Here is a 65,431-nt window from a genome sequence, read left to right on the forward strand (position 1 = left end):
ATGATAGTGGTGGTGGTGGTGATAATGATGGTGGTGCTGATGATAGTGGTGGTGGTGGTGGTGATAATGATGGTGGTGGTGATGATAGTGGTGGTGGTGGTGATGGTGGTGGTGATGGTGATGATAGTGGTGGTGGTGATAATGATGGTGGTGGTGATGATAGTGGTGGTGGTGGTGATAATGATGGTGGTGGTGATGATAGTGGTGGTGGTGGTGATAGTGGTGGTGATGGTGATAATGATAGTGGTGATGATGGTGGTGGGGATGATAGTGGTGGTGATGGTAATAGTGGTGGTGATGGTGGGGATGATAGTGGTGGTGGTGGGGGTGATGGTGATAATGGTGGTGGTGATGATAGTGGTGGTGGTGGTGATAGTGGTGGTGATGATGGTGGAATTGGAGGTGGTGATGAGGGTGTAAAATCCACCTTATCATCTCATCATCATGTCTGGCTGAATAAGAAGTACACCTTTGCCTTTTCCTTTACCACATGTATGTATGTGAGTCAAATGTATGCAATTATATTTCAAATCTTATTCATTGTGAAGTTAATAAAATAATGATGCTGGACACTCCTTCCATAAACACGTCCTCGCAGAAAGCTTCACATCATATTTTTTTCTTTCTTTATTATATTAAAAAAATAATTATTATTAGATTATGTAGAATATCCCACATGTAGGTCCTTGTGAATTAGCTGTTATTGTAGAAACGCTAAACTATTACAACAAGCAAATTGCTATCTTTCTATCAGAGCCGCTTATACAGAAGAAAACGATCAACACCATTTGACCAATCAGATTCAAGATTAAAAAAAAAAAGAATTTGCTTCCATCAGATCACAACAAGCCCAAGACGTGTTTCACACTTTATTCATAGAAAAAGCACTGAAATTCAACACAAATCATATAAAATGGTAGTAGCATTACATAAATAGTAATAAATTTTTGTTTATAGACATTAGCTCAAGAGGTTGCACAAACAAAAACAAAACAAAAACAAACAAAAAAAAAAAACGTCGTCGAACTATACTTTTGTGGCAACAAATACTGGATACCTTTTTTCATAATTCAGTAGCACGGAGAGGTGACAAACACTTTTTTATTTCCCTTAAATTAAAAATGAAAGAAAGAAAAACCAGAACTCAAAACTCAAAAGTAGATGAACTAGTGAACAATCTCTACCAGCGATTATTATTATTTTTTCCTTCTAAACTCTAGGGACAGATCCGAAAAAACACTGGTACAGTCAACACATATAGACACTTAAAGAGTTATGGGAAAGAGAGAGAGAAAGAGAGAGAGAGAGAGAGAGAGAGAGGAAATAAAAACTGTAGAAAGTAAAAACTCAGAGCCACAGGAATCCTGTCATTTGCAATGTTGCTGGATCAGCAAGGGGAGCTACGAAAGATGCATGAAGTTTGTAGAAGCAGGCAGCTATGATCATCCTGCATTGGTCAAGAGGGGGGATAAAAGGTAAATTTTAATTCTTTAAAATTCTTTAAACCTGCAAAACATCTGCTCGCATTGACACCCGAAGCTCCAGATCACACCGGACCAATCGAAGGAGAAAGGCTGTAGAAGGTTTATCACCTTATAAAAAATTTTAAAAAATGTAAAAAATTTAACGTGACCTTTTTTTGTGGCTAATCGAAAGGATCTGGAAAAGAAGTAAAAACAAAAATAGTCATGAAGCCAGAACGGCATCTTTCCAAAGTCTCAAGGCAACATCATATCAAAACAGCGCTTCTTTTTAATTCCCTACATAATAATGATAATAATAATAATAATAATAATGATAATAATAATAATAATAATAATAATAGAAATAATAATAATAATAATAATAATACAGCCAGTGGGTTCCGACCAGGCATGTGCCAAAAATGTATTTTAAAAATTTTTTTTAAAACATTATTAAAATTAAAATGATTAAAAATCAATCAGAAAATATAAAAATAAAATAAAATTAAATGAAATAAAAAAACAGATTTGGCCAGCCATTAATGTCGGTGTGATGTTGCGAGGCAGCGTATGCTTTCTTAATTTTAAAAAAATCAACCCCAAACATTTCTGTGAACGTTTAAACTAAAACAAAAACTGTAGACCAAATTGCTTTTCCGATTAAAGATTAATTCTGACTCATTTTTTTCCCCATTTTAATGCAGTGAGCTTTGAAAACGGACGTCGGGATACGAGCGTGTGAGATCGGCACATGCCTCCGTTTTTTTTTAGCATCCTTCTGCAATCTTTCTTCCTCCTCCTCCTCCTACATCACTCTGAGAAGAAGATGATAAGGCTTCAAAGTAAAAAAAAATAAAATAAAATCGAAAAAGACATATGCAAGTCACTCGAAAGGCAAAAGTCCTAAAAGTGTCCGTTCCCAAAAAGAGGGTTCAAGAAAAAAAAAAAAAAAATAAATAAAATAAAATCAGGAAGTGGTTCTGCATAGTCAGTTCAACGGCTGTTCTTCCTTTTCTTTCTTCCCTTCGGTTTGTTTTTATACACACCATGCTTCTCTTGCAAAAAAATAAAAATAAAATCAGTGTACAAAAAGAACTCAGAAATAAAAGGAGAAAAATAAGGAACTGTTCACAGGAGCACCTGAGAAATGTTTTTTTTTTTTTTTTAAAGTCTTTCTGCCGTCACATTCCCAGCCCGCGACAAATTCAAGTATCCGAAAAGAAAACAACAACAAACAAACAAACAAAAAAACTAAAGAAACCATACAGTTATCATAAATAATTATAACTTTACAATTTTTTGAATTGACACTTTCATATTTACAATATCTTAAATGCTTATGCTACTATTTTTTTTGTTTCGTTTCTTTAAGTGATTCCCTGAGAACTGAGTTGAGCATTTTGTCCTTTCTCTCCAGGTTTCCTTCCATTCGTAGCCGCCGAGTGCATTCTAAGTGTTGGGAGCTGGGCGCGTGAGGAGGGTCGGTCGAAGGGGAGGGGGGGGGTATTGGGTCGGGGCATCTGGACGATGTTTTTTGTCCTCTTGCATTTTAATCTCACCGAATTTTGCTTAATGCTAGGTTAATATACTTATTAATGCAGACCAGAAAGGGGCGGAGTCAATCAAGTGCTTGTATTACAACACAACTACATTTACTAACTGTTTTGTTTCTGATTCTTTTCTGTCAAACGTTACCCCAATAGGCGGCGGAAAATCTTTTGCTGAAGCATTGCATTGCATGCATGATAATGCTAAGCTTTGACCTTACACAAATCTCTGTCTGCATACCCATACCCCCCCCCAACAACAAAAACAGTAAAGCCATCTTTTGAGGTTTTTGTTCAGATTCAGGCGGAGAAGGAAACCCTGTGCTCTTCTCAGGTGTGGAGGCGTGGCTCTCTCACTTACGTTCCCTTAAATCTCTTTTTCTTCCCAAAATTAGAGAAAAAAGGGAAAAGACAAACCAAGAGGAGTGGACAGAGGGGAGAGGGGGAGGGTGGCGTTCATGGCTTCATGGTCTGATTCCTGGGTTTACGTAGACTGATGAGGAACACCCCGATATTTCAGCTAGTTTTCTTTTCCGCTCTACCCCCGGGAACAAGGCCTCAAGCCTCACCCTGTTAAAGCTGTTCCTTAAAATACGACCGAGGTATGACTGTAACACTGTGTGCGAGTGTTTTTTTTTCTTTCTTTCTTTTTCGGAATGACTGTTTCGAGCGTTCAAGCTCTTTGCCGAAAAACCAGAAATAAAAGAATAATAAGAACCACCAATCACCACGATGGAAAAGGCTCAAAATACTCCGCCCATCATTTGGTTTCTCTTTATGTGCCACTTCTGCATCTGTATTAAACTAAAGCGAGCATAAGCCGAAATCAAAAGGTTGTTCTGGCCTCCACAGGTTCTGACAAATCCGTAAACGTCGGTCGTTCACCGAACGCAAACTGTATCAAACTAAAAAATACAAAATAAAAATACAGGATACTCGGAATATACAGGAAGAAAATAATGCCTTAAATAACGAAGGAGTGAGTGGGGAGTCCTTTCGAGTCTCCTCAGCCGAATCGCTCGCGCACGAGCATCATGAGCTTCTTCTTCCCCTTGTAGATCTGCTTGAGGTTGTCGATAAACTGGGAAAACTGCACATGGCCATCGTGCGCCATCAGGAAGGTGTCGCGCGCTTTGCCGAGGAATTCAATGAACTCGCCGTAGTGGCGTGGGCTGATGTGCGTGAGGCGCGAATGTGTGGTGCTGATGTATGCGCCGATGGCGGCGTCCAGCAGTTGGCGCAGTGGCGCCTTGTCCGTGCTCATGAGCTTGCCTGAGCTGCGGCGACCGGGGATACCGGCCAGCCCGGGTGCCGTCACCGTGCAGCGGCGCAGGATGTCCGAGAGCACGGTGGCGCAGCGCACGCCCTTCACCACCAACGGGACCATGGCGCCCAGCTCGTTCTTGCCCAGGGAGTGGCTGAGAGCGCACGCCCACAGGACATCGTTGATGGCCGGATGCGTGTCCTGGTTGTACGCCAGACTCACATGAGCCATGGCTAACGACGCCAGCTTGAAGGCACGCAATGGGTAGCCGCGGTGCTCCATGTATCGCGCGATGGTGAACAGCTGCGCATGCGTCATAGCCGTTGCCGCTGCGTCCACTGCGATCTGGTAGGCCGTCTCGAAAGCCACATGCTCCTTCTCGCAGAGCGTGAGCGCAGACAAGGCACAGTTGGCCGGGTCCTTCATGGCGCACTGCAGTGCGAGCGTTCGGGCGCAACTCGCCAGTTCCTCGCGCTGCCCATAGTCCAGACTGAGACGCAGCGCTGTGCCGTGAGACATGACCGCTGCAGCGACAATACTCGTAGCCTCAGTGGGTGTGAACAGTGTGTACCAGCTCTGTAGTATACTGACCAGAGCCCGCAGACCTACAGACGAACAAAGAGACCGGGGAAAGAGGAAAGTCAGAACAAGCAAGAAACCATGCTTAGGAATCATCAGTTTTACCTACAATAGTACAATAATGTAGAATGTGGGCGGAGTTTGATACTGACCGACTTCAGTAGCGCAGGTGACGAGCCAGCGTACCATCTCTCTGCGTCTCCAGTTCAGCGTGGACAGGGTCATCCTCATAACCTACAAAAAAAAATGAAGGGATATAACTGACTGACATACAAACAGACGTACACAACACACACACACACACACACACACACCTGAAGGCCGAGCTCCAGGGCTACGTTGAGCAGCGTGATGTCAGGTGGGCTGTCTGCAGGCGTAGCGATCTTGAACGCATCTTGAGCCAATTTGAAGATGAGTGAGGAGGAGTGGATGTTTTTCTGGATGGCCTCAAGGACCGTGCGGAGTCTCAGCATGTCTCCTGCTCAAAACACATCACACAACATTAGCTACTTAAGCATCAAAGCTCCAGTGGAAAACTACAGAATCAGAGCAAACATGTATTTAAGTCTGTAATGGATCAGGGCTGGTCTTCGACACCGATACTGAGAAATTGTGCAGCTTTAACTTTAATTTTCTGACTTAAGTTTAATACGATGGAAGAGGTATGAAACTGTGTGTATTCCTCACCCTTAGCTGCGGTCAGCATGGTTGATGCCAGCTCACACTGCTGGGACTCCAGGTGCCCGAGGGTGAACCAGCGTGGGTATCTGCTCGGCACGATGGAGATGCCGTGGTGTGGATGACCTACGTCGCCTGACGGAGCTGTGGACTCCAGCACAGGCAACCTTCAAAACACACACACACATACACACAACAGATTAACATCCGAGTATATCACATTTCTACACATTATACACACACTAACACACTCATATGCAAATTTGAGACCCTCCCACTCATACATATGCATGCACTACATTTGCATGCTGGATTATGGCTTTACTATCCTATGAGGCAGTATCACATTTCTGTTAATGTATACATTAAGTACATTAAAGATGTTCCCAAAACGCAGCAAATAAACCAACTACACTGCATCTCTGTGAACATCCAGCCCAGAGCGACGCTCAGGGTTCGATTAGCTCTGCCTTTGTGCCGAAGCCTCAACTCTACTGCTCATGTCTGGGAGAACAGTGGGAGGCTACACTGCCGATCGATCAGCGAGAACCGGGAGGATCTGTGTCTGGATTAGTGACGGCACCGTAATAAAGGCCCACAGAGGCTCCATGCAAACACACCAATGCACAATTACACAAGAGACCCACAATCCCGGAAGGTCACATGACCACAACAACACCGTGTTTTGTTCTTTTTTCCTCCTGTAACACTGATTCAGCTCATCTAGGGTTTGATAATGAACTGCCGAGTTCATGCGAGCATCTGTTCGACTTCCTGTGAGAATGTTTCTCTTGAATACGGTGATGGTTTCCATGCGATGGAGAAAAACTGACTCTAACATCTATCTGCATAAAGATCTCACCTCATGGCCCTCAAGCCGATCTTGTAAGCCAGGTCTGTGTCATGAGGAAGGAGCGCTGTGAACAGGTACTTAGCAAACGTGTGCATGGGGACGCTTTCTCTGTGGATCACTTCGCCCAGGCCGCTGAAGGGACCGCCTATATACATACACACACAGAAGATATGGTCAGGGTTCAACATATCTTTGAATTAAACCTCAGTACGATGTTGCCTGCGTTGAATTCGTACCTTCCAGCAGAAGCATGGCCTGTTTACGGAGTGTGTGCACCAGCAGCTCGTCCAGCTCCAGCTCCTGCAGTTTGGCGACAATCTGCTCTTCGTTACGACACACCTTGTCCTGGGCGTACAAACCCTCGGGCATCAATCTCTGCTGGCCCATTCCCATCAGTGCTACCTCCAGCGCCAAGGCTAGGTACGACTCGCTAGCATCTGGGCAGCCCCACACGGGCACGTGCTGATACACCGGGGGTTTGGGATCACCGGAATCTGGATAAGAAGAAAAATAACATTACGTCTAGAACGTAAAAAAACGTGTTTATGATATGAAGGCATGTGTGTGTGTGTGTGTGTACGAGTGTGTGTGTGGGTGAGTGTAACCTGGGGAAAAAAAAACACCATCTGTTTGATAAGAGTGTCAGCACCAGCTATTAAATCCTGGCTAGGATTCTTGTGTTTGCATTAGACGGTGTGATGGAACACCAAAAACAACACACACTCACACACACATACTGTATATACACACACACACACACATGCGTGCTAAAAGCCAGACGGACGCCTACCGGGTGACAAACGAACGCGATTCGCTAATTCACACATGTATTAGAAAGGACAGAGGACGCTCATGAAGGTGTGAACGAGTGTCTGGAGATCATGAAGTTTTTCCCACAGAAGAAAAAAGGGAAGAAAAAAACAAAAAACAAGACAGGAGGAATGTGAGAGAGAACGAGGCTGGGCAAGGGATTGAAAAGAGGAGAGAGAGAGAGAGAGAGAGAGAGAGAGAGAGAGAGAACCAAAGAAGGAGAGATGTTTGAGTTTGGAATACACGCTCCAGCTGTTGTTAACGTTCTGGGGCATTGTGATTGGATGAGCTTTTTAGGCCACACCCACTGTGCTACAAAAGTGCCAGATGTTTCCAAATGTGTGAAGGGAGTCTAACAAAGGGCTGTGCTACGTACACCCCTTACACACTCCAGCACACACACACACACACACACACACACAGTACCACTTGGCTGCATTATTCCAAATCACAATAGCTCCCTGTTGGTTTTGCACAATAGCCACACAAAAGGCAACACTTTGCAGCTTGGAGCGATGTATAGGACGCAAACGCTGATTGATTTTATACATTTTACTCCACCGTGTCATCAGAGTGACCCCACGGCCACAATACAACCATACATACACACACACACACACACACTCACGCACAATAATACAATTCTGTGGCATTTTCAAAGATATGAAAGGCTATAGAAGCCTAATCTGATTTAGCCCAACACACAAAGCACACACATGCTCCTTCCCCTTCGTCTGACAGCCCATAATAGTCTACCTCCGGTATCCATGGCGCTGTCGTCTTCCACTCGACACGTCTCCGTTAGAGTGGCGAAAAGGCAGCCGATGGGGTCGAGCGGGTGACCCACCCAGCCCTCCAGATTGGTAGTGCTGGTCATTCCTCTCTGCAGCAGCTCTACACACACACACACACACACACACACATACACACACACACAAATGAATTATGGGTGATAAAAGGTTAGGCGCAATTTAATCTAACAGCTGTTTCTTAAAGACAGTGAATCTGCTACGTTTCTCTGCGCTCCACATATTAGCGTTAGATTCAACTCATCAACATGTTCAAGCTGTAGCAGATGGTTTGGGTTTTATTCTGATGCTCCAAAAGTAAATACCCCCCCCAATAAGCTCTCAAAAGCTTTATTTGTGACTGTTTTCTGTATCTACGACAATTTTCTATTCATATCCATACAACTAATTTGCTGAACTGATCCTCATTTAAACAAACACTCTAATCTAGCAAGCTAACATCGCTAGCTAATATTTGTCAGGAAAATTGGCTAACTGCAGAAGATCTTAGACTAACACATGCGACACACAAGCCAGCTTTAAAAAAAAAAAAATGATGTTGTAAATATGAAAATATGATGCAAAAAATGTTTGTTTCAGGAAACCAATCAGCATTTTAGGTCAACTTTAGTGAAGTTAGTAAGCTATCCAAGTCAACATTTGCTAATTTTAGGCTAGCAGGTTGCCAACATTTGCTAGGCTTGAAGGATAAATGCCTGAATTCCTAAATCTGTGCTGTTATAACACATTTATAACTAGTGCATAAAATGTTTTACCCCATGATACAATTCCTAAAACTTCATTGATTGCTTTTTTTTATTTATATAAACCACCCAGCTTCATAAAATATGAATGCAATACTGTTCTGGAGCCTCAGTGTGGGTTCCCTGTACTCACACCTCATCCCGACTTGGCATGGGTTCGATACGAAACACAAAAACAACCCGTGTGATGCACTGAGGCCTTGTAGCTCTACAAAGAGCTAAAGGAGATAAGCTAAACCTGCTCGCTTTGGAGCACAATGCAGCTTTTGTAGGGTTTTTGGCTTCTACAGGCATGATAGGATGCCAAGCAGATAAAGATTGCTGTAAGGTCATGTTCCAATCTGTATGTGTGTGTGTGTGTGTGTGTGTGTTACCTTTCTTTTGGTGTTTGTAAATGTCCAGCTGCCTCTGTTGCTGCAGCCGGAGAGTGTTGATGATGGCTACGGCCAATCGCAGGGCTTCTCTCGGGTAACCGTGGGAACGCAGGGCATCCACCCTGGCACATGCAGTAGGCACATGATCTAAAAGAAAGGTCATGTGACATTCTGTTAGACATGGCTATATATGGGTGTGTTTGAGTTTGTGCTTGTGTGTGTCTTACCCAGCCATAGTGGCAGGCCTTGTGGGTTAAACAGCAGGTTCTCTCCCTCTCTCTGGTAAGCGGGCGAGACGTAGAAATCACTGCTGATGATTCGCTGCAGGTGGCTGTCCTGCCAGTGCAGGTCACACGCCTCCATGGCACGGGTAAACACCGTTCGCCTTGGCCTGGCCAACGAGTCTAAAACACACAGGCGGAGTCAGGAAACACGTGATGTGATGATAAAACATCCAGTCAGAACCTTGCATGAGTGAGGGATTTAATTGGATTTCATCCGGAGAGAGACAGCGCTAATTATCGCCCATGTTATAATAGCAATAAATGTTTTTTTTTTCTATATGGACGCTGTTAAAAAGCACTGACACTGGAGGCTCCTTACAAATCATCATCTATAATCTATATATCACTATATTTTATTTTGACTTTATCCCTGTGAGCGAGTTGTTGCTATAGAAACGATCACAGATTCATAAAAAACAACAGCGTGATCCGATCAGAACTGGGGCTATAATCATTTTAAGCTTTTTTCCAGGTGCCCACCATGTGCCAGGTTGCTCTGGGGCAGGGCGTTGGTGATGTTGGGAAGCTCGCTGCCGTAGTTGCCGTCCTCCAGCGGGCAGATATCCATGTCGCTCCACTTCTTGAGCTGTTTGAGCCATGCGCTCTTCTCCTCGCTCTTACAGTGAGGGTTCAGCACAATGCACACCCACAATGCACCTGTGGAACAAAGGCGCACGGTTACAGAGGAGCGTCTCGGAAAAGAGATAAAGGGGTGACGGAAAAGATGAGAGAGAGGACAGAGCGAACAGAAAGACTGCCCGAGGCAGAGAGGAGGAGGAGGAGGACGACGAGGAACGGCACTCTGCCTGCAGCGTTTTAATGGGACTTTAAAAGTGAAATGGAAAAATGAGAAGCCAGTGTGTAATGGAGTAGGTGCTGGTGTGTGACTGTCAAACAGTAAAGCTGTTTTTTTTTTCTTTTACAAGCTCCACACACACACACACACACACACACACACACACAGCTGGAGAAGTAGACCACTGTCATGACCACTCACTCATACATGTACATCGATCCGACTGCAACCCAATAAAAACACATAAATCTCTTCTCCTATAGGTGTATATCATACAGCCAATCAGAGTGCTCGGTTTATCCTTGCACCTTAACATGCACGTCATGTTGGTTAACACGTGTGCAAGGAGAAAAGGGGCGGAGCTCTGAGCTCCAGCAGTCATTTGCAGGAAGCCCTTGTGAAATGGCCTGATCAATAGAAAGCAGGCTGAAAGAAAGGACATTGATTTTGTGGCCGTATTTTAATGGTGAGCATTGCGCTTCCTTTTCAGGTCAGCTGTGTCCACTGCGCTCTGATGCATGCTAACGCTTTGATGCTCTTCAGGAGAATGCGATGGCGATTAAAGGCTCTGTGACAGTGATTGTTAACTAAAACACGGTGTTTAACACGCTGAGCTGTTCGGCTAGCTTCTGCTCATGTTCAGTCCAAGCTAATTTATTATCTTCGATACATCATGACATGTTTGAAAGGTGTAGTGTTTGGAATTGCATCACGTAGACCGAGGTGGACGACTCACCCAGTTCGTCCCATAGCTGCCGGCACTTGTCAGTCATCCCCGTGCCCTGCTGTCGCCATAGCGACAGACGAGGGTCAGCCATAAACTGCTCTGTGATAAGGGTGAGCATGCGCGCTCCGTTCGAGTCCCGCATGCGCAGCATCTCCCGCACCTGCACACACACACACCATCGTGAATAACACACTCGTACTAACAGTTTAAAGTACGTTTGTATCATATCATCGATTATAAGAAGGGCTGATGGTAACAATGACCAAATTCATCAGCTGGGTCTCTCTCTTTCTCTCTCTCTTACACACACACACACACACACACACACAGGAAATAAGAGGCTGCTTGACATTTTATTAAAGCACATTGATTTAAATTGTCCTCGCAGGATTTTATAGCGCCATCATTTATCACAATAGCATCTTTAATACCGAGCACGTCTTCCACTTAATGTGCCAACACACACACGCACACACACACACACTGACATCTCTCACCTTGGCGAACATGGAGTTGAGTTGCTTTCCGGAGCCGTAGTAGCCTCCCTGTGAGAGGAACTGCTTGACCTGCTCGCGTACCTGCTCCTCATCCAGGTGCCAGCAGTTATCATCATCTATACTGGCTCCTGCCGTGGGGTCTGGGGCCCCTACAACACACACACACACATAATGTAAGCTTTTTGGGATAATAAATCACTGTTAAATGAATTCCGTTTTCTACTGTATATTCATGCTGTTTTATTCTACAAGTTACAGCAGCTTGTAGTTAGTTTCATGCAGCTTCTAGTTTATTTTTAAATTCCGTATGCTTCACTGCAATCCTGATATTAATCCCTATCTATCAGAGCTTCCATGACAGTCATATCGTCCGGTCACAGAATGGCACCTCTGTTCGTTTTCCGTCTAACTGGAACGTGACCCTTGTGTCATTTCTCTCGCACTTTATCGTATTTTAGACTTTCAGGAGACGAAGAATTTCCCCGTGAACTCGGCACACTCAGCGACACCACAGCTTAGATCAAATATCTCCAACATTTCCACCCAGTAAAAAATGCTCTTAAGCAGACTTTTCCTTTCCTGCGCTTCTCTCAGGATAATGTCACGCTTTCAGCACAGAGCTCACACCGTCCCGGAAATAACAGAGGAGAGATGGGAAAGCACTAAAGACCTCGCATTTCATCGCTTTATCGAGAGATCGCCGTTTCTAAGACGAAGACGTCGGTTCATTTTATATCAACTCCTGATCGGTGCGCTTTAAAGCATCACACACACAAACACACACACACAGACCTACTGTGTGTGTACAAATAAAAATAAAAACTAGCCATGAGAAGAAAAAACAGCTTTACTTATTGAGATGTTATTAATACTATCATTACTGTGTTATTAACTGTTTTTCAGCAGACGTTCTTATCAGCCTCGGCTACGTGACCATATTCCTGAAATTCCACCCTCACAGCCGAGCTCCCGGTGAGCGTCTGACAAGCTCGCTAGTCGACTCCGACAGAACGAGGGCACTTCCCGGGCAGGTTTTTGTGCCACGTGAGCTGAGATCGGCTTTAATGTTCCACTGGAGGAGAAGTGAAGAGGAAAAGAAGGTCTGCTTTCCCTCATCTCTCCACCTCCAAACTAATTCTGGGACCTGTGAGAGCTCGGGATGGCGTAACATAAACCGTACAGGGATATTTCAGCCTGAAGAGCCGCACTTGGCAGAGCTAAAACTAACACGGCTCCCCGATAGGGTCTTAAAACTAAACGCCTACGAGTTACGAGCAAACACTTAAAGACACTTCTGAAGAGAAAGCAGTCACATGACCGGATTCCTGGCAGGCTGCGTCCCATTTCCTAGATTCAATCCCCCCTCACCCTGGAGCTCCTGGCCAGTCACTGGTGAAGAGCCCTGGCTGATCGTTAATGATGATGTAAGGCAGATAAGCTCAGTACGTACGTTAAAGCCAGGCTTGAGATTTGTGTGTTTTACATACTGTTTGAAATGCTTTACTGTTTAGTCATGCCAGTGAAACTGCTTTGAATGTGTTAATGCTTTCTCTGAACAAATTTCACTATTCAAATACTATTCAGATTTTCATAACATTTACCTACACGAAGGCAAAAAGAAAAAAAGAAGTGGTAATGATGGAACTGTGTAACGCCAGAAAAAGCTGATTTGAATCTGCAAAGAGCACGATCCTCACCGTGCACTTGGTTGATCTCCGAGTTGGAGGACAGGATCTCGTCGGCAAGTTTCTGCGCCGTGGGCAGCACTTCGGTGTGGTGCGCCGTGATCAGATACTGCACCAGTTTCTGCAGCTGGTCCCGGTTCATCTGGAAGAGCGTCTCGGAGATGGGGAGCCGCAGCTTCACTTGCTCGGCCCGCCGGATGCGGTACAGCGACAGGGCCACCACATGGGCGCAGTAAAAGATATCGCGGTTCCCGCAGCCGCATGTCACTGACGTGATCTTGCAGCGGTCAAAGCTGATGGCCACGCGGTGCGTCACCTCAGGTTCCGAGTGCGTGGCTGGTTCTGTTACTGTTCCGCTAAGGTGGAAACCTGGAAGGAGACAGAGGGGGATAAGAATGTTAGTCTTGTTAACCACATCCGGATCGGAAGCAAATCACTTATGGACGCTTTAAAATATACTGTCGCAGTTTATGCTGCGAATGGTTGCAGATGGTTGCAAGAGTATGCAATGCATGCTGTGTAAAAATGTAAATTTTTTGAGTCATAACATTACAATTAAGCTAAAAGTAACTGTAGTCAGGATTAAAGAAGCAGTTTGTAAATTTTTACAGCCCTTTCAGGAGCTCATTTCAGGGCCATAAAAATACAACCACAATTCTGAAAGCCACTAGGTTTTAAAATCGCTAAGCATGTTTAAGAGACTTCTGAAATTCAGATTATATCAGCTTTAGGAACTTTAGCTTTAAAGTCTCGAATGCAGTGTATGTGGTTACAGAACGCCTGCCTGATGGCCTGAGAGGGGAGGGTGGAGGGGTGGAGGCTTGAGAGGGGGGTAGGGGGTAATACAGCAGTTACCAAACCACCACCCGGGCTGGACTGATCTTACACGGTAATGGATTAAGGTCATCCAATCCTCTCTGAAAAAAAAAGAAAGAACAAAAATCCCAGGAGAGCCCAGAGACTCATATGTCCTGGTAAGAAGGAGGGGGGATATGAGCGGAAAATAGATCCTCTGCGACCTTTGACCTCCATCTCTCCACGGGCCCGGGTCGTGAATTTGTCCTTGGGGAGAGTGTATTGAAGTTTTAACACACCCTGTAATGCTGGGGCTGATGGGTAGGGGTGCTGCAAAGTCTTGCCCCGAACAAGCCCCCAAGGATATGAGGGTTAAAATGTGGGGCAAATATGCTTAAGGGTGCAGGGTTGAGGAGGAAAGGAAAGGGTGTACGAGTGGGTAGCATGGTTGCCAGGCTTTGACCAGTGAAATATTAATGATTGGGGCATGACAATGGGGTGGTACCATGAGGATTATAGTATCACTCTAACCCTCACACGACACCATGGCAACCCAGACTGGTCTAACACAAGGGGTGGAGGATTACCGGAACATCAAGCCAAAAAAAACCAAACCCTGTAAAACACGCTACAGGCGCTAAGCTGATCCAGGTCTTAGCATAACATACAGCAGGAAATGAGGCCAGTTTACCACCTTGCTAACAATATCAAGGTATCAAAGTATCAAGACCTGTTAGCTTGAACCTGGCATATCAGGGCTAGGACAAACAGCTGTCTTACTAAAAACGATGAGGTTTTAGCATTAAACATGTCCGATTTCATTACAGCGTTGTATAAAGACAGACATTTTGTGAAGTCTATTGAAAAACATATATATATATATATATATATATATATATATAAATATATATATATATATATATATATATATATATATATATATATATATATATAATTCTGGAAAGTACATGCGCTCGCACATGGACCGACACATCACACATCTAGCGAAGACAAAGACCCAAATCATGTCTTCTACATACACACACAAAAAACATGTTCGTACACATTCGCCCACAGGTCGACGTATAGTGTGTGCCAACATCAAGTCTCGCTTTAGACCGCCGTCTAACTGGAGCTAGCAAAGCTGTCTTTAGCTGTGCCAAATCCCACAAAAGGCTTTTCCAGACGAGTTCTCCTAAGAAGGCGTCCTCCCCCGTCCCACCCCTCCTTGAGATTTTTCAGAAAACAAATCCGACGTCCAATTTACTGCCGAGCGCTTTCAGGCAGAGCCAGCGAGCGCGGAGGCACCTGATTAAGGCGAGTTTATGGTGATGTCTGTTTCCAGTTTGATAAAAGGCTGAAAAGGAGAGGGGCTAGCCTCGCTTCAAAGCAGATCCGTGCACAAACAAAGACACACGAGACGAGAGCAGAAGGTGGTTTTACGGACCCGGGAGTTTCTTTCAGGCTAATGCACCAGCATTTTAAAGCCTTGTGTGGCCTTCATGCTGCGCTGAGAAGAACCGAGACGCCGCTGCTAAAAAAGAGAGAGAAAAAGAGCTAGCACGAAATAAAAGGGAGCGCATAATGGCGAGATGCTATCTTTTTTGCTAACTCTGTAGCAGGCATTGTAGAGCAAGGTTGCTAGATGAATACTTTGACAAAAACTTAGGCTGGAGGTTGAAACGGCTCATCTAGTTGGGATCACACAAAAACGTGTTTTGGCCTTGGTGTGGACTCGGGATGCGGAATCAGACCATGGTGATTAGCCGGGAAAACAAAGGCTCTGACAGTACAGCGTGCTTTGAACAAAATGTTTAAATATATAAAGGGAGTACAACGTGTGATTCTTTACAGCAAATTGATGTGATGTTTTTGGATGTGCTGCTTGAGGAAAATCATCGGCTTCGACAGAATAACTGGATCTCCACTTTATCACGCTATACTGTCACTGATGGGATTACTTCCTCTAAGAAATACACCTTTGTGTATCAATTTTACCCACAATGTGGACATATAATTTTATCTTCTGAGCACAAATTCTAGCAAAACAACGGATCAAACAGCATCTTCGGCAGACGAGACGAAAAGAAGTGCCAATCTGAAATTTCTGAAAAGAATTTGGCTGTGAGGTTGATGGAGATTCCTGACTAACCCCCACACATCAATCTCATGAACACAGAGCTCCATCACAATCAGCGTACAGTACGATCCGTTACAACGCCACCACCACCATCACGCATTAGCGGTCAGTCAAATGCCGTAAATCTGAAGGCTGTGAGAGTAGAGAGTGCTCTAAGAAGAATCATTCTCCAGCCTGCCTTCTTCTCCTCCTCCTCCTCCTCCTGCTGTCCTTGCTGACTCCATTCCGCTAAATTGCTCTTTATCAGATACGCCGAGGGTGACTCAGGACTTCTCATCTGGCCAGCAGGAGGGAAAAACACCAGAGCGAGAAAGAGTGAGAGAGACAGGAGGATAGCAAGGAGAATGAAATTGAGACTGTGTGTGTGTGTGTGTCAGAGAAAGAAAGACTGTGACACTGCAAAACAAGCCACAGGGAGTCTTGGGAGACCTGCAACTCTGCATGAGACCTTGTGTCTGTTACTAGCCTCCTTAACATGGAGGACAATATTCTCTAACACACACACACACACACATAGTCATCTAACTGTCAAGTTTCAATATCCTCCATCAAGCAGACTCCACTTCCTTCACTTAAGCCTTGTCACTAAAGTAATCAATAAATTGTGTAAGACCACACCTCCTTCATGAAGACTGAAGCACACAGGCCACACCTCCTCACTATGACTGAAGCACACAGGCCACAAACTCTCACTGAGACTGAAGCACACAGGCCACACCTCCTCACTATGACTGAAGCACACAGGCCACACCCTCTCTCTGAGACTGAAGCACATAGACCACACCCTCTAACTGAGACTAAAGCACACTGCGACTAAAAGATTAAGTAGATAACATTCCTAAAAGCACTCTAATAATAAACTCATATATGTTATCAATATATAATACTTTGAAGGTCATCATTCAATTTTATTATGTGATTGAATTAATTTCTCATTGGCTCATATGATGTGAGAGGGGTGGAGCCTGATTCAAATAGACATTTAAGGTCCTCTTTTTTCTTTCAAAGCAATCCTTTTCTGCTTTGATAAGCAGTACATGCTTCACTACCATCATCTCCATGGCTGCTCTTTTCATGCTGACCTCCGAGGCCCTGTGTGTGTGTGTGTGTGTGTGTGTGTTGGCTGCTTCCTCTACCAGGTCTTTTTGATCATTGGGTACCTGGCTGAAAGGAGGCCTCGGGCACGGATCAGACAAAGAAGAAAGAGAAACGGACAGAGAGAGATGGGAACAGGGAAGATGTCGTAAGCAGATGGAGTGCCAGTGTCGCTCACAATAAGCCATGCAGTGTCAGCCTGGAGGAATAATGACACTGCTCCAGTTAATGTGGGTCATTGTGCTCACATACACACACACACACACACACACTCATGGGCATGCATTCAGTCTACTTGACTGGCTTGTTTAAGATACACAAGGCTGATTCTAAATGAGATGACGCCAATGCTTAGTAAACAGTCCAATCAGGGGACGCTAAACTGAATCAGATGCACTTTGTTGCATACAAAATACAAATCTTTATAGGAATGAAGACAAAACAGTCATCAGGCGAATCCCCCTCCCCTTCCCGCCCACAGCCTGGATCTAATCTCCATGCCACGCTGCAGCACTAAGCTAAGAGACTACAACAGTGTAATCCAGCCACAAGCTAATTCTCTCCAAGCCACAATTATTATCCAACAAATCTATTCAAGACCAAGCTACTCACTGCATTAAACAGCTGATTACATGTTTAGATGAATGAAAAATTTTGTAGACCACAATAAACTATTACTAAGACCGTGATGTGAGATGTACTACATATAATGTTTTGTTTTTTTTTTGCAAAATTGTTAACGTCTTGACGGCTCACAGCATCCTCGTTAAGCATTGGTGTGTTCGATTCTAACAATCGTAATTAATCTATTGGCACTGGACGCTAAGTCTCAGAGCTAACAGAGTCGCTTATAGTAGGCCGCTCTATCGGCCATCTGTTTGTAGGGGGATTGTGGGGGCTGATACCACTGCAGGCAGCGGTGCTCATTGGGAAACAGGAGGAGAGGACAAGAAAGGAGATAGACACTTCACACTCCCTTGGCACCATCTGCCGGCCTTCAAAGACACCCACGCAGAAACAGATCAGCCAATGGCAACATGGTCCCACCCCTTAAGGCTACAAAGACTTACCAGGAAGGACTTCAAGGCCCCTCCTCTTACCCACTAGACCCCTCCCTTTGCCACCCTCCACCTCCCATCTGTCCCTGCAGCAATATGGTTAACACCGCACCCCCCCCCACGCACCACCTATCTATCTCCGCATAACAGACGCGCATACGCACAAAGCCACTCATTGAGGCCAGAGCTGGGCCCCGACGGCCGCTTGGATAAAAGGCTGATTTGTTCGTGACGGCTCCCGTACGCCAGGCCTTGCGCCTCATTTGTCATGATCAGCCGCAATTGATTTCTGATCCGTGGGCCTCAAGCGGACTTTCTTTCGACCACCAGTGTCTAACTCACACCAGGCATGCGCTGTAACGGAGGGTGAAATACATGAAAGATGTAATTACATAGCAAACGATGCCACCCCAAAATAAATCTAGCACTGGATCCACAACCAGCCCTGGCTGAAGAGCTTTTATTATCTAGTCGCTAATTAACCTGCCGTGGGTTCAAGAGTCCTGAAATGAAAGGAGACATTGGGGGAGAGGATGAATATGGAATATGGCAGGGTGGTAGAGGGGAGATGAATCGCGCAGGCCGTAAGAAGGACCGGATGTCCCACTGCAGATAAAAGCGGACGCTCTTGAACCGAAACCATGGAAAAAGGGGGGAGGATATCCTTTCATTGTATTTCTGTCCCAAGGTCTTCTTGCGTCTGCACTCAAAGGACACTGAATACGCATCCAGGCCTTTTGCATGGTGTGCTAACCATGGCTCTTTGAAACAGGAAGTGGAATGCTCAGTGAGGGAGCATGGCTAATCAAGTTCCTGCTCAGTGACACCTTAAAATCTACTTCCTTTTACACGGACACTGTTAAATGATGCTCCAAACACTCCCCTGACTTTATACTTGCCAACTGATGGCATACAACTGGAACGGTCAAGCACATCCAGGAAATGGCCTGTTCATCCAATCTGCTTATGCACTTCCTCCAGAAAGAGACCACCACCGATTTTCTAGCCACAGGGTGTCTCACTTGTGCAAAAGGACCTGACAGGCCCTAAAGGTCACTAGTTGTGTTTGTGTCCTAATCTGGTTCATTTGGTCCATAAATGGCTGCTTGTGCATCATAGGTTCATGATGATGTGTCTGTATAGCATGGCCTCCTTATCTTTATGACATGTTGGCCTTTTGCTGCTCATTTCCCCCCCAAACAGAGCCGGTATTAATATGTGATCGTGAACAAACCATCTGCTCGCCTGCAAATGACAAGCAGCAGTGGGAAGACACAATGGGCCTTTGGAGCGAGTTTCACAGGCTCACTCATTCTGCACAGCCGGTGGCACTAGAGAAAAGATTCAAAGCTATATTCCCTTTATAAAGTCAAAACCCTTTTTTAGAACCGTACGACACAATATAAAGCCTCCATCTCGTACGGTAGCGTGCAAGTACCTTTGCAGAAGTCTGCACCTTCTTAGCAATCCAGGCTCTCTCTCTCTCTCTCTCTTTCACTATGCTAGCTAACATGACCGCCTTTGAGCTGGTCCACTCCCACTGCATTCCATCTTTTTTAACTGTTCCATGCAAGCACTTTGGACTTCACTCTGCCCCGCAGCTGTAAACCAGGCACCAGAGCATAAACACCGCCTCAGAAACACCTAGAAGCCTGTACACCGTTGTGTACTTTAACTTTACATCTACAAGGTTAGAAAAAGTCAATATGTGCCCAGGGCTTGTCCAAACATTTGCTAACGACTTTCTGAAAGTTAACTATTGTCTCCCACTCTCCCTCCCCCTGTCTGAACATACACATGATACCCAACTCATTGAGCAGCATGAGGGAAGTGGACCGTCTTAGCTGCTAGCATTCAAAAACTGCTTCGGCGACAAAGGCATAGTTGATCAGCTCCACTGTGCATAAAATGCTCATAAACCCAAGCTAAACATATGGACGAGGACAACAAAAAGATTTGGTCGGAAAAGGGGGGTGTCTGGAAAGCAGACACACAAAGCGAGCATGCACAGCCCTGTTGAGTCCCTGAAGGTGTGCTCTGCTTCCCAGTCAGCTGATGGCCTCATCTCTAATTACCAACTCTCATCCCCCCTTCCTTTCTGCTCCAACTTCTCAAGCTTCTCTATTGTCTGTGCCCGCCCTCCCTTCTTCTCTCTCCCTCCTACAACAGTGCCATCCAACCCCTGCGTTGTCCTCCATGCTCCCTTAATCTGTCCCTGACCTGCTTTATTTGCCCCAGTCCCGCTGTTCTCCCAGTTCCCACCCTCCTATTTTTTGTCTCTGCGGGGCCGTCTAGGCCTCGGGCTGGGATCTGGCTTGCTATTGTCGATGGCAAAAGGACCAACAGCAGTGAGCAGGCGTCAGCTTGGAAGCAGGGGCTTGGAGGAGAGGACAAGAAGATGGCAAAGGCATTGATGGAAGACAGAGTGAGACAAAAATTTCTTGTAGAATGCATCCAAATATATCTTGTGGCAATTGGGACGCTAAGCAATCACCATTTCTGATAAGATCTCACCAAGTCTCTCTCATTCGGACAACAGCATAAGATCTTCTAGACGTTCTATTTTTAGTCGAGCCAAGCTTATGAGTATGTTCTACAACCATTAGGAAAAACAAACCTGCGGTTAAAAACTATGGTGTTAAGAATGTTTAAAAACGTTACACCAATTCTCTCATGGAGCACCTGAATTAGCTTTGGGATCCACATATTCCTAATGTTCTGCTAACCCGTAATTGTTAGCTGGTGGAGTCACTGATTGCGATTTGAAAATTTGATAACGTCCCACGCTTAATGCGGGTGAGAAGGCCATCATCTAGGAAGATCCGAGTTCCATTTTGATGACTGTAGCATTTTGTTGACAAACGCTTCTACCTCAAAGGAGTTATAGGCAAAGTTAATGGTGCAAGGAGATGAGTAGCGTGCTGGCTACATGCTTACAAAGAGGTCCTTGTTCAACTGGAATCATCACATGCTCTGAAAGCAGTTTCTCGTAATCGGTTTCTCCCCTAGGCCATTTCTTGTCACATTCCAACCAATGCAAGCAAAAGCAGAACAAAGACTCAGACTGATTATGAAACATATGTGTCCTTTTTGGAGCGTCCCTCCCCTTTCGACACATAATCAAAAACGCATCACCACCACACTAGCCCCACCCTCGCACAGTTTTAATAAAACCCTAAATTTGGCCCAAGCCCCCATAATTGGCATGCCTTTCTCATCTAATAAAGTCAGCAGAGCAAGACAAAGCTGCTCCGCAACACCCGAATGCATGTGTGCAGATGGTCCGCTGTGCATCAGCCATAATAGCTGATGTCATCTCTGCGCCGGCGCACTGATGAAGGAAATCTATTCATTAAGGGGTTTCATTGTCACAGCTTACTGACCTTTTTCATTTCTGCCAGCCATGTGTGCAACCATAGTGATGTTCCGCACTAAAATATTGAGACCAAAGGGAATTTCTGAAAGTGCTGACTGATAATCTGGTCAGGCACCTTTCTCAAAAACCAAAGCCACTCAGGAAGGTTGTAGCAAAAGAAACACCACCTTATTGCAGCAAAGACTTTTCAGAGTCATGCATTCACACGCACACATGTGCATGCATACTGAAGAATGGGAAATGCTCTGTAAACAATGCTACACAATGCGCCTTCGCTGGGTTCTGCGCACAAAGAAAGGCCTTTTGCCAAGCGGCCATTCATTCAAACGGCCCTGGAGCTCTCCAAAGAGCGGCTCGCTAATAACAGCTCTTCTCTACGGCAAGCCGAGAGGGACCCACAAGGTCACATCTTTAAGGAGGCTGGCTTTCTTTTGAACAGGATGATTCATCGGCCCTGACCAATCAGAGTTCAAACCAACTAAAAACACTGAGAAATATCTAAAATGGCAAACGTACCAATGAAGCCAGGGAACAGCTCTTTGTGCAAGAATCAAAGATGTGTGTTTATAGTGACAGACAAAAGGTTACAGTGTGGCAACGGTGAAAGCACACAATGCCGTCCAACAACCTTGCATTCCTGTCAAAGCTCCTACAATGCACAATTACACCTCGTTTAAGCTTTACGAGGCTGCAGCTGCTTTAAGTGCCTGGACACTCATCCGCAAGGTTTAAAAGCAGCCTTCGGCCTCGGCGTTTCGAGGAGCTTTAGGACGGCGAGGGCCTGCCTCACAATGGCAGCTTGATTACCAAGTACAGCTCCTTCTTCGTCGAGTGTCAAAAGGAAAAGGCCATCTGAAAGTCACTTAAAGCCAAATTATGCAGATTTAAGCACTGCTTTTAGTAAGCAGGGACGGCGGCATGAATATTCACGCTCTCGACTCAAAGCCAGCTGTGAAGGACGAGGAAAGAAGAGACAGAGTGGAAGGTGGCTGATGAACCTGTAAGAACCTTTGAACAGGACGACCCCATTACCTCCGCGGGGAATAATACAGGACAGTCACTTGTGGGGTTTTCAGCCATCTGTTCTTATGCTAATTAAACTTATGCACATATGAAACCATTTGGCGACGGAGGTGGAAATAGTTGGCGTCCTGTAGGAGTAAAAGCAAAAAAAGGTGATGAAAAGATTTTGTTTCCAGGTAAGTAATAGTTCTAGTGATTTCCAGGTTCTCAGAGACTGACTGGCTCTGTTTGATTACGTCATCCTGCGCCGTCCTCAGAAAAACAAAGATTTTTTTAAACTCTGTATCAAACTGGCACTGCGTTTGGACGGAAAATATAAATAGTGACATTGCAAGAACGCACCAAAACAGCTGGTATGGCTACACACAAGAGTGACAAAGTAGTCAGCTCGACAAATTTCACTCTCCACATCAAGGTCGTCAGTATCCCAAAGCCATAACTTGGTGCGAAGGAGAAAAGCAGGAAAACAAAAGCCTGGGCTATGCCAGCTGGCCCTGGCGTGACGACTGCAGAAAAGGCTAACATGCCAGGTACCTTACATATAGAAAGACAGAGAGAATAACTTTGCTCTTTCATTCAGTCGTGAAGGAGAAGCCTGACGCCCCTCATTGGCCTGCACTGCCAGGGGAAAGTGGAGTGTGTGTGGTATGTGTGTTTGTGTGTGTGAGGTGTGTGTGCATGCTTTTCCCTGCCTGGGATTAGAGGACTCAGCAGGGCCTGGCAGACCTTAAGGCAAACATTGGGCAGTCCAGCAGCAACAAACACACACTCACACACTTTCACACAGACCATGCTGGCCCATTAGCTCGTGTGCCATGAGGGAGGATGGAATTCTACACACCCCGAGCTGAAGTGCTCTGAAGGGCTGGGCCACGGGGTTTCCTGTTACCGTGAAGAAAAGGAGTGCATGGACACACACACACACACACACACACACATGAGAAAATATACTCTCTTTGGAATTCTGCTCTGTGTGACTACAGCCGGAACCTTTTGCGATAATGGAAAACAGGAGCCGTGAAAGGCACCTTTAATTGCTGAGGTAAACGGAGGAGGCAAAAAACAGTCTCTTAGACAGGAGAACATTCCAGAAGCTCCACAACACTGGGCATACCCAACACAAGAGCAGATTAAATGTCTTAAAATATCTTCCTCTGGGGAAACTTGGGAATTTTTCTACGTGGGAGCTTTAATCACCAAAATATTTCCCCATTAATCATGGCAGTGACGGTTCAGGCAGGCAACTAATTAAAACAAAGTGAGCTGTGCTAACAGACTAGCCTGCGCTAACATTAACTGAAATATCTATTATAAATAAAAAGATTAGCAATTAGTAGACTGGTAGACAAGTGAATGTATTGAAAACCAATGTTTGCTAGATTCGTTAGCTAATTCAAAGCTAAATCAATATTAACAAACTAACTTTGCACACATGTAAACAACAAATGATTAAGATATTACCTAGTAAGGATGTTACCTAATACAACTGGTTAAGATATTAGTTAAGTGTTAGCTAGATATCTAATCAATAGCAAACCAAAGGCAGACGGATTTCTAATCTAACCATGAATCAGAAAGTGTCTAACAGGCATTTACTACAAGCAACTTATATCAAAAATGGAAAAAAAATTAAACTAGCTACTTTTCTTACTAATCGCTACTTGCCGAGTCTCCACATGCCGAGTCTCCACCAAGTTAATTACCTGGCTAAAGAGCAAATAAGGAGTTATCACTTTGTTATAACATGCTCCTTTGAATTTTACTCAAAGTCATGAAGTCAATAGGAAAACAGATGCCCTCTTAGTAACATCACAGCGGCTTTTGTTGTCATATTTGCGTCAGAGCCCGCCTCTGATTCAAGCATCCAATCGCCATCGTTTCCTGCTCCGAAGAGCTTTTTTCACGATGCCAGGGGTTAAAAAAATAAGTGAAAGAAGAACGGAATGCAGAGATGAGTCTATTTGTGATGCCGATATTTCACAAGTCTTAAGAAGTCATGGTTTGGCAACTGAGAAATGATTGCTATCCGTGGAAATGCGTGTCGAGACAGGGTCCCGGGGTGCCCCCTACAAAGGGCCACGTGCCAAACATAATGGCCCTCTTGCCACTGCCATGGCACTGTGGAGACAGCAGGAAGCCTGTGTATGTAACTGTGCGTAAGGCGGTCCAGTGGAATGCATTACTCAAATTCCATGGGCTCGCCGCCTCCCTCACCAAGGCAACAAAAAGAGGAGTGTTTGGACTTTGAGTTGGAGTGTGTGTGTGTGTGTGAGTGTGTGTGTGTGAGTGTGTGTGTGGGTGTGTGCAAGTGAGGGGAAGGAGGAGGGAGAACGACATCAATGGGAAAACTGGGAACCAAGCCAAACTCCAGGACTTACTATAGTAGGAGAGAGAGAGAGCGAGAGAGACAAAGAGAGAGAGAGAGAGAGAGAGAGAGAGAGAGAGAGAGAATACGAGTCTCGCTGAAGGTGAGGGCAATTCAATTACAAGAGGAGTCGGAGGTGTGAGCGAGTCTCTCGTCTCTCCAGGGGACGGGGTGAGCACGGACATCAAATAATATCTACACAGGAAGCGGACGCAGCGTGTTGCATAGAAAGACGGGACAGAAAACGAAAGCAGCAGATAAGACGGAAGGAAAGAGAAGAGCGAGAGAGCATTTCCAGAGAAAGGAAGAAAGAAACGAACCTCTGCCTAATATAATCCCCTCGGATGAATCCTAGCTGGATGACATTGTTGCATCCTAACACACACTGAGCTATTTTTCCTCCGACATCAGAGTTGTCAGTCAAACACCAAGCACACCCAGGGTGTCCGGACAAAACAAGTTGCGGGGGAAAACACAAGATCCCTAAATGAAAAAGTTGCCTTTTTCCTTTACAAGTTGGTCAAGACAAAAGAGGCAGAGCTTCCTGTTGAATGAGATCAAAGCTGATCTTTAATCTGGACCTGCGAAGCTTGTACAGGACGATTCTGTTGTCTAGCTCTCGGCATCCTATGACTGGCTGAACACAGGCTTGTTAGAACTATCATGAGCTGCCTTGCCTTGAATAGATGATCTGACAAAAAGGTGAGCTTTTTTTGCAACTAGGTAAAGAGCTGAAATCTCCAAAGCAGGCATCGTCAACATGGCTATATATGCATCGGCCCTCTTTACCATCCTGTAACGATCATTCGTGGCAATGACAAATTTCTGTTGTCTTGAGTCTATGCCAGGGATTAACTTCAGCCGGAGAACCCGAACCTGCAATCCATATGCATCCAAAGTTTATTTTCTTTAACCGTTAGTCTCTACTGTGCTAAGTGCAGTAAAGTACATCCATCAGTAGCAAGGCTCAGTTGGACCGCACGGACCATTAGTCTCGATCTGGTCTCTGATTATGTGGACAGAGTTTGAGTTATAGGCGCAGCATTGAGCTCTGTTCCTGCGGGACGTGGGCATCAATCTTGGTTTGGGCTCTGTTTGCGTGTCCTTGAATGCCCGCTCGAGGCAGCAGTTTGGTTTGTGTTGAGGATTTCAGTCAGGTTCCTACCAAGGGTTTTTCCATAATTTGACCTCAGGAATCCTGAGCACAACCTGGGATCCTTAACCCGATTATCTCAAAGGGATAAGCGAAAATGAGATTTTCAATATTCTGCGGTTTGTATGCTACGCGTTTGCATGCGTCTGTGTGCACGGGTGGGGGAGATGTTCCTCATTTACAAGACTCTATCTTTTTAAGTTGCCTCAGGACGAGGAAAGGGTTTAATCAGCATGAGAAGGCAGATCTATCAGATATGCTACTCAGAGATCTTACCTGAACAAATACCCTAAAGAGCAGGCTCATCCATCTTAATTGGGAGAAACCTCGTTAATAATGCAGAGGGTTTGGGGAAGAGGTGTTAATAGAGGCATGGGGAGAGGGGGACTTTTCAGTCCCATCACAGAGGGAGCTAAATAGAAATGACATTTTTCTTGGGGTGCCTGCAGGTGCTCATCAGTGAGCTAGTCTAGCTAGTAACAATTCGCAAGTTTCCAGAAAAAAAATTCTTGTCAAAAACAATAATTGGCAAAACAATACTGTCAAGTATGACATCTTGCAAAGGAATACCAAAGATAATTATCTCTGAACCAGGCCTGCATTCAGCCAATACACTGGAACACAATCCTTCCTAAGTGGAGTGAAGAGCAAGCTTTGAACATGAGCATAAAGCTCGCAGAACACAAAGGGGCTTCTAGGTTGTCAGCGGAGGCGAATGGAGGGCCAGTTGTCTATTGTGCTGTTCTTCTGGCTTCAAAGCCCGGGTGTGTGTTTATGACACATGCACCATGTTTGAATTGGGCTGAACTCTGAGACAGGAGCACCCGAGGGAAAGGAGGGGGAAAACCCCAGCAACAAACACACTTACACACACACACACACAATATTACTATGAAAAGAAGCTTATGCTCCAGACAGGAAAAACTGTAATAAGATCTTCATCTGGCATCATTCTTTTTCCTTTTTTTTGTTTTGATTTCATCTTCCAACCTTTTCATCTTCTAGCTGTAGTTTGCGATTCTCTTACAACATGAGCAAAAGTGATCCACTCGTTTAGCGCCTTCCCTAAGGATTGTTCGAGAGCTCCCGAGTTGCCGAGAGACCTGGTAAGGAAAGTTGGGGTCTGAGGCCTGGAGGTGACAATTGAAGGGGGTATTGACACGGGGTATTTGGGAAGTTCCCAGTGCAGCACTTTTGTAATAAACAGTTAAGCTCCAACCTCCTCAATTTACATGCCATCCTGGAACCTGCTCGGCTCACACAATGGAGCCTAGTGTTCATGACAGGTTAGTCATCCCCAGTGCTGAATGAATAGCTAAACCATGAGCTGCTAACCACATTCACCTTATAGATCATCTCTAGGGCTTTACCATTCGTCGTCATTGGCTCTCGTTCACCGTCGGTACGACTTCATAATATTTTTCAAACCTTTTATCTTATAAGAGTGACTGATCACAATAAAAGCAACTGAATCATCTGAAATATAGTATGACACAGGTGAAGCGCCCGAAAGAAGACCACAGAGGAAGTGCTTGTTGCTGTAAGTAAAAGAATTATGAGGCTGACTTCCTGTGCAGGCGCCGCTTTTCATGGAAACCACATGCAGCAAACACCCACTGGGTAAAAATATGATTCAACACGATGGTTGACGCAGTTCTATTTGTAACAGCGCTGAGGGACTCCTGAAACTATGACTCGTAGCTGCCGATGACTTCTTGATGGCCCCAAACAAACATGATGAATCTGTCAGGAAGCACATACACTGCGATGTTTCGAATTGGTTACGATTCATCCGAGGTGCGAAAGAGTTCAGTTCAAAAAAGGCTAGACAACTTTTAATGGCCAAGGCTCACACTGTTAAGACCCTTCTCCATGTTGGACCTAGAATAGTAATGAGAGAGCGAGGTTCCAATCAAACTGAATTATCCCAGAAAGGCCTCTTCAATCACCCGCTGATTTGCCCTCTCCCCACCTCCTGTTCTGTTTTTTTCCCCCTTGCTCCCTCCCTCCCTTCGCATAAGAAAAAGCCTACGATGAAAGATAGTGGTCATGAATATTCCTTTAAATCACTCTCTAAATGAAACCTTGGAAGCAGGAGCACACCTGTTTCCAGACTGCAGAAAGCACGCACTGTGATGAGACATGGCCAGAGATGCTGGCTTTCATTAGGAAGCCTTTGTGCTTTCCCGTCACAGCCACAATGATCCACCATTTACAGGCTGATGAAAACAAATTGTGCAGCAGGCGCAGGTCAGTCGGCTCCGAACGCATCCATTACTGCGTAATATCTTTAGAATAGTAATAAGCTTTGAGAAGAAGCAAACGTTAAACCGCGTGACAACCTGCGCAGTCCAGCGTCCGGGTGTGTGCTCGTGTAAATGCCAGGGAAAGACGAGAGCTTAAGCTTTACGAGAAGGCATTAACGGCGTGATACGCATTTGTATCAAGCCTCTCTGTGTTACTTGCCTTGCTGCAAACTTTTTATTTTTTGCCTCAGGATATATCTTGTCTTTCAAAACTTTAACTGAAAGACCTTTGTTACATATAGAAGAAATAAAAATCCTCTAAGGCTGATGAGACTTTCTGAAGGAATCTGATCAGATAATGTTTAATTGCGGCTTTCATGGGCTGTGCCTTAACGCCACTGTAGCCGGTTTGTTTTTATCTTTGAGATAAGCCGGCGCACTTTCAACGCTTTGACGCTGTGCGCCGTTTCTTTTTGTGCTACCGCAGCATTAAAAAAAATGCTTATTGCTCCCGAGTTTCTGAAGAGAAATTAGACGATGATTGGAATTTAAAACGTAGCAGACAAAATAGAAAACTCAATGCAAACTTGGTTGTTTTATTATTATTTGGAGGCAAACTTTTTATCAGCTAAATGAATAATCCTGTGGAAAACCTTACATCAAAGTCAGACTAGAGACCTTATTGATAACATGGCCTTGAATCACTGCCTTTGGATCAGACGAGATCATAAAGGGGGAAAAAAGCAAGACTCTCTCTTCCTCTTGACTCACGTGGTTCTCATTCTTAATGATCACAAATAGCGTCCTAAACAACTCTTTGTGCTTGACCCTCGTATAAAACCCACCGACAGCACAATTTCCACATCCTGCAGCACACCATTAGTTAGAAAGAACCCTATCGATCCAAAGAACTCTTGAGGAACCCTTTTTTATTTCTAAGCAGCACACACGCTGGGAAAGTACGAAAGGGACTCTGTCCTCAGCTTTCTTTCCTACAGTCGCACAATGGCTGCCCCCTACGCTCTGATCCTGTTACACCATGACCAGGAACACAATCCCGTTTGAGAGCACCCTGACCCCACCCCTGGCTTATACAACTGCATGGTGCATTTGGAGCATTGTTTTCTCCTTTACACATGACTCCGGTTGCCGGTCAGGACAGGTGAAGGAAGATGACTGCTTCAACACGTCCATACCAGGCGTAAAGTATGGGAACGGACGCCACATTGCTTCAATATGGATGAAGACACCAAGCACGGAGCGAGGCAATCGATTATTGCGGATTCCGTGCAACCAGCCAGCTAAACCTATTAGCTCTACCAGTTTTCGGAAGAGAGCCGGAGACCGATTCTGGGGGACTGCTGGCTTTCAGTGATGATGTGATGCCACTGGATTTGAAAAGGGATGGGTTTGGTGGAATTGTAGGGAAGTTGCAAGAGGAGTGGGAATGCTTAGAGTTTGTGTGTGTGTGTGTGTGTACGTATAGCCCCATGGCTACTGCTTATATTAGTCAAGCTGGAAAGCCAGAGGGAGGTGTGAATATGTGTGATGCAGGGTGGGTGGGTTAGGGTGGAGGACAGATGAGAGAACAGGGGGAGCCCCCTCTCTGCATGCCTGCTCACCCTGACGTGTTGACTGTCAGCCCCCCAGCCTCGAAGTCAAGGAGGCCTCTAAGACTAATGAGGTGTCTCTTTCTGTCTTTCCCTACATCCACTCTCGCCCTCTCCACTTGCTAGTTATTTACTCCACCTTTCATGTGTCAGTCTGATTGTTTTCTCCCTCCCTCCCTCCCTCCCTCCCTCCCTCTGTCTGTCTTTCTTTTTCTCTCCACCCGTTTTCCCGCAGTCCTGCAGAAAAAGAAAAAGCGAGTGTGTAATGGGCCATATCAGTGTGAGCACTGCTGGCAGATAGGGCTGAAATTGAAAGGGCACAAAGAGAGCCAGGACAGAGAGAAAGGGCTATTGATATTTATATTGTACTAGCCATACAGCTAGCCAGACTCACACCATCCTTAGTTTTATCAATATTTCATACAATACAGAGGAAGGCGGGGTGACGTCCGTCCTCACCGAGTAACATGGGGTATGGAGCGCGAACGCTTCATGAATAGCCTTTTCATTATTTAGGACTCACGCCGTCCGTTTTTTTACTCCTCTCATATGCTGGTGCTGACAGACACCAAGGCCACGATGAAAAGACTTAAACTTTAAATCTAATCTGATATAATGGAGGACCGTGCCATCTGCAACAACACACACACACACTTAAAGATATTAGTTTCACCTTCAGTCAAAGCATCGAAATATTAGTGCTACTCATTTCTGATGCTACGTGCTGTCGCTGATCTCAGGTTTTCTTGCTTTGGCTCGTTTTCTGCAATCGAGACCGTGTTTTTTCCTGTTGAAAAATCTCATTTGACAGAGCGGTAAGTCGAACGTGCAGTTTGAGTCTGAGCTTGTGCAGAGGTGATGAAGCAGGAAAACTGCTGTTTGTGTGGTTACAAAGAAAGAGTGAAACCTTCCACATATATCTCACACACACACACACACACACACACACAGACACACAGAGTTTGTAGTTCTTAGTCAAGCACCAAGCGTCTCGCAAAAGACCGTGACTCACCGAGAGATCTGAAATCAATCATCATAACACTGCTGGTGAATAAGTGAATAAGCGAAGTATGTTTACCGAACATCAACACAATTCATCCTGTACACATGATGGACTTCCAACACGTATAATATTAAAGAATGTATCATCTTCATCATTCTGTCTTTTGTCTAGTATAACAAAAGGCCTCTACTCGCTAGAACTTATTTATTTGCACAGACATTTATAGGTTTCGTTTTTGTGCACACTTCTTCCTCCTCTCAGCTCAGCTGTTCCCTCGGTGCCAAAAACAGACACTCTGGAGTTGTACAGCTCTACATCCTTCACATTAACACTCAATTATCGAGATTTCATCCCTTCACACGTTTTAGACCTATCCTGATATTAGCATACATGTGATTTCAGTAGAAAGTGAGCGTGTCGTCATTGCCAGCGTGGCCACAACAACCTCCTGGAAGAAAAAGGGGCCCCGAGGTGCCTCCGAGGCGAAGCCGCTAATGTGCGTTTACCTCAGGGTGGAGGTGTGTGTTTAGGTTTTAAAGACCATACTGGTTGTCACATGTCAACGTCAGCAGGTAGCTTCACAGAGACATGATGAGAGACTGGTTTGGCCTCATTCTCTGTCTTTTTATTTATTTATTTTTTTAAAGCACAGGGCCCCATCCTGAACAAAAGACACCTCCATTTTGAGCTCTCTCACTCAAAGCAACGAGCGTGAAGAATCCGGATGTTAAAATAAATCACGGATGATTTTAAATAATCGCGACAAAACTTTGTGCGAAAGCTTTAGAGACCGTGTCTGCATTCATCATCTAAAGTGCAGCGTTGAATCTTAATTAATGGAGGATTAATTAAAACGCCTCATCCCCTTAACACTTAACTAGTCGCCTTTACATGTCAGTTAGCAAGCCACTTGGACCTGGTGTTGGCTTTTTAAATATTCATGAAAGGGAAGCCCTTCGCCATCTGTGTTTAGCTACAGAACCTATAGAATGTGACAAAGACACACACAAAAAAAAAGATTATTATACTAACAACGGGCGCATTTGTCGTCCTGCAAACAAGCTGCGATTGTCTGGCACACAATAACAATAGACATGCATGTCAATTCGAACCCGATCCAGCGAGCTCAGGTGCTTTGCATGGCTCTCCTGAGCACACGTTAAACGCAGCCTACGTTAAATGCATGTCTAAAGCAGCCGTGCGGCATTTGCATAGAGGTTTGCACGGCGCTAACTGCCATTGACTGAGGCCCTTTTTTTCCCCTTCTTCCCCTTCTTTTGCCTTCTGGCAGGATATTTGACCCCATCTCCAGCGCGCATTATCCTTCCTCCCTCGTCCAGACTGAGAAAATTAAGTTTCCATGTGAACTGGCCACAGAAGGAAGAAAAGAGATGGAAAAAAAACCTCGCCGCAAATCTCAGCTGGATGAAAGGGGCTGCCGTGGGGGAGGGCGGCGTGAGTTTCCTGCACTCCCCAGTTTAGTCTTACAGCCCCAGATGGAGGGCCTTTTCTCCTCTTTTTCCTCTCCAGCCAAAGTGCAGCTCCGGTCTCTGTTCTCGACCTGCTTGAATGCGCCTTGCGTATTATCCGTGCTCATACTAACCCCCATCCCCCTCACCACCAACACCAACTCCAGCCGCAACCCCCAGTTGGTTCCCATTCTACTTTAGATGAATTGCTTTAGTGATCATTTTCATTTGGTATTTATACAAGCAAAAAAAAAAGAGAAGTATCAGGTTCTGGGTCTTGCTCGAGGGCCCAACTGTAATCCTCTACCAGTTCTAGGATTTGAACCAACAACCTCACACACACACACACAATAATGTGTAAATAAATACATTTTATTTATGTATATAACGCTTACAAAGAACACAAACCAATCATTAAATTCCCGAAACATACACAAACATGGACGTGACCAAAAACTGCCGCAGGTTTGAAGTCGCAGGTTAGGTCGAAGAAAAAAACAACAAACTGGAAACTCATTTGTTATGGAGCAAAACGTGCTTCTGTTATAAGCGTAAAGCAAGAAGAATCACTGCCTGAAAGCTGAGGGGAGACCTGACGACATCCCGAAAGCAAATAATAATAAAATCAGAGTTTCAGAGATACTTGTTTGTCATGATGGATTCTCCTACATCTGTCTCACAGTGTTCAGTCCATACTACACTTCCAGTGCTGTTTATTCAGGAAAACACTGCGATATGAAGCGGTAGATAAACGTTTGGAAACTGGAGCGAGGATGTCCTGGTGTTGGACGGATTCAAGCTATGCAGATGAACTGGTTAATGATCACGCTCTTAAAAAATCTAACCTGAAGAAAAATAAACAGCATCTAGGAAACGTGTTGAGGATGAAGATGAACAGGTCCTCAGAATGGACAGAAAAGAAAGGGGCACCTAGAAGACAAAGGACAGGGGTGAGAACTTTGGCCTCCGGTAAGGAGTTACCGCTCTATCTAATCAGCGAGGGGAGGAAAAGAGTCTAGAAAGTTCAGAGAGACTCCTCCGCTACGGAGTGGCGGAGATAAAGCCAGCTTCATGGTAACAGGAGTCCCAACGAAGACACCACAATACACTCTGAGCTGTCGAATTCTCGATTCTGATTGGTTAAAAGCTGGATCGAACCAGTTGTAGTCAGAGCTAGATTTTTATTTTCTCGGATGGTCTCCACCATAACAATACCAGTGTTGCAAAATACGTTAGACTTGATTACCATCTCTGTCCCTCTCCAACTCACTCTTTCACTTCAAGTCAATTTCTCTGAAGTCTTCGCTCTTTCACTCACCGAGTCTCTGTGACATTGTGCTGATGAGGTACCTGCGTCGCTCGCTACTTTCAAATTAATTTCCCTCCTTTGATAAAGACTTGGAGGAAGAAAAAGGTGCTTAATGACCGTGTCCTTCAACGCCGACTCTTAATAAGTGCAAAAAAGACGATTTGTTTAACTGATTTTCTTTGAGACTTGCAGGCATGGAATTAATTACCTTGATTAAACATTGTCACGAGCGGGTGCTGAAAGACGGAGCGGAATTAGCACTCCCTTGTTGAACTCGTGCGGGCCTAAATGAGACACGTCCCGATTACAAAGACCCAAATGACGCCCGGGCTGGAAGGAGACGGAGGGCAGGAGACGTCACTGCGTCGTCACGATGCAGTCGCCTGGTAGCTGCTGCTGCCACCGCCTTTCACTCATATGGAAATGTTTTCTTTCATAACTGCCCCGAAAAAAGCACAAAATAGCTGCGGTTCGTCCGGAGGAGAAAACTGAAGAAAAAAACCTGAACTTGAAATCAAGCTGTCAATTAAAACCAAGTTGTGTTCTGAATCGGTTGCGGTCTCCGGCATCTTCGAAAGAAACCAGGCTTTTGTGTTTTTAAATGAAAAATAATAAACCAAGAAAAAGTGAAGGAGGACTAGCTGAATTAGCAAACACACATTCACACACACACACACACACTCATACACACACCCAAACCGCTGCGGCTTTGCGCATTCCTGAAGGAACCGCTAACGGTGAAAAGGCCCGTGAAAATCCGAGGAGCGAGCAGGAGAGCGAAAAGCTGGAGGGCGGGATAGCTCCGAAGCACTGGGATGCTAAAAAAGACAAAACTCCGGGGGAAGTAAATGAGGATTCGTCCCTCTGGGATCCTGGTGTAACTTTTGCCTCTGTAGGAGGCTCCATAAAAACGCCCCATCACAGCTTTGTGCATTTAACAACCCCTTGTCCCACACACACACACACACACACACACATACAGACCTCCTCCCCTATTTGAAAACAAGAAGAGTTTCTACAGCTGGGTAACAAAGCATGACCCATAATAATCCTCAGGCCTGACTCAAAGCTGGAAGCTCTTCTAGCAGAGTGGGGGAGGGTAATTACACAAACACACTCTGGAATTAATTATTCTGATTAACACACCGACACAACGGTGCGTTGAGGGTCCTCGCTTTAGCTATGGAAACCTGAAAAGCCGTCAAACGCTCTCTCTCTCAGATCTGGGAACTCGCTGAAGGTCGCCTTGCGCACTTTTGAGTGCCCTAGTACACTCCTGAGCCACCTAGCGCACCTGTAGGCTCTGATGAGTCTCATGCTGAGCTCGTGAGACACCTAGGAGATGTTGTAAGGCTCCTTGCATCAGCTTCAGACACACGGGAGGCTTTATTAGTGCACTAGACCAGTGGTGAGTTGCCTAGCACACTTGTTAGGGGGCCAAGCACTACTGAACATGGGAGAAGCGCATTTGTTAGAGAAACTGGCTTCCTTGCACGAGCTGTAGTGTGAAACCCCAGACCCTGCGTAGGCGTTAAAACATCAGAGCAACTTTCTGCACCTCATTTGTGGTTCTTTTGTGACTGTCAGGTTCAAAGAGGGGAGGACCGAAAAACCAGGCCGGAGAAAAACAACACAAAACAAGCATTAAGTCTTCTGGCACTTAAGTGTGTCTCGTCTACTGCTGACAGAAAATAAGGGAGGGGCGGGTCAGGGTGGGGTGGGTTAGGGTAGGGTAGGGGGAGGGTGGATTTCACACGAGCACACGCCTTCACACAACTTTTGCTGAGCGACGACACGCGAGATGAGGAAAATGTCTCATTTTGATATGTGTGGATATTTTTATGATGTGTGTGATATTTAAATTTAGTGGCGCAAAGCGAACGTAAAAGCAGCTTTTAATAAGCCAATGAAACCCAGAGGGCTTAAAAACGCTTTTACTTAATGCCTGGGAAAGAATTCGAGCCGGTTAATGAGAAAATAGATTTTACATCTAATTAGAGACGAGTCAGGATTATTAAAAGGAAGACGACAAAATCAATCGTTATGTTAATAAATCATATCGCCGTACTGCCGTTATTCAGACTAAACTGGATGACGCAAACTGCAGGACGGCTAAGTGCAGGAAAGGTGAAAGTGTCCGATTAGCTCCGTGCTACTGCAAATAATTAAAGGTTTATGTTAAGAAGGTGAATAAACAAATCCAAAAATGGAAAATCCTGCAAGAAAAAGGACAGTTTCCAACTTCTTTTCCTCCAAATGAGTCACGTGTTAGAGATCTGGCTAAACGTAAACATGGCTGTACCTGACATACGTTTGGACAGAACAAGTTTTGTTCACGATAATTAGCCATAGCAACATTATACACTATTGTGACTCTTATTACGAAAACCTGTTTACTTAAATGCCTCACTGTTGTCGTGATCGTGATGGTCCTTTATTTCTGTCCGCATGCTAAAAAAACGCCACGCTAGTTTAATACTGTAGTTTTCTTTTTTGCCCATAAACAGTTTTTCCACATCGAATCAGTTTGAGTTTCTGGAAATCTGACCAGAATTCTGACTCTAAAAGCAGCTGTTGATGTGCAGAATAATACCTGAGGACGTTTAGGACCCTCTCTGAAAATATACCATGGTTAATAACAGTGTAATAAAGAGAGCTTGTAATTGGAAAGGTTGCAGGTTCAAATTCCATGCAGGATTAGGTTTGGCATGATGGCTGTTAACATTAGTTGATGCAAATCACAAAGTAAATAAATAGATTTAAAGGACTTCCTCTTTCAAAGCATTAAATTGTCTTTGCAGGAAGCTGAACGTCTTTCACTTCGTTACAAAACAAACAGAATTCTGCGTACATGTCAAACATGCTGTGGTAAAGAACCCTAACCCTAAAACGTGTCAAGTTTTCCTCCTGAGAAAGCGGACTTGTACCTTTTCTGCAAGGCGTGGAGCTAGACACGAACGAGGCTTTTCGAGGTGGCTAAATAAGCGGCCGTGTTATTGCATTACGGCCAAGTTATCGCATTTCCACATACGCAGGAACACAGTAGAGCTTTGTAAGAATAAACCCGTCACGGCTTTCTTTATTCAATCAGCTATATGTATGCTTTCATGGGCCTCCCAACACCTAAGTGTAATGGGGATTTGGGGAATCCTATAACTGCTATTTCAAGAAACGAAAACACACACTAAAGACGGACGACTCACAAAGGTGGGCTGTGTTTCGCCGGACGACGCGGCCTGCGAATAACCCTGCCTCTGAGCCGCACGCTGGGGGTAAACCACTCAAACGCCACCCAGTGTGGGCTGAGAGGTTTGGGGTAATGTTTAAGAACTGGGAGGTACTGTAGAAAGAGAAAAAAAACATTCCCATCACGATACATGATACTCAGAACCTGTTAAGAAACAATGCATCTTCTCAGGGGTACAAAAGTACTAGGAATGCTCACAAGACTAGAGAATAGTAGAAAAAAGGAATTATTCCCATTTCAGTATCAGTAGCCACACAATTAAAGCTTAGCCGGATGATCACTCTTCTCAGACACGATCCTGACCATGAACTAACAAGGTGTGTTACAGCAAACCCTGGACATATCTTTACACAGTCATGCACTAGACACACATGACTTCTACCGATGCATGCATCACGCCACGTATTCTACATAGTTTAAAATCCTGCTTGATCTGGGTTTCTTCTCAGCCAACCAATCTATTTACTGAAATGTGCATGACTAAGCCCGTGTCTCGGCTATCCTGACGGCTCGCCTACGTGAGCGAGAAAGGACAAAACGGATGCATAAACAGACAACAAAAGCACAAGCATCAATGCTTTCTATAGTACATATACATCCGAGAGGAATGGATCTGTTGTGGTTTTTTCTTTGTCTGATATAAAGCACATTATAGGAGAGGCTTTCTTCCTGCGCTGATTGATGGGAGAGAGCTCTGGGTCCTATCATGGGGGGAGGAGAGCTCATTGTGTACGCTATTCCAAGCCTAATTTTACTAAAAACAAACCCTTTATTCCTTCCAAACGCTGACATTTCTTGATAGAAACCAACAGAAAAGCAGAATAAGAGTGCTATTTTAGTGATGGTATTGAGACCGATCCTGCTCTTTTGTCCTGATCAAGCAGCAAATAAACAAAAGCCATGAGATTCAGATTTGAAGCGGATCAAGCAGACTTTATTACAGTCAAGAGATCTGAAATAACCTGATGCAGAAGTAAAACACAGATAACAATAATAAAAACGCGTTTTTATCGAAGAGTAAGTGAAAACTGTGGAAAAACCTCCAACTCGGGCTGTGTAAGCCTCGGAGCACTAGGGCAGATTATACAATAGGGGTTTGTTGTTTTTTTTCTCCTTTCTTTAGAGAAGGGAGAGAATGGAGTGCCCATTGTGAGAGCTCAAATGTCGGGTTTACAAGCTTTACGAATTGCACATCGTACTGTTTTTTTGGATCGTACAGAATGTTTATGCATGAAAATAGATGAGTTTAAAAGTCCGATGGGACACACCGGGACCGGGACGAGCGGCCCTTTAATCTTTAAAAGCCTGTCTTTCATCATCAGCTAATGAAACTCGACCCATAAGCCCGCAAATCCGACTTTTCTTTTCAGATTCAGATATATAATAAAAAACCCTTCTAATAGCTTTGAATTTCTCTGTGTGAGAGCGTTTCTCTTCTCTCTTGTGTTTCAAAATACTGAGAATAAAAAAACTGGCTCCGTTTGGATTGTATGGTCTCCAGAAACTTCGGAAACAGGAGCGCTCTCTTTTTTTTGACCCATTTCCGAGAATTCGGTAAACAAAAGGGGCCCGTGGAAAGGCAGCCTACGCGCACTTACCGACTTGCAGGACGTTTTCCACACAGCCCATTTCCAAAAGGCGGATCCCGCGCCGGAAAGGGAGTCCGTCAGCGCCTGCGCTCGCGCCAGCGCCCGCGGAGCTCGAGCTGCCCGCCGGGGTGGACGCTGCTCCAGGACCTCCAGCGGATCCGGCGGACGCGGCGGAGCTCCCCGCAGCAGACGGAGACTCCTCGGCCGCGGCGCGGCACTGAAACGACGAGTACATGCATATCTCCCGCTCGTTCCTCGGGAAGGACCAGAAGACGATGCGGCGCTGAACGGGTTCGGGGATCCTCTCGAAACGCTCCTCCACCCGCTCGAAGGCCCACTTCTCCGCTACGGCCTTGGCGGCGCAGTCCAGCAACGATTCCGGGCAGCGAGGACGCCCGCTAGAAAGTCCTGTCCCGGGCCCTGGACCTGGACCTCGCGGAGCGGGACGCAGACACGGCCGCTTGCTGGCCGGCGGCGAAGCGAGCTGAAGCGGCGGCTGAAGCGGCGGTAGATCGCCACGTCCCTCCGCCATGACAACCGACTGAAACACTGCGACTTCGAAGAAGACGAGAGCGTGGCTCGGGAACGGACCCGGGGAAGGTGGGGGGGGGTGCTGGAGGAGGAGGAGGAAGAGGAGGAGGAGGGGCGAGAGCAGTGGAGAAACACGTCACCAGTAATAACAAACGCGCTCGCCAATCCAGACGCAGCGCCGTGCAGACCGACGCTCAGCCTCCGCAGGGACTCCGTGTGTGTGTGTGTGTGTGTGCGCGCGCGCGTGTGTGTGTACTCGTGTTGCACGAGTTGACAGGCTCACGAGAACCCGTCGTAAATAACTCTTTCGGTTTTGTGCCACGTTCAGTGAGGATGCCTCTTGTAAATATCGTATTTCCGGGTCAGAAGTTTGCACCTAATGTGTTACAGTACACGCGACGTGCGCTCGTGCGCGTGAAACGAACCAGGATTGTTCCTCGTCCTGTATCGGTATTGAAAATATTTAAAGCCAGTCGTGTTTTTTTCACAGCTCGTCGTATCCGGATCTCCTTATATGGGCATGGACTTAATGTCACATAAAAAACACGAAAGATTTTATTTTCTCAGGAAAATAAAAAAACAACAACTTTACAATAGACTGGGACGCATACATCAGACCTACGTATTAAGTTTCCTATCAGTGTGGTGTATTTGAATATTTATAAATTATATTACATTATTACTATTATTTAATAACCAAATAAACTTGGAAGTTGTGATTAAATGAAAAACAAATATCATAGATATCCCTTATGCACTTTGATATGCAGTTTCCCTTTTATTTTTTTTTTTATTAAAAAATAAATGTACATTTTTTTACTCTAACATATCACCCCCCCCTTTATCTATCAGCTATTGATCTCCGTCTATCAGACCCCCACATTCCCCCCCCACCCACCGTGTTGTCATTTGACAGGATGAGTGGCCGCTTCCTGTCAGCCTATGACGTCACTCAATCACCTTCCACAAAAGGGCTGAAAGTAAGTGCTTTAGCTTTGAGAAAGATGGTCATTCACCTAGACAGGGCAATGAATTGCTAATTCAATTCACACTCACACTCTTAAAACCGCTCGGTCTTTTCTGAAACCCTCAAATAAACATCCACTAATGTGTCTGTAAACTTCGTGTAACCTGTCAGACTCTGTCTAGATGAAGACCTGCTCTTTTCACACTACACACACACACACACACACTAGCAACAATATACTTTTAGGCACTAAAATGTATTGCGTAATTGTATTGCGAAATGCAGGATACACATTCATCACCTCGTGACGAGAAATCTACCGGAAGTAGTGCTTTTATTACATCATCAGGAGGCTGGTGGTAACAATAGATTTGCCTCGGGCATGTTCATTTTTTTCTTTTCATGACCAGATTAATGGTTGAAACATTGATTGGTAATCAAAATGGTGCCTGATGATAAGTTCTGATTATGAATATGAATGAGTGTCTGATGTATAAATCTCTGCCTGGATTTTTTTTCCCCTTTTATATCTCATATCTTTGTTTAAAAAAGAAAAAAATAACACAGTTCCTGCTTCTAGATCTCACCGAAAGTTCTGTGAATGCACTTGGATAAGTCACATAACCATAACAAGTAATTACAATCTACACTATTTAGCCAAAAGTTTGTCCACCCCCTGACATTTATTTCTCTTCCCTGGAACTAAGTACCTTGACCTCAACATCTTTGGGATGAATTAGCCGGACCTTCTCACCTAACATCAGTGTCTGATCTTTTTAATGCTCCTGTAGCTGAAACCCAACTCCCTCCAGCCATCTTCTCCAACTTCTAGTGCAAACCTTCCTCATTATAACAGCCAAGAGAGGGGAATGAACCTGGAACGAGATGTCCGGCATGGACATACGGATGAGATGGTCAGCTGTTTACAAAGTTTTCACCATATCCTGTATTAATACCTGTGTTAGAAACAACAACAACAACTTCCACCTTTAGAAGTAGTGCTTCTCTGATGCTTCCTTTTTAAACATCGTCTATATTTTATTACTCTAGTTCCATTTAAATGAGACAAAAAAGCAAATGCTTCCTAGAGGGCTTAAAACTAAGAAACATTTCATGTGAAATATGGAGCAATTTTTCCAGATGTGTCCACACATGGGTCGTAAAAATAAAAAATAAAAAAAGACGGCTTCGGACAAAAATGAAATCCCAGAGATGCTCCTAAAATAGTTACATTTTACAAGTCTAGATGTAAAACTAATTCGGTCCGAATAGGGCACAACTGATTGGCTTTTTACTGAAAATAGTATATGATCTACATGGAACATATGGATTTTAATTTTGGCCTACAACCTCTCCCATGCACATCAGCCTCTTTTTCACTTTCTTTCTCTTCTATTTGCAACTTCATAACACACACACACACACACACACACACACACAGAGGCTAGGGAGTGTGAGGGCCTCTCGCCTCCCTGGCCCTTGGCAGACAGTGAGAGACTCTCCTGCGGGCCGCTGTTGTCGTGTCTTTCTTTCTCGTGACGATCCCCTGCCTCTCGCAGATCCCTGGCCAACAAGCTGCTTTTTTCTCAGCCTGTTGAGACGCCTTCACCTCATTGTTCCTCCCAAAAAAAAAAAAAAAACACAGGAGGGAGCTTTAAAGCTTCGTCAGACCTTTGAAGACTGAGTTTGGGAGTCCAGCTGGGAGAGGGGTGAAGGATGTGAAAAGAGACTCTTCTCTCTCTCTCTCTCTCTCTCTCTCTCTCTCTCTCTCTTTCACCACCATGGGTGGCCTTTGGCTCATAATCTCAATCAATGACGCCTTTGCTCTGAACAGCCCTTCTCTAAAAGAGAGTTGGGGTTTCTATGCCAGAGGATCATATATAATACCAGTTAAAGTGATGAGTCAAATTGTTTCAAGTCGATTCAAAAGAATGAACCGATTCCAGATAAAAGTCCTGATGTGGATCACTGTACATTTATCCTCTTATAATAATGTAGAACCTTCAGTAGGCTGTGAGTTCAAATCCCACTAATGCCAAAGAGATACTATTGTGCTCGAGCGAAAAAAAATCCAAAGTAAAAGTATTTTAAATAGAAGGAAATTTTCCATAAATTTATTAACATGTTATAAAACAGATATAACATTAATAAGCCCCCCAAAATAATCCTTTAGTCAAAGCTACACTCATATATACATCTTTATATTTTGCTATATCCCTTTCCCACCTGTATGATAAATTCTACTTTTATTCTCTAGTAATTCTTAGTATATTTTTATATTTAATGGTCTTATGACTATTTTCTTTACACTGGGTATGGTTGTATATGTCATGAATAAAATTTTTAATTTCATATTTACTTTTATAACATTATGCACAATTTATGAATTATTAAAAGTTCAGTAATTATTTATTGTTTTCTAGAAAAAATTTAAATAAAAACCAAATAAAAAGTTAAAGTTAAATCCTGAAATTATTTATGAAATGTCTAAAAGGAATACTAATCTTTATATTTTATAATCATGTAATAAGAAAGGAATAAAGCCCTCAGTGTTGTGCTGTTTTTGGAAAGTAATCAGCGATAGTGTGCAGCGATGACGTGATGAAACAACATGTCTTAAAGCGTTCCGTTCAACTTATATCACATTTGCCAATTTGAACCATTCCTCTTCCTCACTTAGGATCCTTCACCTGCCTCTCTATCTTCTTTGCTGAAGATAATATTACAATAATGCAGCTTGTAAATATGTACAATAAGAGCGATTCAGATACTTCCACTTTTATTTGTGTATCTCCCTTTTTTCAGTCTCTAGTTATTCTTATGAACCAGAAACAAACTCATGTGATGAAAACTTGGCTGGAATCTGCAGCTCTAAGACTCCACACCAGCAGGGTGCCATTACATTGACTTGTTGAGGTATCCAGCTGTATAGGTGTTTGTTTATGTGTGTGTGTGTGTGTGTGTGTTTGTTTGCTTGGTGACTCTTAAGGAGCGAGAAACAGCAGGTGTGGGGAGAGCTAATGAGAAGACTCCATTTTGCTGGCTGACATATCCCAGCATGCTCGCTGCTGTCTAGTCGAGCGCACCGAGTGAGAGATGACGAGCTGACAGCGAGCCGCACAGGAGACGAGTCCTCTGTGTGTGTGTGTGTGTGTGTGTGAGAGAGAGAGAGAGGGAGGGAGGGGTGGGGGTGGTTAGAGGGGAGTTGTCACTTTCAGTACTCCTTAAAGTACCCTGAACCCTCAGTCCAGGGGGATGGAGCAGTGTCCTTGAAGAATTCATAGTTTATCCCTCAAACTTCTTGAATTCTCCAAGCTGATTGGTCAGAAGAAAGGTGTTGATTAGGTTTTTATCACAGCAGCTCTGACAGTAGTGCAGCTCCAAAATTCCAGGTTTATATAAATATGATCATTCTAATATGCTAGCGTTTCCATGGTAACAACTCACTTCATTCTAAGAAGATTAACTTTTATGAAAGGAATCTACAACGTAGTTGATCAGCAGAAACATGTTTGATGTCTAAACACCTAAATCATCAGACGCTCACCTTAAAAGACGGACAAAATGGCTAAAACACCATCATGCGGATCGCTTGTAATGTAAAGCTCCGCCTTCAAACTCTTAGCCTCACCCCTGTGGAGTGTAACATGATAATGACATTCAGTGGCGAACATGGACACAACAAAACAGGAGCAAATTCCTTTTCTTTTGGCCTCAGGGGAAAATAGCAGAGCATGTAACTTACAAAAAGCAGAGGCCTGAGCAGCTATTCGTACGGTTTTACTTTAGTAGTGAACTTTAAAAGTTTACAGAATATTTTGGACTGAAACTGGAGTACAGTTCTTTAGCGAGCAGCTTAGCAACAAGCTAGCTGGCTAATGTCAGTGATATGACTAATATTTAGGAAGATCTGTGATTAAAAACAGTTTCATTAGTAGCATCATTGGCAGTGGTTTCTCAAGTGGTTAAGGGTCTGGGTTGTGGGCTCAAGCCCTGGCACCATTAAGCTGCCACTTTTGGGAAAAGCAAAACTGGCAATTGGCATCACAGTGGAATTCCTTTCTTTGCATATCACACCTGAGGGTCTGAGTGCCGGGGCAGCTACGATACTGTGATGTTTGTGTGGTGATAATAAAGGCTTCTGATTCTTCATTTAACCAAATAGTGTGTCTGTATATTAACTGATCTAACACCAAGACGGCTAAATATTAATTTAAACGCTATGCACTGATCACCGTGTGAGCCGCCATGTTGATTTGACATCACTCTGTAAACAAGACTTGGTTTTTTACTGGTTGTATCTGGGGAATTCCAAGTTGCTTCCCCTTGAACGCAGCTTCAGTTCAAAAATCAGACACCAAATCCCAACAGTCTTGATTAAAACACACTTGGTTAAAGAGAAAATCTGTAGAATATGAGCGATTTCATTGCCACTGGATTTAAGGCTACGCATACACTTCCTGTGCCACTTCCACACACTTAAAGACTCGTTTATTGATTTTTCTAGTCTCAGATTTAGAAGCGACGATCCGTCAGTCTCCTGATGATGCGAATGAAGTGTCTCCTTCTCTTAAAGGAAGCATTTAGGATCATTACAGGCGGCGCGCTCTATAAACCCCAGGTTGCCACGTCTACACAAATCAAACAATAGACCAAAACCTAATGGAGGATGCCACCAGTTTCCAAGGCGACTATTATGATAGATTTCAGCGAGACAAGACAGGTAATTGGAAAAAGATTGATGGGCAGAGAAGAAAAAATCCCATCAAAGTCTCTTTGGGAATAAGTATACGACAATGCTGGGGCCTGCATTCTCTCAGCCGTCACAATCCCTCTGTCCATCTATTTCAGATAAAGGCACAATTCGCTCGCTCTGACACACCAGACGTCTCTGACCATCCTCGTCCAGTGCGAGGAAATAAATGATCTGTTGTAACTTGCTGTCAGGATCAGACATGATTTCTGGGGTTTGTTAACCGGATGCACCGTGCAGTCTTACCTCCAGGATCGTTTTTGTCAATGTTGGTTAAACCTAGATGGCTGAACTAACACCTGGCGCATTACGTCGTCGGCTCAGGCTAGGTTTCGTACTTAAATTTCTTTGTACTTGTAGCTACCAAGTAATAGATATTCATAGTATTAGTAACAACTACACACTGCTCCATCTTTGACTCTTAAGGTTCTACATAGAGTGTTAGAGTCATAGAGTGTTTATCTTTTCAACAGTTTTCAAACTGGAAAAACCCTTATGGGAACCACATACATTCTAAACTCTTTGTCCATTGTTGCAAGGGAACACGCAGGAGTCTATCTAGAACCCTTAAGAAAAGTGTTTAAAAAAATCTACCCCCCAAAATGTGTAGGAGTGTAGGTGATAAACACTTTTTAAGTCCCCAGAGGAAGTCAACAAGGGTGTGTTAAAAGAGCGAGGGTTCATAATACACTCCTGTCACGTCCCCAATGTCAACATCTCTGGCCCCTCCTCTTCCTCAACCTTCCTGCAGGCTGTGTTAGGATTCGGCAGGCTCATTCCGGTGCTTCTGGATGACACGGTGTCTAAGAATGTCAAGTCAGCCTGGGGCTCGGAGCTCAGGTGCACGTCACGTCGATCTCTCTGGGGCGGGGTTCGAGTAGGAGGATGCTGGGAGGACGGAGAAGGCTGGATTGAAAATGGTGCGTGTAGGTGTGTGCGCGTGGGTTTTTAGCCGAGCGGCAGTTGGCACGGTGAACAATGGCGGTGTTGATAAAGGACCCAGCTACACCTGTAGCGCTTGATTTTATCGCGCTGAGGCTCGCGGCTGCCCCTCCTCCCCTTGGGGGCCTTTGCTGTCTCCAGCCTATCAGGAGCGCTAACTCTTGTTAAAAGTGACTCCGAGTCGGGCTTGAGTGGGGAGCAAAACTCGCCCATGTGTGAAAGAAAAGGAATTACCTCGACCTTTTGTTTCACGCCGCCTGGCTCTGCTAATGCCTAGCAGGCATGCTGGTCTCACCACAACAGACTTTTGCAGCAGACAATGGGGCAGATAGCATGTAGTTTGGCATGCAAAACTTATAAAGCTTAGCTCCTTTTGTTGCCTGTGGTGACAGGTTCTCTCTCTCTCTCTCTCTCTCTCTCTCTCTGTATCTCTCACTCTCTCATTTGAACAGTTTAAGCTGACAGCTAAGCTTTGTGCTAGGCTCCTTCCAGACCGAGCGTTTGTTGTGTTGACAGCACGGTGTTTATTGAGGCGGCGTGCTGCGTGAGACATTTGTGTATTGGGTTCTATTAGAGCGTTTAGAGGGTGTGAGTTTACCACACAAGGCTTTTTTTCCCACAAGTGTGCATGTCTCACTTCCTGGTCTGACAGAAGCTTAATTTAAAACCCAGCCAACATCTCTGGGTTGTTCACACCAGAGGTGACAGAAGCTCTTAGCTACTCTTAAAGTGTCTCCCAACTTCTTCATCTTCTTCCTCTCTTGTTCTTTCTCCTCTGGCCCAGAGCCATTTAGGGGTCCAGGATGGAGTAGATCTCAAGAGAGAGAGAGAGAGAGAGAGAGAGTGAGAGAGATCCAGCACAAACATAAAGAGTGACCAGTCAGGGATCCCAGTTGATGGATGACTGTTTTCTAAAGGCCAGTTTCTTTTATTGGCTGGGTTAGAGCCTTATTTACCCAAAAAGCCACAAGCGTGTCCTCTGGGAAAAAGGGATGCAGCTGCAAGGGATATAAAGAAGAAAAGGAAAGGCTGTTAAAGATGCTGATGCACACCTACATGTCATTGACACTCAGAGTATCACCCTGCATTCACACTAGCGAGCAACAAAGTGACGCATGACTGTTGCTGTACAGCTCCATTGGTGAAATGGGATTGTTTACAATATAAAATATTGTGTTTGGATGTTCTTGAGTAACATCCAGTTAAAATCCAGACAAATACGTCTAGTAAATTCATCAGATAAATCATCAGACCTATCAGTGTTTACTTCCTGTGGACCTCACTGTCACAAAAAAAAATCCCAATAGCCATCCAGCTAATTCTGAGCTAAGGATGAATATAAATGGAAAGTCCATGTTTATTAAACCTTAGCAATCCTGAATACTCAATTCTGATTGGTCCAAATTTTTTACACCAGGTTTATATCCACACACGTTAGGTCATGGAAATACGTTAGGAAATACGTTTCTATAGGAACAATTAATACACAGAGACATGTCTAGAACACATGCCACATAATCTTCAGATTAATAATAAATAGATTCAGGAATTTAAGAAAGAAAAGGTTTGTAATTGTTGATGTGAATAAATGAGAGAGCGGTGATGAGACAGTGAGCCTTTTCATCACCATCATCATGAACATCACAGCATCTCATTACTGATTGTGGTAGGGATGTGGTAGTTTAGTGGCTGTTTAGTGGTTAAGGTGGTAGTTTAGTGGTTAAGGTGTTAGACTACAGATTAAAAGGTTGTGAGTTTGAATCCCAGGTTCACTAAGCTGGCACTGCTGGGCCCCTGAGCAAGGCCCTTAATCAGTTGTATAAAAATGAGATAAAATATAAGTCACTCTGGATAAGACTGAATGTAAATGATTGATTTCCTGTTACAGCACAACATGGAGAGGTTTATTCGTTATGTATGAACCTTTCATTAAAGAATAGTGGTTTGGTTTATTAATATTTATACATTTCACGCATGCATGAGAGCCCAGAACAGCCAGGAAGGACATCAGTGAGTCGTCACTGCTGCTGCGTATTTGATTATGAAATATTTTCTCCGTGTTTTTCTGTCCTGATCTCTAGCCTTTCTAAAACAGGAAATAGCTCAGGCTTATAGAAGACACACATCGCAAAATGCCCCAAATGGCTTGAGAAACAGCCCGAGTGGAAACTCCTGTTGTCTCTCCTGGGCCCAGTGAGTGTGATTGCTCGAATGTCTCTAATGGTGTTAGGCTGCGATTTTACGCACAGCAGGCCTCTGGGTTTCATTTGCCTCCACGCTGCCATGGTGGCTGATGGGACTACTCTCTGGGTGAACACAGAGGGAGGGAGGGAGGGAGGGGGAGCCACTCCTGAGGAGTACGATGTGTGTTTTTGAGCGAGGCAGATGCCTCAGCTCTCCATCGCACCTCATTTGCATGTTCAAATAAGTACGAAATGACAATAGAGTAAATACCAGCAAAAGGGCAAAGCTTTGGAGGAATGATAATGAGATAAGGTTGGACGAGATGAGAACCTAATCTTAAGCTCTTAAAGTTCTGGTAGAGATTTAAAAAAAAAAAAAAAAAAAAAAAAAGTCGAAACCACACTGCAAAAAATCGCAATAACAGCAACGCATGCTGAGACTGGAATTTGGTTTTTGTTTGATTTGGCAGCTTACCTGAATTTTCCCTCGGAGTGGCTTTGCAACTCTATTTAAGTTTCTGTTTTCTTCCTTTAATCTCTTCAGCTCTCCAAAGCTCTCTAATTAAGTAAGTGCAGCAGGAATTAGTCTGGCCAAATCCTCGGATATATCTGCAACACTGTACTGGAAACCCGGAATGCTAATGCGGAGAGCAAGTCATCTCTGGTTTCATTGTCATTTTATATTTCTTTTAGTGATCCGTTACAAACACCCAACAAACACAGTTTTCCTCTTTGCTCGGCACGTTTTGGCCGAAATTTTGACGTTTTCAGGATCATACTCGGTTTATTACGCATTGCTTGGTCACACAGGAAGGTTCCAAGCTGTAAACTGACTAATCAATCACGGTAGGAAGAATCCATGACACTGATGAGGCTATTATTTAAGCAAACTGTCTTTGTGTGCTTGTATTGACTCTAACTACAGCCATTGTTAGCCTCCTGCTAGGCTGCATGATCTCCAGGTCTCCTCCCTGCTCTCTCTCTCTCTCTCTCTCTCTCTCTCTCTCTACATTCAGAGCAGCACAGCTAAAACCTTAGCTTCTGGACCCCCTTGACCACTCTGAACCATAGCCGATGAAGCGGTTAACCTAAAAGCACAGAGGCCTGTGGCTTTTCCTGATGATAGCATTGAAAGCTAGCCACAAACACACAACACCGAGTCCAGCCTGAGAGGAATGGGGAGGGGGGAGAGGTTAGCTTACACAGCTGCTAGCTTCAGGTTCGTCATGTAGTTCTTTTGAATATCATTTCAAAGTACAGATGGTCAACCGACACGATCAAATATTATTGTGTTTACAACGTCCGTGTGGCTAAATACAGCCACATGGCTTTGCAGAGATAAAGGATTTCTGTAGTTCATTGTATAATCACTGAAAGCATGAAGTTAGAGATTGATGTCTATGTAGAAACTGGATACTATGTGAAGATATTTGCGCTGTTATGGCTGTTATCTAAATCACCCAGTCATTTTGGGGCTTTCTGTTTAAATATCACTTTACGAATAAAACATTTCCACCAGCCAAACTGCTGCAGAGTGGCGTTAATTAACTGACCAACTGAATGCTCTGACCTTGAAGCACCTTTGACTTAATCTGCCATTATGCTGTTTAGCTCTGATGACATGCTACAATGTCAAACTGAGATGTAATCAACGCTAGCTTCATTTTAAAGGCTAACATCTGAATATTTATAGCTACAAACAAAAATATATACGTGAGTGTTTTGGGGGCAGCTGCAAATGTGATGTAAATAATTGAAGCTACTCAAAACATAGCAAGTAATATCAGCTTGCTAATCATGAGAATGCTAGCTGATCTGGTTCGGATACAAGCTCCTTAGCTGGTGATAAATGAACATTTTTGTGTGAGTCTATACATAGCAGAATGATATCATGTCAAAAAAGAAATGTTTTTTATTTTATTTTTTTAAATTTGCTAAAAGCTTTGTTATCATTAGCATCAGTGTTGTTGCTCCTATTCAGTTTGTCATGGCCTTGCTTCCAGACAATTAGCATTTGATGCTGGAACCAAACAAATCTCACCACCCAGACTTTTGATTAGCATCACGTCAGGAGAAAAAAAAAGCACTTAGCATGACAAACTCTTGTCAGCGTGATCACACTTGCTTGCCTGGAGTCCTTAATTTGCAAGAGTTTTAGTTCATAATATTGTGTGCTTGTTTTTTTTTTCTTTTTCCAGACCTCTTTGCTGTGCTTATTGCGGTTAAGGAGGTAGACGGGGAGAAATCGAGGCACTCAGCATCTCGTTCCGCAAAAGTACACTTGTCCAAGAGCTGGGAGAGCTTAATGAGTTCCTCACGCACCGAAATGGCACAAGTCCTTAATCAGACCGTGCTGTGAAATTGCATTTAATTACTGTCTAGCACTTTGAGGACGTGTCCTAGATGACGAGTAGAGCCGTGTAAAGAAAAGCACCTGTACGGAAACTGGTGAATTCGCTGCTGTGTATTTGGACCGCATCTTTCCGTACCTGAACGCAAGCGCCGTAAAATAAACATACACTATTCATCAGAAGCTCCTTCTGGATGTTGCTCATTTGACCGCTCGCCCTTCCCCCCGTGAGCTTCCGCAGATCTCAGGAGCTCTCAGGAGCTCTCCTGTCCTGCATTCTGGACCACTGAAACCCTGGGCACAGCCAAATGGTCTTCATCAACCCCCATCAAGTCATACTATTGTCTGTTAGAGAAGCCACCAGATGGTTTGTACCAGATCGGCTGAAGTATCAGTTTTACACCGGCGAGCGCAACCACTGGGAATATCCTCTACAGCAATTAACTTTGGTTACAATCGAGAAACTGATGGCACCGTCCTGCTCCTTTGTTCCGTAAAGATGACTCCCGCATTGGGGTGTTATTATGTGCCTCAAAGCACACCACGGTCCACTAATGACCGAGTCTCTATGTGCTATTAAAGAGACCAGGAGTGATGTGGGGGGAAAAAATGGGGGAGATGGAGTCAAAGAACAAGAGGGATAAAGAAAAGAAAAGAAAAGAAAAGAAAAGAAAAAGAGCGGTTATTCACGGTCCACGGTCATGACTGATAACTCAAGGTAAGCAAGGTGTGTCATCGTCCATCAGTCTTCTTAATTAAAGGTTTCGTGCCCATCTTTCATAGCACCCATTTCCCACAATGCCATTAAACACACACTCCCACATAGACACACAGAGCCATTGTGTAGCGTTGTTGACTCGGGCTGCAGCGCCAGCGTGCAGGAAATGCCCTGTATTGACACTGGAATGTCTCGTCGATGTTCCTCGCTTATACGTCACAATCCAGAGCCGATTGCTTCCAACACGGTGTAAAGGATGGGATCAGCTTGCTGTAGCTTCCGGAAAAAACGATGAATCCTTCAAGAGAAACATCAGTGTATATGTTAAAAGATAATATAGTATAGAGTAGATTACTCATGTATGATTCATTCTGGGGTTTAGTGAGATTCAAAAGATCCTTTGTGTGTTCTCATTTGGTGTGATTCTTACAGTGGTCAAAAAGTGCAAAAGAAAATCCAAAAAAACAAAAACGAATCTGAAACAACAAAAAAACCCAAAAAAAACTAATCTGAAAATATGATTGAAAATAAGATAAAAAACAAATAACAAAACAAATAACATAACAAAAAACAAGAAATCCGAAAACAAAACAAAACAAAACAAAAATCTGTAAACAAAATAACAAATCCAAAACCAAAAAAAAAACAAATACGGAAAAAAACAAATCCGAAAAAAAAAAAAAATCAAATCCGAAAACAATAGAAAAAACAAATATGAAAAAAACAAACCCAAAAAATTCGAAAAACAAAAACAAAAAAAACAAATCCAAAAACAAACAAAAAAAAACTAATCAGAAAACAAATAAAATAAATCTGAAAACAAAATAACAAATCCAAAAACACAAGGACAAACTAGAAAAAGTAGGTATAGTTTATAAATGGAATTCTTAGCACTGATTGGACGAGACATCTGTCACTCAGATTATACAGGAAGTAGGAAATTGTGTATCTAACTTTATTTCTTGTACATGTGTAGAGTTCTGCCTTCACTCCAGGTATGTTTTGCAGGTATGATTGGAAGACCAAACTATTCCAGATTAAAGGATGTAAGGAGCGCTATAAGAGCAGAGCTGCTTTCATACACACACCAATCCACTTTCTACTGCTGCAGCCTGCTGGACTTCCTGTAGATCCTTAGTGACCGATGTCTTGTCCAATCAGAGGGAAGAATTCCATTCGCAAACTTTACCAAGCTTTTCCGCTTTGTCTGAATTTATTTTGTTTGGCACTTCCTGTGGATTCTTTATTCAGGCGAGAAAAAAGCAATCACCAAAACCAGACCAAAACAAACGATCTAGGAGCGTCTTAGAGACGGATCTTGATCGCAGAGATTGCTTTATCATCTTGCTCAGTTTTTTGTATATGTCAGCTGTTACAACAAACTGTAAAGAAAAAAAAATCTATGAATACTGAAAAATTATCTCAAAATAAATAAACTTGCTGTTCTCTGTGTTCTGCATTTTTTTAATGACATTTCTATTCACAGGTTTCTTACCTTTTTCTGTTGACCAACAAATCAAAAGTTTTTTACGAGTATATTTTTATTTTCAGACCTTCACACTCCTCAGAAAAATATAATTTTTTTGCTTCCTTCTAGTATCTGCCCTGTGAAAACCAACCACACAACATAATAAATAAACACAACAAAAAGAATCGATTTTGCTCGGAATCCCTCACCGTCCTTAGACCTAGAGCCTCCGACATAGGAGTAGTGGACAGACCTGCGACGGCCCCCGAACCAGAAGGCGAGTTATGAGGCTTCATTTAGGAGGAATTACAAGCGGCGCACTCATTTCATGCTTTTCAAAAGATTTTAACAGATCTGTTTACAAAGCAGATGGAGAAAAGATCGGCTTCGCTGACTTTCCAATCACAGATGATTTAAAAAAAAAAAAAAAAAAAAAAGACACAATAAGCACGAGAACTCGGACTGTTTTGAGGAAAGAAGGCACGCTTTAGCTCCCGCAAATTTCTCTCCGGCCCATAATGCATTTCACAGTGTGTTTATTAGCGCGCCAGCCATGTGGAAGGCAGAATAATGACACCATGGAGGGAAAAGACTGCAAGGACCATTAGCTAAGTGGAGCAGCTCAGACACAGGAACCAGACACACACACACATACACACACAATCTACATATACACACTCACTTCCTAAAAAGAGTACAAATACACTTTTTTTCCAACTCTACTTCTGAGAATCGTTTTTAAAAAATCTGAAGCTCTGAATTGAATCTCAGCTCCACGTCATCGCTAAAAAGAGCTGATTATATCCGAGCGTATTGCTGGACAGATACAAAGCAGCCTCTCTCTTTCCTTCGCAGTGACTCAGAGCCTGGTTCATGACCCACAAGAGGTCAGCTCATACACACTGACACACACAAACACACTGAGGCGAGATTTACTTTATCGCTAAATCTGAAACATCTCTACTAAATCTCAAATAATGCAACTTATGCAGCTAATCCTGTGCATTACCTTGAGTAGAAAGAAAAATTTAGCCAGCAAGCAGTTTGTTGTTGAAACTTAATTGTGTGATTTGTCTGTAGGAAGCTACGTCATAGTGGGACGTCACACAGCAATGAAATAGTTGCTAGTTGCTACAAATGTACAACTAACTGAATCGATTTCCACCTTCAATTGATTTTTGTTTCCTACACTGTTTATGATGAAATAAATCAGGTGGCACAAACGTGCTAATAAACATATAACCATTAACCTGCTTTATTTAACAGCTACTTCATTGTTTTTTCCCACTGCACTGACTAGCCGATTGCTTCCGAAGCTAGCAAAGTAGCAAAACAGTGCTCGGTAACCTATAACTTGATGCTTTTCTGAATTTTTTTTCACTTTTGGAAGCTTGACCATAGCAGTAATTTTTAAAAAATGGCTTCTTCATGTAAAACCTGCAGTGGAGATTTGATTCTAGGGTAAAAGTCTGAAAAAAAGGTTCTGATAAAGGATTAGTTCTAAACTTCACAAACCAGCTTTCCAGCTAAAGCAATGGATTTGGACAGCTTGTACAGTTTGCCTATAGATTCAGGTCTGGAGCTGCATTCTGTGCTGCCTCGCTGTGAAAGCAGAGCTGAAAGAGTGATGTCACTAATCATGCCGAATAATAACTTGGCACCGAGTGGCGCAGCAGGTGCCATAGCGACCAGCTGTCATTTTGACATGAGTAATAAGTGGCATCACTGCACTGATAATGACACCATCAATTTGCACGCAGACCCATGACACGGACAGCGCTCGGATCGGCGGGAACAAAAAAAGGCCCGCCTCTTTGTTTTTGGAGTATAATCAAGCGTCCATTGAGCGACGCCACTTTGTTTTCCCTTACCGTGCTCCATGCCATGGAACAGATAAAGAAAGATGGCACTGATTGTCCTTCCAAAAAGCTCAATTACACATGAAACCTAATGATGGAGGAACACAGGGAATGACACACTGAACCTATTTCAACTATTAGGCATGGATTACTGAAGATATGTTATCATTTAGAGAATAATGTCGCAGTCTTTGTTGAGATTTTGCATGTATGAAATGACTCGGAGCAAATAGTTGCTTAAAAATAGGAGTCGGAAATTTAAACTTCCAGCTTTTTGTATCCTGGGGTGTGTAAGAAACTCACTCGCATGAAGCTCAGCTGTCAAAGAGAGCAAGGGAAGTCTTTGGACTTGAATAAAGTTGTCATACTGTACAAGGTTATGCAAGGAAAAAAAAAGATATCTCTTGTAACATCTTTCTTGAGTCCTGCTTCAGAGATCTGCACACCTCAGACACATTCAGAAAGTTCTGGAAATTTGGCACACTTCGCTTTCCTGTCACTGTCAAATCTGAATTCCTCCTCTGGGCTCCCTTGTGAGAAAAGAAGTGAGACATGCTTTTGAAGCCTGTGACAGATGTTTTGTCATGTTTTGTACTTTTGCCGCTTTGTTCTTTTGGGATGACAAAACGGAGACATTTTCCAACGCTAAAAGAGGAACTCGACTTCCTTTCATCGCCTCTTTCCTTTTCCCCGTCGTACCTCTAACTCGTCGCCGTCTCGGCCGTCCCCCCTTTTTGTCTTTCTCTTCTCATCTTGACCCTTCTATCACCCTCCTTCTTTCGCTCGTTCTGTCCTTCCTTCTACCCCATGCTCGCTCTCCTGCCGTTACACCAGATATTAAAACAAATCAGCCATGAAATAAGCTCCTTCCTCCATCCTCTGTCGAGCTGTCGGAGCTTGTTGCCGTCTGTGGTGGACATATTTGCTCGTTCGCCTCTTCACGGTCTTCGTGCCTCGTCCCCTCTTAACTCTTACATCCTGCCTTTTTTTTTCTCATGCTGGATGCAAAAATGTTAATGTTGCCTGTTCAACAGTCCATGCTGACCTCTATGTTTTAAGTTAAGGGGTCAAAGTGTACCTCAAACTCTTGTACTTGCAAAACAAAATGGCTGCCTTTGGAATGCATCATTTCTGGCATCTGGCAGATGCCCTTACCTAGAGCGACTTACAATTTATCTAATTTTTTAGGTACAACTGAGCAATCGAAGGTTAAGGCTTGCTCAAGGGGCCAGCAGTGGTAGAACTCACAACCTTCTGATCGGTAGTCCAGCACAGTGGAATCCTTTTCTTTGCGTATCCCAGCTGAGGAAGTTGGGGTCAGAGCACCGGGGAGGGTATGACACAGCACCCCTGGAGCAGGGAGGGTTGCCCAACAGTGGGGCTTTAACCCATAGCCTCTGATCAACAACCCAGAGCCTTAAATACTTAAACCACCACTGCCTCTTGAAGCTAAGTACTTAGCAAAAGAAATAAACTTTTTAAGTTTAAAGTTTTCTAAAAATCATTTAAACAGTGCTAAACAAGGTCAGCTGAAGCCAGACAGGAAGGATGTGTAAATGTGTGTGTGTGTGAGCGAGACATGCTTTTGGTTTTGGTGGAGGCATAGTGTGCCAGCAGTGGGTAAAATCACACATGTACTGCACACATCCCTGTGATTTGCTCCAGCTCTTTGGACCTTAGGGGGATGTTCCCTACACCAAATTTCCATTAAACAAATCCTCTGTAGGGAGCGCACATCCTGTCATGAAATGTCTGCTCCAGTTTTTTTTAACCAGCTGAGCCAATCGCAAAAGCTGCAGGCCTGCCATGGAGACAGAAGGCAACGAGAAGGTTCATCAACTCCACATCAAGAAGCTTAACTTTCTCTCGTCTGGTAGCGGTTGATCTTTTTATTGTGGTGTGTTGTTGCTAAAACAGTGATGTGTATGTATCGTGTGTTAGGTGCTGGATGACCACAAGTCTTTTTTTGTGTTCTACTTAAAGTAGATGGTGTTTTAATGTTCACTCCAAAATCTCCCATAAATGTAAGTTCTGGTGCATGTCAAATCCATACTATAAGATTCACATTATATTAATTGGTATCAATCACATCATTCAGGGTGCGTTGTAGATGTGGGCAGAGTCATCCAAGATGAAACAACACCCATCATTGGAAAAAAGTAATCAGTCAAGAGCTTTGGATTGATTTGGAGTGAAGTGAAGGAGAAACGTGGAAGCAAACAAAATGTGTTTTCCGTGCTGAGGAGTTATAGGAAAGGTTTTTTTTCCCACTTTAGCGACAACACATATCCCTCTGTTCTCCTTCCAGCCATGCTGGTAGCACCTTACAGCCACCTTGTATTGCCCCTATTGTTTTGTATTTAATTAAAGAGCTCTTAGAGCGCTGGCTCTGAATGGGCTGTGCCCAGGGGCTGGATTTTGCTGAGTAGAAAAGACTCGTCGACGACGCGGGCTTCCTCCGAGTCTGGACTGCGTGGGGAATGCCAGACATGAGAGGAGAACAAAAGCCTGCACTGTCCCCTAGAGAGAAGCAGGGCTCCTGCAGGGCCTCAGCTCAGACCCTGGGCCCCATCCACGGACATCAGGAATATTAGCCTCAGGCTTGCTCTTCTTTGGCCTCATGAACAATTCAGGATTGTGAGACATTTCAGGCAATCAGCAAGAATATTCCAGGCTCCTTGAGACAGTCAGCATCATCACTATCTTTCCTTCCCTACCTCTGTGTCATTCCTTTTCTCCCACTCAGCACGTGCCTGCCATTCTCACAAATCTCACAGCGAGGGAAGGGAATGCTTATTTGCATGGTATCTTTATTAATCTCAAGATTCCTTCACCTCCCTCCTCTGTTATGAGCTATGAGCTTGGCATGCGGTGGAAGGAAGGAGCACGCTTCCAGGAAAAGGTCCACCCGAATTTGGAAACTAGATCTACAGAGCAGAGTGTGTGTTACGCTCTTATATGGCGCTGCTCGCGTTGCCTTCAGGTTGAGCCGTCGCTATTGTATAACAACCGAGCCTCTTTTAGCGTGTAGATTTTCCTCCAGGCCATCTGTTTATTCAACGAGACGAGATTTCCAGATCGAACGCTGCATCTCTTCTACCCGGTGCTGATTGAGCTCCTAAAATTGCAGGACCTCCTCACAGAGCAAAGCTGTGTATTATTATCATTATTAGAAAAGTGGAAATATGCGCAGACTTCAGTGTCGACACTTTACATAATTTCCCCAGCTCTTATCTACGGATTAGTTTGGGATCTGACTTGCATTCTGCCGGAGCGGGAAAAACATTTCACGAGCCTAAATGCTAATTGCCTTCATTCTGGGCGAAAGAAAGAACCCCTGAGAGTCGGAGGCAGTGCTGTCCTTTGTGACATAAATAAACACACACACTGCATACAATTAATGGAGGTTTAACTGAGCACAAGGACTAATTTCTTCCTCTCTTCTACCCCTTCCGACTACGGCTCAGAGACGGGAGAATTTTCTGGCAATTACCACTCGGTTACCATGGTTATTACGAATAATTCCAGGTTATTCATACTCGGAGTGCCAATCAAGCCAAAGACTCACCCGTTCATTATCTTAGGCAGGTTATTTTCTCTGACTGCAAAGTGATTTAGCCGGCATGATTGTAATCACAATTCTGGAGCCCTGTAGTTCATCACCGAAATGGATCTCTTTCAGGCGTTAAAAGAAAAACACCAACACTGCCATCTTCTCTGCAAGCAAGAAGACAACAAGTCAGCTTGTTTATCATCTCAAACATGGCGCCCCATTATTTTTAAGCTAATTTTGCCTCTATTGATGTTTAATCTCAGACAGACAGGCATCTCTTGGCATTATACAGGAGGACCATCTGCCACACCTGGACTTTGGCACCTGTCCTGATGATGTTTTTTTTTCTTTCTGAGACAACGGCCACTTTGACTGATCACTGCCTATTTAAGATTTTAATTGTCTGCGCTGACAAAGCTGTGATTGCGCTGCTTATATGCCTGCCAACCAAGCCATCCCCCCATTTATTCCAGAACACTCTTCCACTTCGGCAGCTTCGGGCTCGTCGGCTCGTTTCATCTGCAGAGGAGCAGGTAGTCTCGTATCCCCTGGTGCTGTCGGCATTAGTAAATTGATTCTTATGATGTTTACCTTTAGCCTGTCGTATTAATTAACCCATAAATTATCTTCTAAGTTCCTCAGAGGTGTTCTGGAAATGAGCTGGTTAATTAACTTACTGCGCCTCAGGCTACGAGCCGTGCATTAACATCACGTGTATGAGAGACGTCATTTAAAGGTAACATCTGTTAACAGCTAGACTGATTGAAAGAACAATGCCTTGTTAGCTGATTGGGCAAGATAGGGATCTCCTTATCACAGCTTAAAGTAGAAGCCCCTAATCTTTTGCACAAATGGTCTTTGTGGGGACAAAATTGTGTTCGGACAACACACCTGACTCAACCGATCAAGGAACTGTGCTGAAAGAACGATGGCTTAGACCTGCTTTAGGCTGACCTGGGCCTGGCTATGCTAGTTATGGACATGCTAGTTGACAAGCCATACCTTTCTGTTCTCAATCAGGGAAGATCTTTTAGGCAACCATTTATGGGTAAGACTAGGGACCACTGCACTTTCTAGGCATTTTTTTTTTTAGAATAAAATGGATGATACACAGGAAATTATCTCAGCTTATCCTTCAGGACAGCCAATAGCGATCCATAAATGCTGTGCTGAAGAAGACATCATTTATTTCAGTGCTGGTTGATGATCAAGGTGAAATGCAGAGAAGATCTTTCTTATGACAAACATGATCTGCATAATTTCCTTTCATGAGACAATTTGACTATTCATTATTTCGCTATGCAAATTCCAAGGAGAATCTTCATGAAGTATGAAACCCAGAAGAAGCAGTAATGATTTGCGCTGGAGAGCTAATCACAAGTGGATCCACACCTTCCCTTTTTGCAGCCTTAGAGATAAAAACATCTCTCATGGGGTTGGAAGAAATTCCAGAGCCTCTCATTCTCGCCATCCCGGTCATGAGCCAAGTATCCGTATGTGGTCACCGTTGCCACGCTGCTGGCTCAGAAACCCCTTATCACACTCGGATAATGCATTCCTCACGTGTCATGGGCACAACACTGAGAAACCACTGCAAATAAAAAGTCGAACGGACATCACTCACCCGCAGCACTGCCTCTCTCTGTGTACCTAAACCGAGGATTCTTACTGACCCAGGCAGAGTTAGGTGCAGCTCTGGGTTTCCTGTGGCCTGACTGGCTCCATCGAGCTGGAAAGGTCAGTTTGAGGGCCTGGTTCTGGAATGATGAGTACGCTAAAACACTCCACCTACGGTGAAAGGGAGTTGAGAACAAACTTGGAATAAGGCAAGTCAGCAGAATTATTGTGCAAGGCACGGCAAAATGATATCAAGAGGGACCGGGAAGGGGGTTTGGAGTATTTTTTTGGTTGTATTAAAAGGCACTAAGGCGCTATTTAAGTGAAATCAACACATTTTAATTCATTTTATTTAATTTACCATCATTCCTCCAGGACTCTGGTCCAAGATTCAAGAGACTGCTCTATTATGTGCACCATCAGCTTGGATATATTTATATATATAAGACACGTGTACTGAAATGTGTGATGTGGCTAAAAAAGCATCTACAATCCAGATTTCATCGCTTCATGACCATCCTCCACCACCGGCCTTTGCATTTTAGATGCACGCAAAGGAAGAAAAGGAGGGAGGAGATGAGTAGAACAGATATGTATATCATTCTTATTCTCCCCTTCATCTGTTTCAAAAGCGCATCGTAAAGAAGGGGTGGGGGATTTGTGCTGGAGTAAATTAACAAGGGCCCTTGATATGCAGATCAGCGCCTATTAATCAAAGAAATGCGATTAGGGTTTCAAATGGGGATGAAGAAAGGCTCCATTATCTCACTGGAGTGTCACATCTAATAACGCGGAACAGCAATGTAATTCGGTGGCACGACGGCCTCGGGTGGAGAACTCGGCCCTGCGTCAGGCGAGCGCCAGGTGACCGAAAAGATGGGGGCAAGGATGCTTGGAACAGAGAGAGTGAAACAGAAAATCAAAAGGATGTTCACACAAGCGAGATGGCCATGTGCACGAGGCTTTGATGTTAAAGTGGGTCTCGGTGCTCAGCACATGAATGACAGTGGGCAAAATGGAGAATAAATGTGTGGAACACTCGGAGTAGAGCTTGCACCATTTTATGGAGGCTTGGTCTCAAACCCAGACACACACATACTGTATACACTGTACTCATCTACACAACTCAATTACTATAAGCACAAAGAAGCAAGAGAGAGAAACTGTGTTTTATTCTAGAGGCAGCTTTTAGCATGATGTCTTACCTTGAACTAGCGGCAGGAGCAGCGCTAAATACCTTTGATCACAAATACAAATATATCAGCGACTGTTAGTGACAAACAAGCCACTTACTGTATAGCTGAACTTTACTTGGAAATGGAAATGACAGTGGTTGTGCATTACATTTGGGTGAGCGTTGCCTGCTGTTCATCTTGTAGGCTTAGAGCTGTATTTTGCTGTTGCTGTTCTAAACAACCTGAAAATTTGTAATTTGTAGTTATTTTTTGCTGCACAAATAAAACTGTACAACGACAACAAGAAGTTTTCGCTTTGACTAAGAAAAAGACGACTTCTTTTTTTAACTACAGGGCGACTGGTTTTAAAATTAGTAGTCGTACAAACTCTAGTACATACTCTTACATTTGTAAATATACTGTTTGCTTAGAGTAAGACTCTCTCAGCACTTTTATCTGGAGAAGAAATTAAAGGCCTTTTTTGTGAAGGATACACTCCAGGATGCCCTGAAATTTGGCCAGGTACCTCGCTGGGTTACTCTATACCTCCTTCCTCCTTTTTAACAGCACGTCAGAAACGCTGTTTACCCGAATATCTCGCTTTCGATTGTAGCGCTTTTGCCTACATGCAGTCTCTCCAGCCTGGATAAAGTCATAAGCTTTTTAAACACAGAGCTGTTTCTCTGCTCAATACCAAATTGATTTTGACAATCGTCTTGCCACTGGGAAAAACACACATCTCACCAATGACTGCAGGGCTGCATTCCTCAGCTCCTTGGGAGCCTCAGAAATTATACCAACATTAATATTTAATACTGTCAGAGACCTGGGAAATACGCATGTGCACTAGGCTCTTTGTATGTGAGCCAGGAGAATGTGTGCTCTGTGGAGAAGACTCGAATGGAGGTGTGAAGGGACCGTGGAGAGATGGACTGCCACGGATGCTTCATTGTGAATAATGCAAAGCAGGAGGACACCGAGGTAGCCTCAGCAACGTAAAGAGGTCGGCATTCAGTATAGACGAGCTCCGTGCTCCATGGAGAGTGGGCAAAAATAAGCTTCCATTTACATTTACGGCATTTGGCGCCCTCATCCAGAACAACTTACGATATATATCATTTTATACAATTGAGGGTTAAAGGCCTTGCTCAAGGGCCCAGCAGTGGCAGCTTGGTGGACCTGAGATTTGAACTCCTTAAGCACTGAGCTACCAAATCCCTTCTGTCTGCATTGAGAAAAATTAGTCTGTATACCTTACCATAAAGCTAGAGGTTATAACATTACTGAGGTAAGGTCATGGTGGACAATGAAGCATGAAGTAAGCTAATACTTACAAGCACATAACTGGTGACCTGGTGAGGGAAAAGGTTTGACATCTCACAGCCCCATGCTCTTTGGGAGATAGATAGATAGATAGATAGATAGATAGATAGATAGATAGATAGATAGATAGATAGATAGATAGATAGATAGATAGATCCCCCAAATGCGGGACTCTTGACTGCAAGAGGTTAAGGCACTGGGTTGTTGAATGGAGATTTGGGGTTACAGCCCCAACACCACCAAGCTCCACTGTTGGGCAGTTGAACAAGTCCCTTAACCCTCCCTGTTCCAGGGGCGCTGTATCATAGCTGCCCCGGTGCTCTGACCCTAACTTCCTCAGCTGGGATATGCAAAGAAAAGGATTCCACTGTGCTGTAATGTATGTGTGGTGATAATAAAGGCTTCTTCTTCTTGCCCTCAGTTCTATTCAGGGTGTATTCCTGCCTTACACGAAGTCTTCCCAGGATAGGAACTTCATGGATACCTTCTGAATCAACAGTTTACCACTATAATGACTCAAACACTGGATGTACAGTATGACAATTCACCAACTAGCTAGGTCTGATACAATAGATGACTGGCTAACCTTGATGATCCTCAGAAGCCCAGAACATCTATGCCGATCGATTCTTTTTGGGATAAAGTTAAATCTGAGTAAACCAAACTAAATCTCTGATCAATAAATCTGGAAAAAAGCAAAAAACAACAAAACAACAGAGGGAACCTTGAGGGACTGCACAATGCAAATATAAGAAACCGTATAGACCAACATCCCTCGTGATGTGCAGGCCAAGGGACAGCCAAAGGCCAGGCAGAATGAGCTCATACTGATGCAATCCCTGTATCTGAAACTTCGCTGCAACACTCATGCATATTTAAAGCTGCAAGTCTTCTGGGTCCAGAAGAATTTTTAGTCCAAGAGTAAAGAAATGGAGCCACTGGGCAAAAGAGGACCTCCAACCAAAAACCGCACACATCACCAGACAATCTGTTAGGAATTGTACATCGTAGTTGTTCAGAAAAATGACCTTTTTTGATCACAGCTTGGGGGAAACAGAGGCGTAGATAAATGTATCATCACACACTATGCATAATACACAATCTCTAGCATTCCTAGAGATTTTCTGATGTGATGTTAATGCGTTGTGAAATTATTTAAAAATGAGACACTGCTGTTGATTAAGTAGTCCAAATATCTTACAGGCAACCAAATATTATCTTGAAAAAATAATAATAAAAAAATAAGCAAATTAAAAAGCCATTAGGAAGGTGGTGTCATTTTAATATTATTATTCTTTCACTGTAATTAGTTGTCCTTACTTCTGTATAATTTTAAAATTTAAGCAAACATATTTTTTGTGATGATCATATTCAGTCATGATTTATAAATAAAAAAAAAGCCCAAAAAGAAAATTAAAATCTTTTACAATTTGTTTATATTTGTTTAAATTGCTGAATTTTTGAACCTGATTAGTCAGAAAGTGATTCATTTTTCATTACTAGCAGTGGTATGTAAGGTGAAGAGAGATGTCAACATTTATGGAAGGAGTCTCCAGTGTCAGTGTTTAAAAGATGTGGGTGTTTATTTATTTATTTTTATTCATATTGGGGAAAAAGAGAAGCTGATGAGCAAACAGACTGTTTATAGCTTCAGTAAGGTAAGTGGGAACTGACTTGTGCAGACGTTCCATAAAATTCATCGATAAAAACATATTTAATAATTAAAGATTGTAATAATTGACCAATGTGTTTGGTATAGAAGGAATAAAATACTGTTATATGAAAATAATCTGCTCCACTGCACTACACCGTCAATCAAAATCGATCCTTCAACAACACCTCATTGTATTTTTTGTTTTCATTGTATCTTACACATGACCAGACTGTAGATTAATGGTCACATGATTCATGTTTTATAAAATGAAATCCACTTTGATTTAATCTAACAAATGACCCTGCATTTTAAGTACCTCGTTTTTCTGTTTATCAATTTTTTTATTTTCACCTGCATCACAATCAAATCCATTTTTATTACTCACTCTTTGGTACTTTCCTCCTCCTTATAATAAACCTCCTCCTGCCTCCTCAAACAGACCTTCCTCTGGCTGACCGAAGCCATAAATCTCGCTCCGCCAGGTCTCAGGGTGATTGATAAGCTCTCAGTGATGCTGATAGGGGCTCGTTTGGGAGCGCTGAAATGGTTGCCTTCTCCCGCAGATGGGACTCTCCCTTTCACAAATAAATAAGGTAAATCCCAAACAGCCTTCAGGGTGGTCCCAAGTGAGATAAATTATCAATGAATAAATTGAGAGTCATGCATGAAGGAGCTTGTTTAGGCACCTAAACAGATCAACACTAAATCTCTCAGATCTTTAATTAGCAAAGGATTCGGATCTGTGCGAAGGCTGCAGATCTACGTTCGATGCTAAGTTCAAATCACTGTCAGGTCTCCCTGAGAGCCATGCTTTGATTTAATTCAAATGGATTACATTTGTTTTAAGATATTCTTTATGAAACCTTCATGCACAATAAGACGTATTTGGCGCTGAAGATACATACGTTCATGATGCCTCCGAGGCCACAATCAATCAAAGGATGGAAAACACTAAGCTGGTGTCGCTAGGGTGCAAAATGAGCGCTTCATCATGGCCTGCTATGCTTGTATGTGTTTTACTGTGTGTGTGTGTGTGTGTGTGAGAGAGAAAGGAAGCCTGCCATCCACTGTTTTTCTAACACCATCACCCTGAACCTCAGCACATCTTCCTGCCATCCATGATGAAATGGTTTTCACAGTGACCCCATTGCACTGGCCCTTATCTCCACCTCCATGACACCACATCCTACCATCATGTGACTCACCCATAACCTCTCTTTTCTCCTGTTTGTTTTTCCTCGCCCTCCGAAGCTGCTCTTGATTTTTAGTGCCATTTGTAATTCTTCTACCATGTGTAAAGACGCCAGCTTCGACATCCATGAAATTTTTCATATCTACATTAACCCTAGAAACGTATGAACTCTTAAAACCAGGAAAAACAAAACAGGAATCAGGAAGTGAAAGAGGAGGTAAACACCAACCCAGCTCAAATTCTAGGATCCTCAGTGAAGGATGATAAGTGAAATTTGTAATTTGTGATGATTTGCTAAATAGAATTGCTGAAAGGTTTAGTCTATTTAACTTTAACTAACGATATACTCATTCTTACTAACCTACTAATTATTAAAAAAATGCATTTTATGTTGAATTACAATTAAACATGAGGTTTAACATTTTTGTGTCTGCTATTTGCTTAATTGCTGTTTTTCTGGTGAAATTTTTTTGCAGAATTATGGAATATTGAAGGCTGAGAATGATATATTGGTTTAATTCTAATATATATATATATATATATATATATATATATATAT

General features: G+C 43.7%; 1 protein-coding gene across 1 annotated transcript; it reads right to left on the bottom strand.

Moving 5' to 3' along the window:
• Positions 1-856: 856 nt before the first annotated feature.
• Positions 857-39,203, bottom strand: zswim5 (zinc finger, SWIM-type containing 5). Its single transcript, XM_058418564.1, has 14 exons — positions 38,597-39,203; positions 13,122-13,478; positions 11,425-11,573; positions 10,937-11,087; positions 9,885-10,061; positions 9,348-9,524; positions 9,121-9,267; positions 7,951-8,088; positions 6,621-6,878; positions 6,394-6,529; positions 5,541-5,698; positions 5,168-5,331; positions 5,006-5,087; positions 857-4,879 (listed from the first exon to the last, which is right to left on the bottom strand). Exons 1-14 carry the CDS (start codon positions 39,117-39,119, stop codon positions 4,017-4,019), a joined length of 3,480 nt encoding a protein of 1,159 aa, XP_058274547.1. The 5' UTR covers positions 39,120-39,203; the 3' UTR covers positions 857-4,016.
• Positions 39,204-65,431: the final 26,228 nt, after the last annotated feature.

Source organism: Hemibagrus wyckioides, linkage group LG20 (genome assembly GCF_019097595.1).
Source record: "Hemibagrus wyckioides isolate EC202008001 linkage group LG20, SWU_Hwy_1.0, whole genome shotgun sequence".
NCBI lineage: Eukaryota > Metazoa > Chordata > Actinopteri > Siluriformes > Bagridae > Hemibagrus > Hemibagrus wyckioides.

Coding starts and splice junctions, on each gene's coding strand:
- zswim5 (XM_058418564.1), bottom strand. CDS start 39,119: ATGGCGGAGGGACGTGGCGATCTACCGCCGCTTCAGCCGCCGCTTCAG. Junction 9,525..9,884: donor CCAGAGCAACCTGGCACATG/GTGGGCACCTGG, acceptor TGTGTGTTTTAG/ACTCGTTGGCCAGGCCAAGG. Junction 8,089..9,120: donor TTACAAACACCAAAAGAAAG/GTAACACACACA, acceptor GTGTGTGTGTAG/AGCTGCTGCAGAGAGGAATG.